The 72,089-nt window shown below is 46.6% G+C and overlaps 2 protein-coding genes and 1 long non-coding RNA gene across 8 annotated transcripts in view; 2 read left to right on the forward strand and 1 right to left on the reverse strand.

Annotated features, from left to right (window-relative positions):
• Nucleotides 1-7,743: 7,743 nt before the first annotated feature.
• Nucleotides 7,744-16,544, reverse strand: LOC140421939 (uncharacterized). 5 transcript variants are annotated; one of them, XM_072506924.1, is made up of 2 exons: nucleotides 16,206-16,544; nucleotides 7,744-12,240 (listed from the first exon to the last, which is right to left on the reverse strand). In XM_072506924.1, the coding sequence occupies exon 2, from the start codon at nucleotides 12,075-12,077 to the stop codon at nucleotides 11,151-11,153; it is 927 nt and encodes a 308-aa protein (XP_072363025.1). In that variant the 5' UTR covers nucleotides 12,078-12,240; nucleotides 16,206-16,544; the 3' UTR covers nucleotides 7,744-11,150. The 5 variants fall into 5 exon arrangements, with proteins under 5 accessions (XP_072363025.1, XP_072363027.1, XP_072363026.1 ...); XM_072506926.1 differs by having other exon boundaries at nucleotides 16,025-16,544; XM_072506925.1 differs by having other exon boundaries at nucleotides 15,990-16,544.
• A 57-nt stretch (nucleotides 16,545-16,601) lies between these two features.
• LOC140421977 (uncharacterized) lies at nucleotides 16,602-23,565 on the forward strand. Its single transcript, XR_011947191.1, has 2 exons — nucleotides 16,602-16,802; nucleotides 21,138-23,565. It is a non-coding gene; the product is annotated as an uncharacterized lncRNA (long non-coding RNA).
• A 38,539-nt stretch (nucleotides 23,566-62,104) lies between these two features.
• The window catches only part of LOC140421927 (uncharacterized), a 120,475-nt gene continuing 110,490 nt past the window's right edge, over nucleotides 62,105-72,089 (forward strand). Inside the window, exons 1-2 of one of the 2 annotated variants that reach the window (XR_011947173.1) lie at nucleotides 62,105-62,267; nucleotides 64,631-67,522. Coding sequence is in view for 1 of the 2 variants with exons in the window: in XM_072506903.1 (XP_072363004.1) it covers nucleotides 64,997-66,088 (1,092 nt within the window). In the remaining variant the exon portion in view is untranslated. Of the gene's footprint in view, nucleotides 62,268-64,630; nucleotides 70,020-72,089 lie in introns of those variants that run through there. The other variant, XM_072506903.1, reaches the window with a different exon arrangement.

Here is a 72,089-nt window from a genome sequence, read left to right on the forward strand (position 1 = left end):
GATGTGATGAGGATTTACTGTTTCGCAGAAACAATTGCAGAAAATCTGTTCCGTACAAATGAGAATTGTCTCCCCTTAATTTTTATTCAGTATTGACAATGATGATGTTCATAAACTCTTTTTATGGGAAATTTGAAATCTACAGGTGTGAAATCGTCCAACCTGGAGAGACACAAGGACATCCACACCATAGACAAACCATGGAAATGTGGGGCCTGTGGGAAGGCATTCATATCTCCATCCCAACTGGAAACTCATCTGCGTAGTCACTCAGGGGAGAGACCTTCCACCTGCTCCATGTGTGGGAAACAATTTAATCGATTGTTTAACCTTCGCACACACCAGCGAATTCACACTGGAGAGCGGCCATTCATCTGCTCTGTGTGTATGAAGGGATTCAGCAGTTCATCACAAACGTGGTCACACTGGGGAAAGACCGCCCATCTGCTTCAAGTGTGGGAAGAGTTTTACTAATTCACCTGACCTTCTAACACACCAGCGAGTTCACACCGGGGAGAGGCCTTTCAACTGCTCCATGTGTGGGAAGAGATTCACGCAGTCACAAAACCTAATGAGACACAGGCGAGTTCACAAATAACTTTTGGAAGTAGATTCAGCTGAACGGATGATCTCAGTGTCAGTGACAAAGAAATCAATGAGCTTCTTGCACTTGTTTGAAGTCAGGAGAGAGATTTAAGAAGATGATCATGAAGAACAGAATCTGGGTTGTCCTTGCTTCCAGGAACAATCCAGAAATAGTGACCAGTTTAGGCAGAGGCGAGCAGGGCCAGGTAGAGCTGGATGTGTTGCTGCTGCCTCTGGTAATCAACAGTTCAACCAGTTGATAAGACTGCGCCAAGTGAAAAGGGAATTGGTGGACTTCCGGTCGTGGTCGCACATTCGGCAGCTCCCGCCGAGATCGGACATTTGGCGGCACTTGGGCGGCGATCCCCGGTGGGACAGTAAACGCTGGTGAGGTTCCCCCCAGCGCTGTATGGAGTGGACCAGTAGTGGGGCAGTAAAGAAGGCTGGATCGGTGAAACGAGGGGCACGGGTGCGAAACGACAAAATGGCGGCCGGCGCGGACCAGGAGGCGTGGGGCCCAGTGGTCGCGGGAGCAGCAGGAATTCCTGAGAAGCTGCTTCACAGAGCTCAAGACGGAGATGCTGGCCCTTATGAAGGCTTCCATGGAAAGGATGGTGGAGACTCAAAAGATGCAAGAGAAGGCGATCAAAGAGGTGGAAAAAAAGATCTCTGAAAATGAGGATGAGATCTTGGGCCTGGCGGTCAGGGTGGAGGCGCACGAGGCCCTGCACAAATGATGGCAGGAGAAACTGGAAGACCTTGAAAATAGGTAGAGGAGGCAGAACCTGCGAATCCTGGGCCTCCCCGAAGGTGCGGAGGGATCGGATGCGAGCGCATTTGTGACCATGATGCTGGGGTCGCTGAAGGGCGTGGGGGCCTTCCCGCAGCCCCTGGAACTGGATGGGGTGCGCAGAGTCCTAGGGCGAACGAACCGCTGAGGGCTATGGTGATAAGATTCCACCGCTTCACAGACAAGGAACGCGTCCTGCGGTGGGCAAAGAAGGAGCGAAGCAATAAATGGGAGAACTATGAGATTCAAATTGACCAGGACAGGGGAGCATATCTGGTTAAGTGGCGTGCGGTATTCAACCGGGCCAAGACAGCCCTCCACAACAAAGGGGTGAAGTTCGGGCTGCTACATCCGGCGAGGCTGTGGGTCACGTACCAAGGCCGGCACCACTACTTCGATATGCCAGACGAGGCATGGACATTCATTAAGAATGAGAAGTTGGACTTGAACTAATGGGCAGCTGCACATTGTTGGAACGCCCGGGTGAAGAGGTGTAACCGGGTGCTGCCCTAATGTAAGATTGGAAGCAGAGTGTAAGTTGCATGGGGGCTGGGGAGGCGGCTGGAGGAGCTATGTTATGTTGGTTTGCCCCGTTCTCTCTTTGTTTTTGCCCTCGGGGTCCTTTGCCAGTCCTCTGCTTTCGCGGAGCCATGCCGCAGGAGGGGGAGATGGGCCCGTCAGTTAGGGCAGCTCGCCAGGTGGGGGGGGGGGGTCGTTCGTTGTTCGGGGTAAAGCCCGGAGTTTGTTCGTTGTTTTTTCTTGTTGCACGGGAAGAATGGGGTGGCTCTCTCCCTCTTACCCTGTGGGGAGGGGTGGTTGGGGGCCTGAAGAAGGAGACAACAGGAGGATTGGCGGGAGAGGCGGGAGCGGCCGGGTCAGCATAAGTCAGCTGACTTACGGAAGCGCAATGGGGAGAGAGTTAGTGTTAAGCGGGGGCTTGACATGGGGGATTGAGATTGGGGGGTGGGGGGGCGGTGGCGGGATGCTGCTTTGCTGGCTGAAGGGGAGCCAACTTTCGGGAACAGACGGAGAGTCGGGACGGAGAGCCTCCGGTGGGAGGGCTTGAGTGAGCGCGGGGTGCGGGCACGTGGCTGGGCGAAAAAGGAGATGGCTAGTCGGCGGGGAGGGGGGGCCTAAACGGGGATGTAACGGGCCAGTTTTCACACTTAAAGGGATTAAAGGCAGACGTAGCCATGCTACAGGAGACGCATTTAAAACTCGCTGACCAAACTAGACTGAAGAAGGGATGGGTGGGCCAGGTGTTCCACTCAGGGCTGGATGCGAACACCAGGGGGGGTCGCAATCCTGTTAAGCAAACGGGTGGCATTTGAGGCGGGAAGTATTGTGGCGGACAATAGGGGCAGGTACATTATGGTGAGTGGTAAGCTACAGGGGGCCCGAGTGGTGCTAGTGAACGTTTATGCCCTAAATTGGGATGACGCGGAATTCATGAAGCGCAAGCTGAGTAAAATACCGGACTTAGAGTCAAACAATTTGATAATTGAGTGTGACTTCAACACAGTCCTGGACCCGGCACTGGACAGGTCCAAGTCCAGGTCGGGGAGGAGGCCAGCAGCGGCCAAGGCCCTGAGGGGTTTCATGGACCAGATGGGGGAGTGGACCTGTGGAGATTCGCTCGGCCAAGGGCGAAGGAGTTCTCTTTCTTCTCCTACGTGCATAAAGTGTACTCTCGGATTGATTTTTTCGTGTTGAGCAGGGCGCTAATCCCAGGGGTGGAGGGGTTAGAGTACTCGGCCATTGCGGTCTCAGACCATGCTCCACACTGGGCGGACTTGAGACTGGGGGTGGAGAGAGGGCAGCGCCCTCTCTGGAGATTGGACGTGGGACTGTTGGCGGATGAGGAGGTCTGTGGTCAGATTAGGAGGAGCATCCAAAACTATGTGACAGCAAACGATACGGGAGAGGTAACAGTGACTACAGTCTGGGAGGCCTTGAAGGCAGTTATCAGAGGGGAGTTAATCTCTATCAGGTCCCACAGAGAGAAGAAGGATAGGGCGGTGAGGGAGGTTAGTGGGGGAGATACTCAGGGTAGACAGGAGGTATGCGGAGACCCCCGAGGAAGGGCTGCTAAAGGAGCGCCGGAGTTTGCAGGCGGAGTTTGACCTGCTGACCACAGGGAAAGCAGAGGCACAGCTGAGGAAGGTGAAAGGGGCAGTATATGAGTATGGGGAGAAAGCGAGTAGGCTGCTGGCACACCAACTTCGAAGGAGGGAGGCGGCCAGGGAAATTGGGGGAGTTAGGGATAAGGGGGGTAACATAGTCCTGAGCCCGGAAGAGATCAATGAAGTCTTCAAGGAGTTTGACAGCAAGCTGTATGAGTCAGAGCCCCTGGAAGGGAGGGAAGGGAGGAAGCAATTTATGGACCGATTGAGGTTCCCAAGGGTGGACGAGGAGCTGGTGGAGGAATTGGGGGCTCCGATTGAGTTGGAGGAGATAGTTAAGAGCTTGGAGAATATGCAGTCGGGCAAGGCCCCGGGACCGGACAGTTACCCTGTAGAATTCTACAAGAAATTCTCGGAGCTGCTGAGCACACTCCTGCTAAGAACCTTTAACGAGGCCAAGGAGAGGGGAACCCTCCCCCCGTCGATGTCGGGGGTTTGATCTCGCTCATCCTTAAGCGGGACAAGGATCCGTTGCAGTGTGGGTCCTACAGGCCGATATCGCTCCTAGATGTAGATGCCAAAATGCTGGCTAAGATCTTAGCCACCAGAACAGAGGTCTGTGTCCTGGGGGTGATTGACAAGGATCAGACAGGGTTCGTCAAGGGCAGGCAATTGAACATGAACGTGCGGAGGCTCCTAAACATTATTATGATGCCCTCAGAAGGAGGAGACGCAGAAGTAGTGGCTGCAATGGATGCAGAGAAAGCCTTTGATCGGGTGGAGTGGGAGTACCTGTGGGAAGCGTTAAGTAGATTTGGATTTGGTGAGGAATACATAGGGTGGGTCAAACTACCGTATCAGGCCCCCGTAGCAAGTGTGTCCACGAACCGACTGAGGTCAGAGTATTTTTCAGCTGCACCGATGGACGAGGCAGGGGTGCCCCCTGTCCCTGCTACTATTTGTCCTGGCAATTGAGCCATTGGCCATGGCATTGAGGACTTCAAGAAACTGGAGGGGGCTGGTTCGGGGGAGGGGGGGGGGGGGCTGGGGGAGCAAGCCAACCTGTTCCTGTATATTTTGGACCCGCTAGAGAGGATGGGGGAGGTCATGCAGATCCTCAGGAGAAAAGTGAGCTATTTGTGATCCATGTGAGGGGCCAGGAGGAGAGACTGGGGGAGCTCCCACTCAAGAGGGTGCAGAGGAGCTTTCGGTACCTGGGTTTTCAGGTGGCTAGGAATTGGGATGCCCTACACAAGCTCAATCTATCTCAGCTGGTAGAGCAGATGGAGGGAGACTTCAAAAGGTGGGACATGCTCCCACTTTCCCTGGCGGGTAGGGTGCAGTCTGTGAAAATGACGGCCCTTCCCAGGTTTCTGTTTGTCTTCCAGTGCCTTCCCATCTTCATCCCCAAATCTTTCTTCAAGCGGGTGAACGAGAATATCACGGGATTTGTGTGGGCAAACAAGACCCCGCGAGTTAAAAGACTGTTCTTTGAGCGCAGCCGGGGGCGGGGCGGGGGGGGGGGGGGGGGGGGGGGAGGCCGGGGGGGGGGGGGGGGGGGGGCAGGCGCTGCCGAGCTTCTGCAGTTATTATTGGGCGGCTAATATAGTGGTGATTAGGAAATGGGTAATGGGGGAGGGGGCGGCATGGAAGCGGCTAGAAGCGGCGTCATGCGAGGACGCCAGCTTAGGGGCACTGATAACGGCACCGCTGCCGTTCTTGCCGGCACGGTACACCACAAGCCCGGTGGTGATGGCGGTACTGAGGATCTGGGGTCAGTGGAGAAGGCACAGGAAGGAGGAAGGGGCCTCAGTCTGGACCCCGATACGGCATAATCATAGATTTGTTCTGAGCAAAGTTGGCATAGGATGGGTATCAAAACGATGGGGAACCTGTTTATAGATGGGACTTTTCCTAGCCTGAAGGCGCTAGAGGAGAAATTTAGTCTACCCACGTGAATGCCTTTAAATACCTCCAAGCCTGCGCTTTTCTGAAGAAACAGGTGGTGGCATTCCCTCTACTACTCCACCACAGGATACAGGACAGGGTGGTCTCTGGCATCTGGGTAGGAGAGGGGAAGGTTTCGGACATATACCAAGAACTGCAGGAGGCAGAGGAAGTCTCGGCGGAGGAGCTGAAGGGCAAGTGGGAGGAGGAGCTGGGAGAGGAGCTGGATGAGGGCCTGTGGGCTGATGCCCTAGGCAGGGTTAATTCCTCCTTATCATGTGCCAGGCTCAGCTTAATTCAGTTTAACGTCGTCCAACGGGCACACATGACGACAGCGAGATGAGCAAGTTCTTTGGGGTGGAGGACAGGTGTGCGAGATGCTCAGGGAGCCCAGCAAAGCATGTCCATATGTTCTGGGCGTACCCGGCGCTTAAAGAATTCTGGCAGGGCTTTGCAAAGGCTATGTCCAAGGTCTTGAAAATGAAAATCGCTTATTGTCACAAGTAGGCTTCAATGAAGTTACTGTGAAAAGCCCCTAGTCGCCACATTCCGACGCCTGTTCGGGGAGGCTGGCACGGGAACTGAACCGTGCTGCTGGCCTGCCTTGGTCTGCTTTCAAAGCCAGCGATTTAGCCCTGTGCTAAACAGCCCCGAAACAGCCCCTCTTGGACACTCGGGTAAAGCCAAGTCCGGAGTTTGCGATATTTGGGGTGTCAGAAGATCCGGGAGTGCAGGAAGCAAAGGAGGCTGACGTCCTGGCCTTTGCCTCACTGGTAGCCCGGATACAGATCTTGTTAATGTGGAGGGACACGAGGCCACCGAGTCTGGAGACCTGGGTTAGTGACATGGCTGGGTTTCTCAGTCTTGAGAGGAGAAAGTCTGCCTTAAGAGGGTCCTTGCTGGGTTTCTCCAGGCGGTGGCAGCCGTTCCTTGACTTTCTGGCTGAACGTTGAAAGGTCAGCAGCAGCAGCAATCTGGGGGGAGGGGGGGGAGGACTGTGTATGGAATGCATACTCTTCTTTTGTAAATGGACTATAACCACCTTGTTTGTTAAATTTTCTCCTTTTTGTTATTGGTTATGTAACATTTTGTTTAAGAAAAACTTGAATAAAAAGAATTTTTTAAAAAAGAATCTTTAAGTTCAATCCGAAAACATATTCACTGACCTTGCCTCCAGCACCCTCTGGGAAAAGAGAGATTCACAGACCCACAGTCCTCAGGAGAAAAACAACATTCTCATCCACATCTTAAATGGAAGACCCCTAATTTTTAAGCAGTATCCCCTAATTCTAGTCTCTGCCACAAGGGGGAAACATTCTCTCAGCAATCTCTCTGTCAATTCCACTCATGATCTTATTGAAACACATGAAATCCTCTCATTCTTCTAAACTGCAATGGATACAGTCCCAACCTGTCAAACCTTTCCTCAGAGGATAACCCCCTCATTCCAGGAATCCGGGGGCCAACCTCCTCTGAACTGCTTCCAACTCACTCAATAAAGCCTGATGAAACTGTTCAAGGACTCGATCGAGCCGCTTGCTGTACCTGCAAACTAACTTATTGTGACTCCTGTACACGGACACCCAGATCCCTCTGTACCTCATCGTTCTGCAATGTCTCACCATTTAAATAATATTGTTTAATTTAATCCTTCCTGCCAAAGTGGACAATTCACATTTTCTCACGTTATTCTCCATCTGTCGAGTTTTGTCCATTCACTCAACGTCCTTTGCAGACTTGTTATGTCCACTTCACAAATTACTTTCTGAACTATCTTTGCGTCATCAGAAAATTTAGCCGCCATACATTCAATCCCATCACCCAACTCATTAATATAGATTGTAAATAGTTGAGGGCCCAGCACTTCTGACACTCCACTTGTCGCATCTTACCAACCCAGAAATGACCCATTTATACCTACTCTCTGCTTCCTGTGAGCTAACCAATCCTCTATCCATGCTGATATGTTACCCCCCTACACCATGAGCTTGTATTATGTGTAATAACCTTTGATGCGGCCCCTTGGAAAATACCTTCTGGAAATCTAGATAAACCACATCTCAAGGTTTCCCTTTATTAACATTCCTTGTTACCTCCTCAAAGAGCCTGGATAAATTAGTTCATCCCTGAATCTCATTTTTAAACATTGTGTGTCAAAAGAAAAGGTCTCCTCCACCCCTCTGGCTCCTTTGCTAATTACCTTAGAGGGACTCACTCTCTGTTAAAGAGCCTGCCAACCCCTCTCACACACTTTCCCCAAAGTGAATGAATTTAATCAGAAAAAGACCAAAAAAAACATTTATTTTTAATGAAACAAGTTTATTAATTAAACAGAATATGGGTTTAAAAAAAGTCAGAAAATGACTTGAGGATCCAAGACAACCAGAGTAAAAGAATAAACAGAATAAAAACATGTTCACAATGTTCTAGACCCAAATGTTTCTCTTCAACTCCCCTGTACTCTGTTCCCGTGACTCCTCACATTGGACACAGGGGCACTGCACCTGGGGGGTCACATCCCCATCAGCTCCAGTTACCCCAGCACTGAACCCGGGTTGGTTGGAGGGTCCATTCTCCAGTCTGTCCTCCAGCACCTTCCTGTCTCTTTATTAGTGTCACACCCGTGACAATTTCCCAACTGGGATGCAGGTCCCAGCTAAATTCAGTCCTCAGCTCCGTTGCCTGACAGTCACTGATGTGAGCAATAGAGAGACAGAAAAATGCCCGAGGCTCAAATGGGATGTCAAAACTTGTGGATTAGGTTCTCAGTAAAGATCAGTAACTAATATTAAAAAATCTAATTCCCAGTCAACAATTTAAAGGATTACGTGACAAGGCTCCTTGATGATTTTGCTGCAACAAACAAAATAGAAGCAACATTAACTAAACATTATTTTTGAAGGAAACCTATACATTAAAGTATAAAATATAACTTTTCCCTTTTACGCAATCTAAAATTCTACTCCACAATTATTCTCGACTCTACCCCGGAAGTCGAAACTTAATTGTCTCAGAACCAGTCCAAAGTGATTATTCATTCCCGAGGTTTCCGTTCTTTTCTTTTCCCAATCTGCATGCTTTAACCCCAGAACTGTCTTTCACAGCGAATGATTGGTGAGCTACCAGAAAATCGAGAGTAGGTATAAATAGGTCATTTTCTGGTTGGCAAGATGTAACGAGTGGGGTGTCACAGGGATCAGTGCTGGGACCTCAACGTTTTAAAATTTATATAAATGATTTTGATGAAGGGACTGAAGGCCTGATCGTTACGTTTGCTAATACTGCGGCAAAAAGGAAAAAGAGGTGATGCTGCGCCGAAAACAAGGGGTGGCGTCAGTACATTAGTAAGGGAGGATCTAGAACAGGAATACAATATGTGGAAACTGTTTCGGTGGAGGTAAGAAACAGCAGAGGGCAGCAAACATGAGTTGCAAACAGTAGTGGTTTTGTGTGGACTGTAAAAGCTTCTATAGGTACGTAAAAAGGAAATATTTGGCTGAGACAAACGTGGGTCCGTTACAGGGAGAGACAGGAGAATTTATAGAAGTGGGAATAGAGAAATGGCAGAGAATCTAAATGATTACTCTGTGTCTGTCTTCACTGAGGAAGACACAAGAAATCTCCCAGAGTTAGTGATCCAAGGGACATGGGAGAATGATAAATTGAAGGCAATGAGTATTAGGAAGAAGGCTGTATTGGAGAAATTAATGGGGCTGAAAGTTGACAAGCCCCAGGACCTGATATTCTACATCCCAGAGTGTTGAAAGAGGTTGTTATAGAGATAGTGGATACATTGGTGATCATCTTCCACAATTCTATAGATTCTGGAATGGCTCCTGCCGATTGGAAGGTGGTAAATGTCAGCCCTATATTCAGGAAGGGAGGGAGAGAGAAAATGGTGAACTACAGACCTGTTAGCCTGACATCAGTATTGGGAAAATACAACATGGATTTAGGAATAGGAAATCAGGTTTGACGAACCTTTTGAAGTTTTTGAGGATGTTATTAACAGAATTGATGAAGGGGAGTCTGTGGATGTGGCACACTTGGATTTTCAGAAGGTTTATGATAAACATCCCACAGGAGGTTAGTCAGCAAAATGAAAACACATGGGATGGGAGGTAATATACTGGCATGGATTGAGGATTGGCTAACAGCAGAATACAGAGAGCACAAATAAATGGGTCATTCTCACAGGTTGTGACTCGTGGGGTATCACAAGGATCAGTACTTGGGCCCCAGCTGTTCACCGTTTATACAATGATTTGGGTGTGGAGAGTCAATGTAATATTTCCAAATTCTCAGCTATTTCCTTATTCCTCATTATAAACTCTCCTGTCTCTGCCTGGAATGGACCCACATTGGTCTTTGCGAATCGTTTCCCCCCTTTTCACATTCCTATAGGAGCTTTACCAGTCGTTTTTTTATGTTTCTCGCCATAGTAGGGGGAATAGAGAAATGGCAGAGAATCTAAATTGACATTTTTTAAAAACAAAAATTACATTTAGAGTACCCAATTATTTTTCCCAATTAAGGGGCAATTTAGCGTGACCAATCCACCTACCCTGCACATCTTTGGGTTGCGGGGGTTTAGAACATAGAACATACAATGCAGAAGGAGGCCATTTGGCCCATTGAGTCTGCACCGACCCACTTAGGCCCTCACTTACACCCTATCGCCGTAACACAATAACCCCTCCTCACATTTGTGGTCACTAAGGGCAATTTATCATGGTCAATTCACCTAACCCACGCAGACACGGGGAGAACGTGCAAACTCCACATGGACAGTGACCTGGGGTCAGGATCGAACCCGGGTCCCCAGCTTCATAGGCAGCAGGGCTAACCACTGCATCACCAGTATATTACCTCCTATCCCATGTGCTTTCCTTTTGCTAACTAACCTCCTGTGGGGTGTTTATCAAAACCTTCTGAAAATCCAAGTGTACTTCGTCCACAGACTCCCCTTCATCAATTCTGTTAGTAACATCCTCAAAAACTACAAAAGGTTGCTCAAACATGATTTCCTATTCCTAACTCCATGTTGACTATTCGGAGTTTGCTCTCATATTCTAATTTCTCTTCATCAGTTTCTTGGACCTCCTTTTCTGAATTCTAAACAAGTCCCCAATCCTCAGGCTTACTATGCTCGTACCCACTTTATGAATCTCTTCCTTTGAACTAATGGGAATCTTAAACTTTGCTTGCCACGGTTCCTTCACGTTTCCTGTTGGATTTTTGTTTCTTAAAGGAATTTATATTTGATGTAAATATGTAATAATATTTTAAATGCTAGCAATTGTCTTAAGTTCACAATGTGCCCACAGACAACTTGTCCCTCATACGTTGACAGTTTCCTTCTGTGAGAAACACCCAGATAAATTAAACAAAAGAACCATGTAAACACCATAGCCCATCTTCATGGCAATGTGGCATTGGCTTTGGGGGTTCCAAACAGAAATGGGAACAAAATATCTTCCAACGTCCAAATACCCTAACACTCTGGTCCTCGTGAAACTTGGAACCAGGTATTCACAACAAAGCTCAAAGGACATCAACCAACTGGAGGCAAAGTTGTGAGACCGGCCAGTCCAGCAGAAAGAAACCCTCCAACCCTCCCCATTGACCAACTGACAGAATGACCACAATGCAGTCCTGGCTGTAATTAAGAGCAGAAATATTAACAGCAGAATCCAACCCCTTGTTCACTTGTGAATTTGTTGATGTCTCAGCAGGTGCGATGAAACACAAAATCCTTTCCCACATTGAGAGCAGATGAAAGGCCTCTCCCCAGTGTGAACTCGTTGGTGACTCCGTAGGTGGGCTGGATGACTGAATCCCTTACCACACTGAGAGCAGGCGAATGGCTTCTCCCCAGTATGAACTCGCTGGTGTTTCTGCAGGGTGGATAACAGAGTAAATCCTTTCCCACAGTCTGGGCAAGTGAGTGGCCTCTCCACAGTGTGAAAACGCTGGTGCGCCAGCAGGCCAGATAACTGAGTGTATCCCTTCCCACAATCAGAGCATGTGAATGGCCTCTCCCCACTGTGAACTCGCTGGTGTGTCTGCAGGATGGATAGCCGAGAGAATCCCTTCCCACAGTCAGAGCAGGTGAATGGCCTCTCCCCAGTGTGAACTTGCTGGTGTCTCTGCAGAGTGGATAACTGAGAGAATCCGTTCCCACATTGAGAGCAGGTGAACGGCCTCTCCCCAGTGTGAACTCGCTGGTGAGACATCAGTTCTCGAGAGCTTTTGAAGCCACTCCCACAGTCAGAGCATTTAAAGGGTCTCTCATTGGTGTGAGTGACACTGTGTCTCCGCAGGTTAGATAAGTGAGCGAATCCCTTTCCACAAACAGAGCAGCTGAACGGTCGCTCCCCAGTGTGAATTCGTTGGTGGGACATCAGTTCTTGAGAGCTTTTGAAGCCAGTCCCACAGTCGGAGCATTTAAAGGGTCTCTCCTTGGTGTGAGTGAAATTGTGTCGCTGCAGGTGAAACAACTGAGTGAAACCCTTCCCACACACGGAGCAGGTGAACGGCCTCTCCCCAGTGTGACTGTGTTGATGGGTTTCAAGCACAGATGGGAACCTAAATCCCTTCCCACAGTCCCTACATTTCCACCGTTTCTGCATGTTGCTGGTGTCCTTGTGACTCTCCAGGTCGGACAATCAGTTAAAGTCTCACACAGGATACGGGTACTTTCTCTCCCCGCTGTGAATGGTGCGATGTTCTTTCAGGCTATGTAACTGGTTAAAGCTCTTTCCACAGTCAGTGCTCTGGAACACTTCTAATATCCTGTAAAAGGAGTTTACAAAAATCATCACTGTCAGTACAGGATAGAAATTAAGAATAGACAATTCTAGTCTCTATGGAACATTCTTTCCTCTCTCATTTCCCAAATCTGTAAATCTCCATCCCACACACTCACCCTCCATTCTCACTCTGCTGTATCTAATATTCACCCTCCCAATTCTCCTGCAGGTGCTGATTCAGGCTGATTGCCAGATCCCTGCTCACTGCTTCCTGTCCTGGACACAGAGACCTGAAAATCTTCATGCAGGCTGACAGGCAGATATATGTCAATATTACTGGACTAAAAATGTTTTGATGTTTAGGATTGTTCCAGTTGGTTAAGATACAGGGGGTTGTGACTGATCATGTTCTTGAACTTGCTGCCTCTGAGGGGAGTCAAGCAGAGATGATTAGTAAATTTGTAAATGAAATTGGATGGGTGCTGCAGGGTTACAGAATGGGATCCACTCGAGACTGACAGAATTGCTCAAGAAGTTGGCCTCGACGCAAAATGTCCAATGGACTCCTTCGCTTCTCTTATAAATCTTTTTTTTGTCTTTTTTAAAATTTAGACTACCCAATCCATTTTTTCCAATTAAGGGGTAATTTAGCGTGTTCAATCCACCTACCTTGCACATCTTTGGGTTGTGGGGGTGAAACCCACGCAAACACGGGGAGAGTGTGCAAACTACACAGGGACAGTGACCCTGAGCCAGTATCGAACCTGGACCTCAGTGCTGTGAGACTACAGTGCTACCACTGCACCACCGTGCTGCCCTCATCGGTTATAAATCTGACTGGAAATATATAATGTAGCTACAGTACTAGACAAGAATAATTAATGTATTTTATTTCAGAACCATCAGTAATATATCTAATCTGTAGCATATAACACACGGTGAGCCACAGTGGTTTGCACTACTGCCTCACAGCATGAGGGAGCCAGGTTCAATTCCAGCCTTGGGTGATTGTCTGTGTGGAGTTTGCACTTTATCCCCGTGGGTTTCCTCCAGGAGCTCGTGTTTCCTCCCACATTCCAAAGATGTGCAGATTAGGTGGATTAGCCATGCTAAATTGCCCGTTATTGTCCAAAAACATTAGCTGGGGTTATGGGGATAGGGTGAGGGCTTGAGCCTCGGTGAGGTGCTCTTTTGGAGGGTTGGTGCAGACTCGATGGGCCCAATTGCCTCTTTCTGCACTGTAGGGATTCGATGAAAACAGAGAGTTTTACAGCAGAGCAAGAATCCCTTTGGCCCATCATTTCTGCACCAGCCATGGCCTATCTAGTGCTCATCTCAATGCTTCTTCAATGTTGAGAGGTTTCCTGCCTCTGCCACACTTTCAGGCAGCGAGTTCCAGATTCCCACCACCCTCTGGTAAAATGCTTTTCCTCAAAACATCTTTAAATCCCCTGCCCCTTACCTTACCCTTCTGCCCACTGTTTACTGACCTGTCAACTAAGGGGAAAGCTTTCTTCCTATCTACTCTAGCTATGTCCTTCATAGGTCTGTGCTACCATGCTGCCCAAACCACATATCCCCTCAGCACCCACTGCTCCCAGAAAACTCCTAACCAGGGTCCCTTCATCGCTGAAAAGCCCCGGCAACATGCTTATGAATCTCCTCTGCATCCTCTCCAGTGCAATCATGTCCTTCCTCTAGTGTGGCAACCAGAACTGCACTCAGTACTCCAGCTATGGCTTAATAAGTGTTTTATACAGCTCCATCGTAACCTCCGTACTCTTAAATTTTATACTTCAGCTAATAGAAGTATCTCATATCCCGTCTTCACCACCTTATCTACCTTCCCTTCTGACTTCAGGGATCTATGGTAGGCACATCAAGGTCGCTCTTACACTCTGTACTTCCTAGGGTCCTACCATTCATTGTATATTCCCTTGCCTTTTCATCCTCCCAAAATGCACTGCCTCACACTTTTCAGGGTTAAATTCCATTTGCCACTGTTCTGTCTATTTAACCAGCCCGACTATATCACCCTTTAATCTTTCCTCCTCACTACTTATCATACAACCAATTTTTGTATCATCTGCAAACTTACTTGATCATACCTCCTCCATTCACATCCAGATCATTTAAAAAAAAAAAAAAAAATTTTATTAAAGGTTTTCATAAAATATCAATAACAAAATGAGAAAGAAAAAAGAACCCAACAGGGTTAAGTACAAAACACAATCTAAACCGCCCCCCCCCCCCGTACCTAAATAATAAATTAACATTAACACCCCGACTTAAGACACCAGGTGTATACACCCCCTCAGACCCTTCCACTGTAAATAACATAAACAAAAATAAAGTATACCCCCTCCCCCCCCCCGAGCTGCTGCTGCCATTGACCAATGTCTAGCGTTCTGCCAGAAAGTCTAAGAACGGTTGCCACCGCCTAAAGAACCCTTGTACCGACCCTCTCAAGGCGAATTTCACCCTCTCCAATTTAATGAACCCTGCCATATCGCTGATCCAGGATTCCACACTTGGGGGCCTCGTATCTTTCCACTGAAGGAAAATCCTCCGCCGGGCTACCAGGGACGCAAAGGCCAGAATTCCAGCCTCTTTCGCCTCCTGCACTCCCGGCTCCTCTGCCACCCCAAATATTGTGAGCCCCCAGCCCGGTTTGACCCTGGATCCTACCACCCTCGACACCGTCCTCGCTACGCCCTTCCAAAATTCCTCCAGCACTGGGCATGCCCAGAACATATGGGTGTGATTTGCTGGGCTCCCTGAGCACCTAACACACCTGTCCTCACCCCCAAAGAACCTGCTCATCCTTGTCCCGGTCATGTGTGCCCTGTGCAGCACCTTAAACTGTATGAGGCTGAGCCTCGCGCATGAAGAGGAAGAGTTCACCCTCCCTAGGGCATCTGCCCACGTCCCCTCTTCGATCTCCTCTCCCAACTCCTCCTCCCACTTACCTTTCAACTCCACCACCGAGGCCTCCTCCTCCTCCTGCATCACCAGGTAAGTTTCCAAGATCTTCCCCAATCCCACCCACCCCCCTCGAGAGCACCCTGTCCTGTACTGTGTGTGGCAGTAGCCGTGGGAATTCCACCACCTGCCGTCTGGCAAACGCCCTTACCTGTAAGTACCTGAAGGTGTTCCCCGGGGGAGCCTGTACTGCTCCTCCAGCTCACCCAAGCTCACGAACTTCCCGTCCACAAACAGGTCCCCTAACTTACGTATGCCTGCCCTGTGCCACCCCAAAAACCCTCCACCTGTTCTTCCTGGGGCGAACCGGTGGTTCCCCCATAATGGGGTCCACGCCGAGGCCCTAACTTCCCCCCACATCCAGATCATTAATGTACACTACAACAGCAAAGGCCCCAGCACTGATCCATATTGAAGACCACTGGAAGCGGGCTTCCTGTCACAAAAACAATCTTCAACCATCACCCTCTGCTTCCTGCCACTAAGTCAATTCTGGATCCAATTTGCCAATTGCTCTGGATCCCATGGGCTCTTACCTTCTTGACCAGTCTCCCATGTGAGACCTTGTCAAATGCTTCACTGAAGTCCCTGTAATCTACATGATCTGTACTACCGTACTGTACTACAGCTCCTGAAAAAAAGTCAAGTCAAATTTGTGAGACATGATCTCCCCTGACAAAACCATGCTGTCTATCCTTGATTAATCCTTTCCTCCCCAAGTGGAGATCAATTCTGGTCTTCAGAATTTTTTCAAGTTTCCCTACCAGTGAGGTTAGGCTCACTGGCCTGTAATTTCGTTTTTTTCCTTACTTTACTTCCTGAACAATGGAGCCACATTATCTGACCTCCAGTCCTCTGACACCGCTCCTGTGACCAGAGAAGATTTGAAAATTGTCGGAGCCTCTGCAATCTCCTCTCTTGCCTCCCACAGCAGCCTGGGATACATCTCCTCTGGGCCTGGGGATTTAAACAATTGAAGGTCAGAATGAGAAAAGAAATAGAGAGGGAGAAAAGAAAGTGTTTTACTCATAGATGATGAAACAAGAGGAAGTTTCAGTCTGGGTGGAGCTCAATCTTCACTTAGCGACAGAGGTGCAGCAGCTTTGCTGGGCAGACAGTGGACAAGCTCCGTGCAACCGGGATCAGTGATTATTGTTCCCAATGAGCGACCATGTGCTGGGAAGTCTTTGTGACGTCACAATGACGCCGTGCCTGAATCATCCAATAACAATTAGTCTGCTGCGCCCTGATGTCTCCGGGTTCCAGGCCGGGCGCGCGGACACGGGAACCCCGCCCCCACCGATTGTGTCCCCTCTTCCTGCACATTCTCGAGACAAGGTTTCGAGGCAATCGGCTGATACTTCGGCCAGAGTGAGATCTCTCACCCCCCCCCCGGGACTGCGCATGTCGGGGGGGGGGGGGCGGGGAAGAAGAGAGAGAGAGGGGAAGTTGCGCATGGGCAGTGGAAAACCCGTCCCTTGAACTTCCTGCTGAGATGTTGACCAATGGGAATATGCTAACAACCGGAAGGACTTTGGTGCTCCAGCCAATCGAAGCACGAGCTTTGTGTTAATGAAGATTGAGCTTCACACAGGCTGAAACGGCCTCCTGTCTCCAACATCTGTGAGTAAAACACTTTCTTTTCTCCCCCTTTCCATTTCTTTTCTCATTCTGACCTTCAATTGGTGACTTGCAGCAACTGAAGGGAAAGGAAATGAATCCAGGGAAGGTGCAGATTCTGCAAAGGTTGGCCCAGGTCTCTCTCTCTCGCTTAAAGACATTGACATCCTTTCCTCCCTCAGCTTGACACATTTATTTGTCTGGCTAAAGGATGGTCTCTTTCCTAATGTTCACAATTAAAGGGCAGGTTTCCCCAGGAGATGGCTGACATTTAAGGAGACGGTAAATTAATATAGGACATAAATATGTCTACTGTTCTTATATGGTACAGATTGGATATATTATTTATGGTTCTGTAATATAGGAACATAGGAATTCAGAGCAGAAGTAGGCAATTCGGCCCCTCAAGCCTGCTCCGCCATTCAACCAGATCATGGCTGATTTCTTCCTGCTCACAAATCCACCTCCCTACCTGTTCCCATATCCCTTAAACCTGTTTTTAAAATCAGAAATATGTCTATCTCCTTTAAACCATTTAATGACTCAAACTCTACCTCACTATGCAGCAGCGAGTTCCACAAATTCACCACCCTCTGTGTGAAACAGGTCACAAAGAAGAAAGAAAAGTACAGGACAGGAACAGGCCATTCGGCCCTCCAAGCCAAGCCTGTACCGACCATGCTGCCCGTCTAACCTAAAACCTTTTACACTTCCGTATCCCTCTATTCCTATCCTATTCACGTATTTGTGAAGATGCCCCTTAAACGTTACTATCATACCTGCTTCCACCAGCACCTCCTCTGGCAGAGAGTTCCAGGCACCCACTACCCTCTATGTAAAAAAAAAAGCTTCCCTCGCACATCTCCTCGAAACTTTGCCCCTCATGCCTTCAACCTAAGTCCCCAAGTAATTGACTCTTCCACCCTGGGAAAAAGCTTCTGTCCATGCCCCTCATAAGTTTGTAAACTTCTATTAGGTTGCCCCTCAACCTTCATCATTCCAGTGAGAACAAACTGCGTTTATCCAACCTCTCCTCATAGCTAATGCCCTCCGTACCAGGTTACATCCTGGTACATCTCTTTTGTACCCTCTCCAAAGCCTCCACATCCTCTGGTCATGTGGCAACCAGAATTGAACACTATATTCCAGGTGCGGCAACTAAGGTTCAGAAAGCTGCAACATGACTTGCCAATTTTTATACTCCATGCCCCGGCCGATGACTACCTTATCCACCTGCGTTGCCACTTTCAGTGATCTGTGGACCTGTATACCCAAATCCTGCTGCCTGTCAATACTTTTTAGGGTTCTCCCATTTACTGTACAGTTCCCACCTGTATTAGACCTTCCAAAATGCATTACCTGACATTTGTCTGGATTAAACTCAATCTGCCATCTCTCCACCCAAGTCTCCAACCGATCTATATCCTGCTGTAATCTCTGACAGTCCTCATCACTATCTGTAATTCCACCAAACTTTGTGTCTTCTGCAAACTTACTAATCAGACCAGTTACATTTTTCTCCAAATCATTTACAAACATCAAAGGCTCTGCAGAACACCACTAGTCACAGCCCTCCATTCAGAAAAGCACCCTTCCACTACTACCCTTCTATGACCGAGCCATTTCTGTACCCATCTTGCCAGCTTATCTCTGAGGAGACTTCACCTTCTGTACCACTCTGACATGAGGGATCTTTTCAAAGATCTTACTGAAGTCCATGTGGAAAACATCCACTGCCCTACCTTCAGCAATCATCTTTGTCACTTCCTCGAAAAACTCAATCAAGTTAGTGAGACACGACCTGCCATTCACAAAACCATGCTGCTCTCGCTAATACCTCCACTTACTTCCAAATGAGAGTAAATTCTGTATTGGAAAATCCTCTCCAATAATTTCCCTACCACTGGCGTAATTTCCTGGATTAATCTTGCTACCCTTCTTAAACAAAGGAACAACATTAGCTATTCTCCACCCCTCTGGGACCTCACCTGTAGGTAGTGAGGATACAAAAATTACAACGATTGCACCTCAGTTCTAAATCTACCGCCTCTCAAACTATATCTGTGACCTCTCATTCTAGATTTCCCCACAAGGGGGAACATTTGGTCTATGTTTACTTTATCAATCCCTTTTAGTATTTTATACACCTCGATCAGATCCCCTCTCATCCTTCTAAACTCTAATGAGTATAAGCCCAAAATGTTTATTCTCTCCTCATACGTCAACCCTTTCATCCCCGGAATCAATCATGTGAACCGCCTCTGAATTGCCTCCAATGCCACCACATCCTTCCTCAAATAAGGAAACAAATACAGGACACAATACTCCAGATGTGGTCCCACAAACACCCTGTACAATTGAAACAACACTTCTCTACTTTTCTACTCCAGTCCTTTTGCAATAAACGCTAACATTCCATTTGCCTTTTTAATTCCAGGCTGTACCTGCATACTGACTTTCTGCGATTCATAAACAAAGACACGCAGATTCCTCTGCCCAAATGCATTTTGAATCTGCTTTCCATTCAGATAAAATTTGCCTTTCTATTTTTTTGGCCAAAATGGATAACCTCACACTTATCCACATTAAACTCCATCGCCAATGTTTGGCCCAATCTCTGAGTCTATCTCCATCTGTCTGTAAAATCTTTATCTCCTCTTCACTGCACCCCGATTCTACACCGGCGGCAGCACTTAGTCTCCCGAATGGAGAATGCAGCCCAGTATCTGTTTATTTACTCCATCAAAACACCTCAAGGTGAATTCTCCACCGGTGGGATTTTCTATTGTGTCGGCAGCACATTCCCACCTGCAGTATTCCCGGCAGCATGGGATGGATATAATGGGAAATCCCATTGGCCAGCACCGGGAATGGAGAGCCCTACTGTTGAGAAACATGCGACTGGGGAAGTGGAGAATTCACTCCCTCAGATGGCCGGAATTCTCCGGGATGGCTTCAATGGGAAATCCCATCGACAAACAGCGGGAAGAAAGAATCCCGCCGCCCTTGAATGGCGCGCTGCTGAGAAACACGTGACTGGGGCACCGGAGCATCCAGCCCATTGAACACTTCGATTAACTCCCCCCAATCATTCCTGCTCCAAGAAGAATAAACCAACCTTCTTGCGTTTGTCCACGAAACAGAAGTTCCTCCTTCCTTTTCTATATTTTGTATCATGTTCTGCCATCACATTGAGGAAATGAAACCTCACTTGTGATAAAATCCAGAGGGCCGGATCTTGAGGAGGTTCATACTGAGCAAGAAGAGACCTGGCTCAGGTCACTGCATTCAACAAATGGCTGAGGAGGAACAAGTTCTCAATAGTTAATGAGCAGCTAAAGGTGGATAGACGGGTGGGGCAATTACTTCTGTTTACAGTAGGGCTATAAACCTATAAAGATAGCGCATTGTGAGAGACAAGCAGTGATCTACACTGTTGGGCCTTAACCCAGCTGCAGTTGGGGCAGGCAGCTAAAAACAGCTGATCCCTTCTCTGCTGCCCACACAGATAATTTACAATAATCACTGACTTCTCACCCCATGCTCATCCCTGCATCTGAGAGAGGTGATTGGATTTTAGACCCTTGAGCCTTGACAGCAAACCAAATCTCTCACTGATTTGCAATGTTTATTGCCTGCAATTAACAATCCAGATAAAATACATTTATTATTAATTCCAGTTGTGTAATATTGTGCTGTAGCTACGTTATATATTTCCAGTCATCTCTTCCCTCAGAGGGTTGTTAGTCTCTGGATTTCTCTTCCACAGGGACCAGTGGAGTTTGGGGGTCACTGAATATATTCACCGCTGAGATGGACAGATTTCTGATTGACGAGGGAGTCGAGGGTTATGGGGAACTGGCAGGAAAATGGAGAGAAAGCTGAGGTGAGGAGGGATTTCATCACCCAAGAATGTGGGGAATTCTCTCCCTCAGAGGATTGTGGAGTCATCAAGTATTTTCAGGTCAATGGGTTTCTAGATGATGAAGATATCAAGGAATATGGAGGATAGTGTGGGAAAATGGTGCTGAGGCCAATTATCTCTAATGGATGAGCAGGCTCAATGGGCCGAATGGCCGACTGCAGAATCTATTGTGTCCTGCACAGGAAGCAGTGAGCATGGATCTGTCAATCAGCCTGAATCAGCACCTTCAGGAGAATTGGGAGGGTCAATATTCGGTACAGCAGAGTGAGAATGGAGGGAGAGAGAGTGTGTGGGATGGAGATTTACAGCTTTTGGGGAATGAGAGGAAAGAATGTTCCAGAGAAACTAGAATTGTCTGTTCTGAGTTTCTATTCTGTACTGACAGTGATGACATTTGTAAATTCCTTTAACAGGATATTAGAAGAGGAGGAATTATAGACAGAAATCTCAAACCAAACTTTACATCAAAATCTGATAGTCACTCAATTCCATGGGTCTGGAATATTACCAGCCTTTGATACTTGGAGGAGAAGTGTTTCTCTGGTCTGTCTGCTTCAGAGGTTTTAAACATCGGTGTGACTGGAAAAGCACCGAGACACACACACCCGAGTGAGAGTGTTCCAGAGCACTGACTGTGAAAAGAGCTTTAGCCAGTTACACAGCCTGAATAAATACCATCACACCATTCACATCAGGGACAGACCGTACACGTGTTCTGTGTGTGGGCGAGGCTTCAATTGATTATCCAACCTGGAGAGACATAGGAGACCCAAAACATGGAGAAACTGTGGAAATGTGAGGACTGTGGGAAAGGATTCAGATACCCATCAGAGCTGGAGATTCATCGACGCAGTCACACTGGGGAGAGGCCGTTCACCTGCTCTCAATGCGGGAAGGGATTCACTGAGTTATCCAACCTACGGAAACACCAGCGAGTTCATACTGGGGAGAAGCCATTTACCTGCTCTCGGTGTGAGAAGGGATTCACTCAGTTATCCAACCTGCAGACACACCAGCAAGTTCACACTGGGGAGAAGCCATTTACCTGCTCTCAGTGTGGGAATGGATTCAGTAATTTATCCCACTTGCAGATACACTGGCGAGTTCACACTGGGGAGAGGCCATTCACCTGCTCTCAGTGTGGGAAGGAATTCAGTGAATCATCCACCCTGAGGGTACACCAACGTGTCCACACAGGAGAGAAGCCATTTACCTGCTCTTTGTGTGGGAAGGCATTCAGTAAATCATCCAACCTGCGGATACACCAGAGAGTTCACACCGGGGACAGACCATTCACCTGCTCTCACTGTGCGAAGGCATTCGGTGATCCATCCGCCCTGCGGAGACACCACCAAGTTCACAAGTGATTAAAGGGGTTTGATTCTGCTGTTATTGTTCCTGTTCTCAATTACATCAAGGGCTGGTGGCACAGTGGTTCGATCCCGGCCCCTGGTTACTGTCCGTGTGGTGTTTGCTCATTTTCCCCATGTCTGCGTGGCTCTCACCTCCACAAACCAAAGATGTGCAGTGTAGGTGAATTGGCTATGCTAAATTGCCCCTCAATTTGGAAAAAAAAAGAATTGGGTACTTTAAATTAAAAACAATTACATCCAGGGCTGCATTTTGTTCTTTCTGACATTTGGTCAATGGGGATTTAGAGTGTTTCATTTTGCTCGACTGTCTGGTGTCACGACTTTACCTCCAGTTGGCTGATGCTCTTTGAGCCTTGATGCAAATACCTGGTTTAAAATGTCACAAGGATCACAGGGTGAAAGGGTGTTTGGAAGTTTTTTTTAACATACGTTTAGAGTACCCACAGACAGTGACCCGGGGCAGGGATAGGGTGTTTGGAAGTGAGAAGATATTTAGTTTGCATTTCTGGGGGCGGCATGGTGACACAGTGGTTAGCACTTCTGCCTCACGGCCCGAGGACCCGGGTTCGATCCCGGCCCCAGGTCACTGACTGTATGGAGTTTGCACATTCTCCCCGTGTCTTCGTGGGTTTCACCCCTACAACCCAAAGATGTATAGGTTAGGTGGATTGGCCACACTAAATAGCCCCTTAATGAGAAAAAAATAGTTGGGTATTCTAAATTTATTTTAAAAGAAAAAAAATTAGATTACTGTATTAATTAGGCACCAGTCAGTACAGTAATAAGTAGTTTGTTTGACAGAAGGTTGTTCTGACAGTTTAGCATTCACTCAGTGCTGGGACGAGAAATGTTGTATGTCCTCAGTCGAATTACAACTAATGAATCAATCATGAATCAGTAGTTATAGTAAAAAATTGACTTTTATTAGTTGTAAAAATGTAAAAGCTAAATTGCTGTGTAATGAGGATAAATGTTCTGGCAAGATAGACCTTCAAACTCTGATTCGCCTCAACATTTGAAACTGTATGATTAATGGGATTGTGTAGAATCAGATAAAGGGATAGTCTGAAACAGTTCTATTGTATTCCTGTCTGAGATAATGAGAGAAGGTGGTGTCAGTAATTAGGAACCAATTAAATTTATCCAGTGACCAAATTGACCAATGGTCATGTTACAACAGGCCCAACTCTGACGTGAGGTAATGGTCACTTTGGGGATTCTGAAGGTCTTCCTTGCTGGCCAAGTACTGAAGATTCCTGAGGCCGAGTTCCAAGGAAATTACTGTCAAAGAAGGAGCCAGACTCCCGAGGCTGAATTCCACAAGAATTCCTGTCAAAGAAGGAGCCAGAGAGGGTTACGCTTCTACAGACTGATCACCCACATGATGTTGTAAAAGTCAATGTCTTAAAGTTGTTCAGTAAACCTTTTTCATTTAATAAACTTATTTTTAAATGTTCTATCCAGAGAATTCTGCCTTTGCCTTAATTAATTAAAGTCTTGTCTGAACCAAAGTGAATTTATTAAATGGTATGTTGGAGATGACTGAAATCAATTAAGTTCCAGATAACCAGATCAGATAACATAAATCTTCAATTTAAAAACTTGCATTTCTACGGCGTCTTTCATAACCACAGGACGTCCCAAAGTGCTTTACAGCCAATTAAGTAATTTTGAAGTGTAACCACTGTTTTAATGTCAGAAACACGGCAGCCAATTTACACACAGCAAAATCCCACACACAGCAATGTGATAATGAGCAGATGATCTGTTTTTAGTGATGTTTATTGAGGGATAAATATTGACCAGGACACCGGGGATAACTCCCCTGCTCTTCTTCAAAATAGTGGCTGTGGATATTTTTACATCCATCTGAGAGGGGTAGACAGGGCCTCAGTTTGCCATCTTATTTGAAAGAAGGCTGTTCTGACAGTGCAGTACTCCCTCAGTGCTGGAACAAGGAATGTTGGATGTGATTTTTGTCCTCGGGTCCCTGGACTGGGATTTGATCCCACAACCTTCTGACTCAAGAGGTGAGAGAGCTGCCCACTGAGCCATGGCTGACACTATAGACAATGCAAAGTTAGAAAGGGAAAGTTATCCTTTAAAACTCCCAGGGTCACAGAGGTCAGCCGACATGGCTCGCAAAGATTGGCCGATGTGGGTCGCAAAGTTCGGCCGTTGTGGGTCGTGAAGGTCGACCGGTTGGTAAAAATGGGTACTCGGTAAAAATGTTTGAAAAACACTGCCTTAGAGTGGCTCACTTTCTGTTAAAGAGTCTGTCAACCCCTCTTAGCCGCTATCCTTAATGTGCATCAGTCTAATCAAGAAAAGTCAACAACAATCAAATATTTTTCCTGATAAAAGTTTATTAATGAAACTGAACATGGTTATAAAAGGCAGAAAATGAGTTGAGGCTCAAAGACAGCCAGAGTAAAAGGATATTTACAATGTTCTGGATCCAAATGGTTTCTCTTTGGCTCCTCTGTTAGCTGTTCCTGTGACTCCCCACTTTGGGTGTAGGGCACATTCAGCCTGTTTGGGGATCGATGAGCATGGAAGCTCTACGTGTTTAAGCTTGGTGATGTCAGTACATTGTAGTCACTAAAAAGAGTGGTGATTCCATGGAGAATAGTTGGAGTCAGCCACTTTATCATAATTGGCTGTTAGACTTCACCTCATTAACACATTTGTGTAATTAATAATCTGTACTGTACATAAGCTCGGTGATGAAATATCTTCAATAGCATCTACCTTTAAGTGTCAGATACTCTAACGTAGCTTTAGACTTGTATAACAGCTTTCAGGGCCACTGGATTTCTCGATGCACTTTCCAGCCAATGATGTACTTTCTGAAATAAAGACTATAAGACCATAAGACATAGGAGTGGAAGTAAGGCTATTCGGCCCATCGAGTCCACTCCACCATTCAATCATGGCTGATTTCAACTCCATTTACCCGCTCTCTCTCCATAGCCCTTAATTCCTCGAGAAATCAAGAATTTATCAACTTCTGTCTTAAAGACACTCAACGTCCCAGCCTCCACCGCCCTCTGTGGCAATGAATTCCACAGACCCACCACTCTCTGGCTGAAGAAATGTCTCCTCATCTCTGTTCTAAAGTGACTCCCTTTTATTCTAAGGCTGTGTCCCCGGGTCCTAGTCTCCCCTGCTAATGGAAACAACTTCCCTACATCCACCCTATCTAAGCCATTCATTATCTTGTAAGTTTCTATTAGATCTCCCCTCAACCTCCTAAACTTCAATGAATATAATCCCAGTATCCTCACACGTTCATCGTATGTTAGGCCTACCATTCCTGGGATCATCTGTGTGAATCTCCGCTGGACCCGCTCCAGTGCCAGTATGTCCTTCCTGAGGTGTAGGGCCCAAAATTGCTCACCGTATTCTAAATGGGGCCTAACTAATGCTTTATAAAGCTTCAGAAGTACATCCCTGCTTTTATATTCCAAGCCTCTTGAGATGAATGACAACATTGCATTTGCTTTCTTAATTACGGACTCAACCTGCAAGTTTACTTTTAGAGAATCCTGGACGAGGTCTCCCAAGTCCCTTTGCACTTCAGCATTATGAATTTTGTCACCGTTTAGAAAATAGTCCATGCCTCTATTCTTTTTTCCAAAGTGCAAGACCTCGCACTTGCCCACGTTGAATTTCATCAGCCATTTCTTGGACCACTCTCCTAAACTGTCTAAATCTTTCCGCAGCCTCCCCACCTCCTCCATACTACCTGCCCCTCCACCTATCTTTGTGTCATCGGCAAACTTAGCCAGAATGCCCCCAGTCCCGTCATCTAGATCGTTAATATATAAAGAGAACAGCTGTGGCCCCAACACTGAACCCTGCGGGACACCACTCGTCACCGGTTGCCATTCCGAAAAAGAACCTTTTATCCCAACTCTTTGCCTTCTGCCTGACAGACAATCGTCAATCCATGTTAGTACCTTGCCTCGAATACCATGGGCCCTTATTTTACTCAGCAGTCTCCCGTGAGGCACCTTATCAAAGGCCTTTTGGAAGTCAAGATAGATAACATCCATTGGCTCTCCTTGGTCTAACCTATTTGTTATCTCTTCAAAGAACTCTAACAGGTTTGTCAGTCAAGATAGATAACATCCATTGGCTCTCCTTGGTCTAACCTATTTGTTATCTCTTCAAAGAACTCTAACAGGTTTGTCAGGCATGACCTCCCCTTACTAAATCCATGCTGACTTGCCCTAATCCGACCCTGCACTTCCAAGAATTTAGAAATCTCATCCTTAACAATGGATTCTAGAATCTTGCCAACAACCGAGGTTAGGCTAATTGGCCTATAATTTTCCATCTTTTTCCTTGTTCCCTTCTTGAACAGGGGGGTTACAACAGCGATTTTCCAATCCTCTGGGACTTTCCCTGACTCCAGTGTCTTTTGAAAGATCATAACTAACGCCTCCACTATTTCTTCAGCTATCTCCTTTAGAACTCTAGGATGTAGCCCATCTGGGCCCGGGGATTTATCAATTTTTAGACCTCTTAGTTTCTCGAGCACTTTCTCCTTTGTGATGGCTACCATATTCAACTCTGCCCCCTGACTCTCCATAATTGTTGGGATATTACTCATGTCTTCTACTGTGAAGACTGACGCAAAGTACTTATTCAGTTCCTCAGCTATTTCCTTGTCTCCCATCACAAAATTACCAGCGTCATTTTGGAGCGGCCCAATGTCAACTTTTGCCTCCCGTTTGTTTTTAATGTATTTAAAGAAACTTTTACTATCATTCCTAATGTTACTGGCTAGCCTACCTTCATATTTGATCCTCTCTTTCCTTATTTCTCTCTTTGTTATCCTCTGTTTGTTTTTGTAGCCTTCCCAATCCTCTGACTTCCCACTACTCTTTGCCACATTATAGGCTTTCTCTTTTGCTTTGATGCATTCCCTAACTTCCTTTTTCAGCCATGGCTGCCTAATCCCCCCTCTGATAACCTTTCTTTTCTTTGGGATGAACCTCTGTACTGTGTCCTCAATTACTCCCAGAAACTCCTGCCATTGCTGTTCTACTGTCTTTCCCACGAGGCTCTGCTCCCAGTTGATTTTCGTCAGTTCCTCCCTCATGCCCCTGTAGTTTAACTGTAACACCTTTACATCTGATTCTACCTTCTTTCTTTCAAATTGGAGATTGAATTCGACCATATTATGATCACTGCCTCCTAAGTGCTCCCTTACTTTAAGATCTTTAATCAAGTCTGGCTCATTACATAACACTAAGTCCAGAATGGCCTGTTCCCTCGTGCGCTCCATCACAAGCTGTTCCAAAAAGCCCTCCTGTAAACATTCAATGAATTCCCTTTCCTTGGGTCCACTGGCAGCAGTATTTACCCAGTCCACCTGCATATTGAAGTCCCCCATGATCACTGTGACGTTGCCTTTCTGACATGCACTTTCTATTTCGTGGTGCATTAAAGTCACTGTTGTGTAGGAAACGTGGCAGCAAATTTAGGCAAAACAAGATAGGAACATAGGAACAGGAGTATGCCCTTCAGCTCTTTGAACCTGCTGCCCAATTCTATAAGATCATTGCTAATCTGGCTGTGATCTCAACTCCACTTTCCTGTCTCACCCCCATAACCCTTGTCTCCTCTGTCCAACTTTGCCCTGAATATATTCAATGACCCAGCCCCCACTGTTCTCTGGGGAAGAGAATTCCACAGACTAAACACCCTATATGAGAAAAACATTCTCCTCAATCTCCGTCTGAATGGTGGTCCTCATATTGATAAACTGTGTCCCCTGGTTCTAGTCTCTCTCATATTTGGAAATATCTGCCTAATTTCCACCCTATTAAATCACCTCAGTCAGGATTGTAAATGTTTCTATAATATTACCACTCCTTCCTCTGAACTTCAGTGACTAAGGACCTAACATGGTCCATCTTTCTGCATAAGAGAAGCCCTTCATCCTGAGAATGAGTCGAGTGAACCTTCTCTGAACTGCTGTTAACAAAATTATATTTTTGTGTTTCAAAAAAAGTGAAGAACTAGTGCACAATATTCCAGATGTGGTCTCACCAAGAACCTGCACAGCTGTAACTTTCATTCCCCTTGTGGGAACACTAATATTCCAGTTGTTTTCCTAATCACTTAATGTACCTTCATGTTAACATTTTGTGATTCCTGTACCAGGACACCCAGATCCCTCTGTAACACTGAGTATTGAAATCGCTCTCCATTTAAATAGAATTGTGTTTCTCTATTCTTCTTGCCAAAGTGAACACAGTCAAGCTTCCCCACATTATATTCCATCCTGCAAATTGTTGCCCACTCACTTAACCTGTTTGTATCTGTTTGTAGACTCCCTACAACCTATTCACAGTTAACAAAATCCCACAAACAGCAATAGGATAATAACGATCTGTTTTAGTGATGTTGATTGAGGGATATATATTGACCAGGACACCGAGATTAATTCCCCTGCTCTTCTTCAAAAAGAATGATGTGGGATATTTTATATTCACCAAAGGAGGAAAATGGAACCACAGTTTCACCCATTATTTGAAAGATGGCACCTCCAAAAGAGCAGCACTCCCTCAGCACTGCACTTGAGGGCAGCCGTGGAGTTTGTTCTCCAGTCCTGATTGAGAAATTAACCCAGCACCTTTGGAACTCAGAGGCAGGAGTGTTATCCACTGAGCCTGACTGACAGTGAAGGTGAAGAAGACTGGGAGGAAACATGTGGAGCATCAAAACCATCACAGACCAGGTGGACCTTATGGCATGTTTATTTGATGTCCATTCTATGTCATTTCAATCAGTGGAACATTTCAGACTTGGAATTGTTGATTTCACACCAATGGATTTGTTTGGGTGCAATGCTGAAAGTGAACTGTTTTATTGTAAAATAATTGCAGCTGAGAGTTCCTCAATGAATGTGGAGAGATCACAGGCAGCAGTTCTTAAAAAGGCACTGATCACCCAGCAAGCAGCAGACCCAACTGAACTACACGAAGGACATGACACAGGATGTGCAATTCAAATTTGGTTCATTTGACCTAAATCCAGAATTTTAAATTCCATCTCAGTTCCAGGGGTCTCTAACATCAGCAAAAATAGGCCCCAATCTTCAGCACCAATAAGGTTTGGTACAGCAACAACAGCAGAATCAATCTTCGTCTCAAACAATAAATCTGTGTCCCTAATCTCTACCTCCTCCCTACCTGTTGTAACACTACTTCATCCCACTATCCTCCTCCTACTTTTCCCCCAATTCTCCTTCCCTGAAGGTGCTGGCTCTCGGGTTCAGTTCACATTCACCTATTCCCTCCCCAATATGTCACCCAGGTGTCTCAATCTTTACACCCTGAAGTTAACAAACTGTTCTGCAAAGGGAGACGTCACAGTCAAATCTAGTGATTTTGTGTCAGGGTTGGGTCACTGCTCCCTCCCGCAGCCCCACTTTTCATCCCAGTCCCAGGAGTTTGGAGACTGGGCTCCAGATGAGTAATGGCGGTCACGGCTCCCACAATTCCTCGCACTCGAGAAACGGTTCTATCCGCCGTGCGGGCGGCCCGGGACTGCGCATGTGCGGAGAAGAGTCAACAACCTGACCTTCCTGCTGAGGTGTTGACCAATGGGAACAATTGGAGGACCGGAAGGACTCTGGTCCTCCAGCCAATCAGTGCGCGGGATTTGTATGAATGAAAATTGCGTTTCACAGACGGAAACTGTCTCCTGTCTCCAAACATCTGTGAGTAAAACACTTCCTTTTCTCCCCCGTTCCATTTATTTTCTCATTCTGACCTTCAATTGGTGACTTGCAGCAACTGACGGGAAAGGAAGTGAATCCAGCGAGGGTGCCGACTCTGGAAAGCTTGGCCCAGGTCTCTCTCTCTCCCTTAAAGACATTACGAAGTCTTACAACACCAGGTTAAAGTCCAACAGGTTTGTTTCGATGTCACTAGCTTTCGGAGCGCTGCTCCTTCCTCAGGTGAATGAAGAGGTCTGTTCCAGAAACACATATATAGACAAATTCAAAGATGCCAAACAATGCTTGGAATGCCAGCATTAGCAGGTGATTAAATCTTTACAGATCCAGAGATGGGGTAACCCCAGGTTAAAGAGGTGTGAATTGTACCAAGCCAGGACAGTTGGTAGGATTTTGCAGGCCAGATGGTGGGGGATGAATGTAATGCGACATGAATCCCAGGTCCCGGTTGAGGCCGCACTCATGTGTGCGGAACTTGGCTATAAGTTTCTGCTCGGCGATTCTGCGTTGTCGCGGGTCCTGAAGGCCGCCTTGGAGAATGCTTACCCGGAGATCAGAGGCTGAATGCCCTTGACTGCTGAAGTGTTCCCCGACTGGAAGGGAACATTCCTGCCTGGTGATTGTTGCGCGATGTCCGTTCATTCGTTGTCGCAGCGTCTGCATGGTCTCGCCAATGTACCACGCTTCGGGACATCCTTTCCTGCAGCGTATGAGGTAGACAACGTTGGCCGAGTCGCACGAGTATGTACCGCGTACCTGGTGGGTGGTGTTCTCACGTGTAATAGTGGTATCCATGTCGATGATCTGGCACGTCTTGCAGAGATTGCCATGACAGGGTTGTGTGGTGTCGTGGTCACTGTTCTGAAGACTGGGTAGTTTGCTGCAAACAATGGTTCGTTTGAGGTTGCGCGGTTGTTTGAAGGCAAGTAGTGGGGGTGTGGGGATGACCTTGGCAAGATGTTCATCGTCATCAATGACGTGTTGAAGGCTGTGAAGAAGATGACGTAGTTTCTCCGCTCCGGGGAAGTACTGGACGACGAAGGGTATTCTGTCGGTTGTGTCCCATGTTTGTCTTCTGAGGAGGTCGGTCCGGTTTTTCGCTGTGGCGCGTTGGAACTGTCGATCGATGAGTCGAGTGCCATATCCCGTTCGTACGAGGGCATCTTTCAACGTCTGTAGATGTCTGTTACGCTCCTCCTCGTCTGAGCAGATCCTGTGTATACGGAGCGCTTGTCCATAGGGGATGGCTTCTTTAATGTGTTTAGGGTGGAAACTGGAGAAGTGGAGCATCATGAGGTTATCCGTAGGTTTGCGGTAAAGCGAAGTGCTGAGGTGACCGTCCTTGATGGAGACGAGTGTGTCCAAGAATGCAACTGATTTTGGAGAGTAGTCCATGGTAAGTCTGATGGTTGGATGGAACTTATTAATGTCATCGTGTAGTCGTTTCAGTGATTCTTCGCCGTGGGTCCAAAGGAAAAAAATGTCATCGATGTATCTGGTGTATAACATCGGTTGAAGGTCCTGTGCGGTGAGTAGGTCCTGTTCAAACTTGTGCATGAAGATGTTGGCGTATTGGGGTGCGAATTTGGTCCCCATGGCTGTTCCGTGCGTCTGGATGAAGAACTTGTTGTCGAAGGTGAAGACGTTGTGATCCAGAATGAAGCGGATGAGTTGCAGAATTGCGTCTGGAGATTGGCAGTTGTCGGTGTTGAGTATTGAGGCTGTTGCAGCAATGCCGTCGTCATGGGGGATGCTGGTGTAGAGTGCCGAGACGTCCATTGTGACGAGGAATGTTCCTGGTTCAACTGGTCCATGGGTGCTGAGTTTCTGTAGGAAGTCCGTCGTGTCGCGACAGAAGCTGGGTGTACCTTGTACGATGGGTTTCAAGATGCCCTCGATGTCGCCAGAGAGGTTCTCACACAGGGTCCCATTGCCTGAAACGATAGGGCGGCCTGGTGTGTTGGCCTTATGTATTTTCGGGAGGCAGTAGAGATCTCCAATGCGGACAAACATGGGACACAACCGACAGAATACCCTTCGTCGTCCAGTACTTCCCCGGAGCGGAGAAACTACGTCATCTTCTTCACAGCCTTCAACACGTCATTGATGACGATGAACATCTTGCCAAGGTCATCCCCACACCCCCACTACTTGCCTTCAAACAACCGCGCAACCTCAAACGAACCATTGTTTGCAGCAAACTACCCAGTCTTCAGAACAGTGACCACGACACCACACAACCCTGTCATGGCAATCTCTGCAAGACGTGCCAGATCATCGACATGGATACCACTATTACACGTGAGAACACCACCCACCAGGTACGCGGTACATACTCGTGCGACTCGGCCAACGTTGTCTACCTCATACGCTGCAGGAAAGGATGTCCCGAAGCGTGGTACATTGGCGAGACCATGCAGACGCTGCGACAATGAATGAACGGACATCGCGCAACAATCACCAGGCAGGAATGTTCCCTTCCAGTCGGGGAACACTTCAGCAGTCAAGGGCATTCAGCCTCTGATCTCCGGGTAAGCATTCTCCAAGGCGGCCTTCAGGACCCGCGACAACGCAGAATCGCCGAGCAGAAACTTATAGCCAAGTTCCGCACACATGAGTGCGGCCTCAACCGGGACCTGGGATTCATGTCGCATTACATTCATCCCCCACCATCTGGCCTGCAAAATCCTACCAACTGTCCTGGCTTGGTACAATTCACACCTCTTTAACCTGGGGTTACCCCATCTCTGGATCTGTAAAGATTTAATCACCTGCTAATGCTGGCATTCCAAGCATTGTTTGGCATCTTTGAATTTGTCTATATATGTGTTTCTGGAACAGACCTCTTCATTCACCTGAGGAAGGAGCAGCGCTCCGAAAGCTAGTGACATCGAAACAAACCTGTTGGACTTTAACCTGGTGTTGTAAGACTTCGTACTGTGCTCACCCCAGTCCAACGCCGGCATCTCCACATCATGGCTTAAAGACATTGTCATCCTTTGCTCCCTCAGCTTCACACATTTATTTGTCTGGCTAAAAGGATGGTCTCTTTCCTAATGTTCACAATTAAAGGGTTGGTTTCTCCAGGAGATGGCAGACATTTAAAGGGACAGTAAATTAATATCGGACAGAGATATGAAATGAAATTAAATGAATATGACAAGATATGTCTAGTGTTATATAATACAGATTAGATATATTGATGGTTCTGTAATAAAGTGCATTTAATATTATTTCTAGTTGTGTAATATTGTACTGTAGAGGGCAGCATGGTGGTGCAGTGGTTAGCACTGCTGCATTACGACATTGGCGACCCGGGTTCGGTCCCAGCCCTGGGTCACTGTCCGTGTGGAGTTTGCACATTCTCCCTTGTCTGCGTGGGTCTCACCCCCATAAACCCAGAAAGATGTACAGGATAGGTGAATTGGCCACCCTAAATTGCCCCTTGATTGGAAAAGAAATTAATCGGGTACTCTGAATTTAATTTTTTAAAAATACATATATTGTACTGTCGCTACATTATATATTTCCAATCATCTCTTTCCTCGGAGGGTTGTTACTCTCTGGATTTCTCTTCTACTGGGATCAGTGGAATTGAATATTTTCAAGGTTGAGTTCTACCAATTTCCGTTTGACAAGTGAGTCGAGGGTTATGGGGAATAGGCAGGAAAATTAAGAATTCTCTACCCCAGAAGAGTGTGGCGCCTCAGTCATTAAGGATTTGCAAGATAGAGATTGATAGGTTTCTAGATGTTAAAGATATCAAGGGATATGGGGCATAGTGTGGGAAAATGGTGTTTATGTACATCGGCCAACAATCTCATTGAATGGCTGAGCTGGTCCAAAGGGATGAATGGCCGATTGCAGCTCCTATTTCTTATGAGCCTCTCAGTCCGAGAGATGACGTGGTCGGCGTGGATGGGTTGATCAGCCTGGATCAGCATCTTCAGGAGAATTGGGAGTGTGAATATTAGATACAGCAGAGTGAGAATGGAGGGAGAGTATGTGGGATGGAGATTTACAGCTTTTGGGGAATGAGAGAGGAAAGAATGTTTCATAGAAACTAAAATTGTCTGTTCTGAATTTCTGCCCTGCACTAAATGTGATGTCTGTTGTGAATTCCACTTACAGGATATTAGAAAAGGAGGAATTACAGACAGACATCTCAAACCAAAAGTCCAGATCTCACAGAGTCACTCAATTATTAGGTTTGTGACTATCAACAGCCTTATAATCTGGAAGGAGAACTGTTTGTCTACTTCAAAATATTTTAAACATCCGTGTGACTGGAAAGCACTGAGACCCACAAGCACCTGAGTGAGTGTGTTCCAGTGCACTGACTGTGGAAAGAGCTTTAACCGGTTTCACAGCCTGAATAGTCATCGTACCATTCACAGCGGGGAGAAATCATCCACATGTGAATGGTAAAGGCTTCAACTGCTTGTCCAACCTGGAGAGACACTAGGGCAACTGCACCATGGAGAAACCGTGGAAATGTAGGGATTGTGAGAAGAGATACAAAGCACCATCAGAGCTGGAAGCTCATCGACGCAGTCACACCGGGGAGAGGCCATTCACCTGCTTTCAATGTGGGACGGGATTCATTCTGCAATCCCATCTGCACAGACATCAGCGAATTCATACTGGGGAAAAGCCATTCACCTGCTCTCAGTGTGCGAAGTGCTTCAGTGATTCAACCACTCTGCAGAGACACCAGCGAGTTCACACTGGGGAAAAGCCGTTCACCTGCTCTCAGTGTGTGAAGGGATTTACTCAATTATCCAGCCTGCGGACACACCAGCGAGTTCACACTGGGGAGAAGCCATTCACCTGCTCTCAGTGTGTGAAGGGATTTACTCAATTATCCAGCCTGCAGATACACCAGCGAATTCACACTGGGGAGAGACCATTCATCTGCTCTCAGTGTGAGAAGGGATTTCGTGATTCATCGCACCTGCAGAGGCACCAGCGAGTTCACAAGTGATTACAGGGGTTGGATTCTGATGATTTTGTTTCTGCCCTCATTTGCATCCAGGACTGCATTTCGTTCACCTGACAGTTGGTAAATGGGATTGGTCGGAACTTTGCTTTTTGCTGGACTAACCGGTCTGACTAATTTGCCTCCAATGGGCTGATGCTTTTTGGGCGTTGTTGCGATTTTGGCTTCAAATTGCACATGGATCACAGAGTGAACGGGGTTTGGAAGTTCGAAGATAATTATTTCTCATTTCTGTTTGGAAACTCCCAAAGCATGCCATGTTGCCATGAAGATGGCCATGGTGTTTACATGGTTCTTTTGTCTAATTTATCTGGGTGTTTCTCACAGAAGGAAACTATCGGTATGAGAGGCATGTTGTCTGAGGTGCACTGAGAAACTACATTAAATGGTACATTCGGAGATAGGCAGTAGCTAATATTTAAGGAATTATTACATATTGACCAAGGGGTCAGTTAGCACAGCGAGCTGGACGGCCGGTTCGTGATGCGGCACAATGCCAACAGCGTGGCTTCAATCCCCCGAGCGGCTTTGGTTATCTATGAAGGTCCAGCCTTGTCAACATTGCCCCTCAACTCAGGTGTGGTGACCCTCAGTTTAAGTCACCACCAGTCAGCTCTCTCTCTCTCAAAGGGGAGAGCAGTCGATGATCATTTGGGAATTTTAGCGACTTTAAGTTCAAATATTTACATCAAATATATTCCTTTCAGAAACAAAAATCAAACAGGACAAGTGATGCAAACGTGGCAACAAGAAAGTTAAAGATTCCATTTGATCAAAGGAAGGGACCCATAAAGTGGACAAAATAGTAGTAAGCCTGACGTTTCAGTGGCAGCACGGAGGCGCAGTGGTTAGCACTGCTGCCTCACGGCGCCGAGGTCCCAGGTTCGATCCCGGCTCTGGGTCACTGTCCGTGTGGAGTTTGCACATTCTCCCCGTGTTTGCGTGGGTTCCATCCCCACAACCCAAAGATGTGCAGGGCAGGTGGATTGGCCAAGCTACATTGCCCCTTAATTGGAAAAATGAATTGGGTACTCTAACTTTTAAAAAAAAAGCCTGAGGTTTCGGAACTTGTTTAGAATTCAGCAAAGGAGGATCAAGGAACTGAAAATAGAATATGAGAGCAAACTGGGGAGAAACATAAAAAACGCCTGAAAAAGCTCCTATAGGAATGTGAAAAGGAAAAGATCAGCAAAGACCAATGTGGGTCCAGTCCAGGCAGAGACAGGAGAGTTTATAATGGGGAATAAGGAAATGGCAGAGAAACTAAACAATGTGTTTGTCTTCATGGACGAAGATACAAAAATTGTCCAAAAAACACTAGAGAACCAAGGGACCAGTGAGCACGAGGGACTGAAAGAGATTAGTATTAGTGAAAAAATAGTATTGGAGAAATTAATGTGATTGAAAGTTAATAAATCCCCAAAAGCTGATACTCTACATCCCAGAGTGTTGAAAGAGGCAGCTGGATAGTGGATACATTGGTGATCATCATTCACAATTCTATAGATTCTGGAAGCGTTCCTGCAGATTGGAAGGTGGTAAATGGTAAATGGTGGTAACTATTTAAGGAGAGAGAGAGAAAACGGGGAACCACAGACCCATTAGCCTGACATCAGCAGGAGGGATAATGCTACAATCTATCATAAAGGATGTGATAAGGTACGAATTAGGAGCAGCAGTAGGCCACCCGGCCCCTCGAATGGCCTACTGCTGCCCCATTTCATCTGATCATAGTATTTTTGTGAATCTTTGTTGCACCTTCTCCAAGGCCTCGATTTCCTTTTCCTAAATGGCGATCACAAATGTTTACAGTACTGCCTGTGTAATCTAACCCTGGTTCTAAACAAGTTTAACGTATTGAACAATTCAAACCCTCAAAAATTGAACCTTATTTTGGGGCCCCACACTTTAGGAAAGATGTGAAGTTCTCGGAGAGGGTACAGAGGAGATTTATGAGAATGGCACCTGGGATGAGGGGCGTCAGTTAATTGGAATGACTGGAGCAGGTGAAATTTCTCTCTATAGATCTATCCCTTTTCATTTATATCCCTCAGGTGCCCCCCCCCCCAACTTCCTTTGGGAAACATTCCAATATCTCTGCTTCGAATCCACCCGTCGGAAGTATTTCCACTGGTATTTACCACTTTTCTTTCAGTGCAAATGCGGCTCAGAAAGCACAGAAGGAGCCCAATCCACCCCTTGTGCCCATGCTGACTCTGAACATTATACATAACAAGGTCAAGGAAGCCATTTTAAACTCTAATATATGACAGGAACTTGAGTTCAAAAGTTAACACTGTATCAACCTAAATGCTTGAATAAGCTGCATAGCAACAGAAATTGTTTAAACTAAGAATTTCTTTTATCATTTTGATCAGCTACAAAACATTATGTTTTGTCCAATCTGGCATCAAGTATAAGGCTGATACTTCAATCCGATCACGATGAGGAAGAAAGAAAGCTATTGGCTTCCAAACTTGTCTTTTTAAATCAGTGGATCTTGTAGTAACCAAATGTATTAATTAAAGATCACTGTACTAATTAGCTACCTGTCAGTCACAGATGATTGAAAAAGTACTGAGCCTTAATTGAGCTGCAATTAATGAATCCGTAATTCTATTAAAAGACTGAGTTTTATTTGCTGTAAACATATACAACCTTAATTGCTGTGTATGTAAAGAATGTGCAATGAAGGGGTGGCATGATGGTGCAGTGGTTAGCACTACTGTCACATGGTGCCGAGGACTTGGGTTCGATCCCTGCTCCAGGTCACTGTCTGCATGGGTCTGACCCCCACAACCCAAAAGATGTGCAGGGTAGGTGGATTGGCCACGCTAAATTGTCCCTTCATTGGAAAAAATGAATTGGATACTCTAAAAATTTATTTAAAAAAAGAATCTGCAATGAAGATAAATGTACTGGCAAGAGAGACCTTCAAGCTCTGATTAGTCTCAACATTTCAAACGGTATGAATAATGAATTATATAGAAACAGAGAAAGGGATAGTATGAAACAGTTCTATTGTATTCCTGTCTGAGATAATGAGAGAAGATGGTGTCCGTAATTAGGATCCAATTAAATTAATCCAGTGACCAAATTGAACAATGGTCATGTTACAACAGGCCCAACTCTGACGTGAGGTAATGGTCACTTTGGGGATAAAAGTAGAGTTTTTGACGGTCTTCCTTGCTGGTCAAGTATTGAAGACTCCCGAGGCCGAGTTCCAAGGAAATTACTGTCAAAGAAGGAGCCAGAGAGGCTTACGCTTCTCCAGACTGATCTCCCACATGAAGTTGTAAATAGTCAATTTCTTAAAGTTGTTCAGTAAACGTTTTTCATTTAATAAACTTCTTTTAAAATTTTCTATCCAGAGAATTCTGCCTTTGTCTTAATTGTTTAAAGTTTTGTCTGACCCAAAGTGAATTTATTAAATGGTAAGTTGGGGGTGACTGAAATTAGTTAAGATGCATAAAATAAGATCAGATGACAGAAGACTTCAATTTTAAAATTTTCATTTCTATAGCGCCTTCCACAACCACAGGACATCCCAAAGTGCTTTGCAACCAATGGAGTGCTTTTTGAAAAACTCTTTATTTTTATTTTTTCATGGCACACAGAAACAAAAGGTTAAAATGGTTCGAATTGTCCACATCAATCATTGGCATTGTTGACAGAAATATAAAAGACACAATATAACAAAGTCACTTTTAGTTTTGAGAATCAAGTTACACGCACAGACAGGTGTCGATACAGCAGATAAACAAGAGTTTGATGATGATACTGGTCCGTCTAAAAGTTGCTTCCTTACATCGAGCATCAGGGAAAAATGACCACGGAAATAGATGGGAAAACACTTTTTTTAAAAAAAAGGCAAATAAAATGTATATAATGAATGGGGCTGGGTTGGGGGCGGGAGTGCTCTCTGTGGTTTAATTCATATGAATAATCCCGTTACTGGCAATCACCTTTGAAATAATGTTTGGCTCTGGGAGCGGAATGCATGCGGGATTCTGTCCATCTCAAATCGCTCTCTGACTTCGGATCACCAAGTTTCACAGGTTGGGGGAATGGGTTTCAGCTATTTGAGGACAACACCCTTCATGACAGCCAAACTTGTAAAAGATTGTGTTGTTTTCTTCTTTCCATCCCTTCTGGAACTGTCCCCCATTGAGCAGCTGGAGGGGTGTCTGTGGGATGTCCATGTGCAACACCTCAGCCAATGTTTTGAATATCTTATCCCAATCTCTCTCAAATTTGGCCACGATCAACATGTGTGGAAGTAATGATTTCCTGCAGTCTTTCCAGTAACTACATATAGAGGAGGAACCAATTCTTACAGTAATATGTGGTATTCTAAAGTAGCTCGTAATGAGCTTCCATTTATATTCCCTCAGGATATTTGGTCGGTGACGAGATTGGTCTCAGGACAAGTTTGATCCCAGTCTTCCACTGGTATCTCCTGTTGCAGTTCAACCGCTGCAAGCGCTGGAAGCCATCCTGTTAAACTTGCCCAAAATGGGAGTCTGTTTCTTTTCCATGAAATTGCCCCCTTCATGTTTGCAAAGAAAATGTTGTATCTGTACGTATGCTAAAATGTTAATATTTGGAAGGCCAAATTCCCCTCTGATCTGCTCAAAAGATTTTGGAGTATCTGCTGAAATATCTGGTGAAGGTGAGGCAATATTCAGACCATTTCTTAAAAAGTCCTTATCGTGCGTGGAGAGTATTAAATATTTTATAGACCCAAGGGTGGTCAGAGCCGAGATTGAACCAGTTAAATGGAATGATTTCTGAATTTCTTTTCAAATATTGTTAGTCAATCTGGCATTCACTCATTCTGCAATCCCTTAAGCTGTTACCCAGAAATGGCAGTGCTGTTAATGGAAGTTGGGACGCAGGTTTCTCCAGGTTCAGCCACCGTGTGTCTGCGCTGTCTGTTAACCAAGCTGTCACATTATAGTTGAGCTGCCCAAATACAGGAGATCAGACAATGTAGCAAATTGAATGTAGATTCAGGAATCTGAACAGGTAACATCTGGAACAATCCGGGGAGGACATTCATCCGAATACCTTCAATTCGTCCTAACAGAGAGAGTAGTTGGCTCAGCCACTCATCCAGACCACTCTTCATATGGCTAATGATACAAGTGTAATTTGCTCCATATATTCTTTCGATTGTTGGTGGGACAAGAATACTGAGATATTTAGTGTCCGACTGCCATTTAAAGGCACTTTGTGTCTCAATATGGTTGGGATTTGTCCACCATTGCTTCAATTTTTTTAACATTAACTTTATAACCTGAGTCACAGCCTACCTTTTAAATACTCTCTTTCATAGAAAATATGGATGTTGCAGGATCTGATAAGTAAAGCAGGATGTCATCAGCATAGAATGACAACTGGTGCTTTTCTTCTCCAGCTAGAACCTCTGTATGTCCGTCTTGTCTCTCACCATTTGTGCCCAATGTTCTATACATAAGTGAACAGAAGAGGGGGACAGAGACCAACCCGGTCTTGTCCCCCTCTCTAGCCCAAAGACTTCAGTAATATGACTGTTCACACGAACAGAGGCCCCTGGATTTGAATAGAGGACCTGGACCCATGTCACAAAGTTGAGTCCAATCTCCAGGCTGGTGTAAAGTCTGAAATCGGTACACCCATGATATTCGATCAAATGTCTTTTCAGCGTCTAAAGATAAGATCATGGCCTCAACTCCATTCCCTTGGACATGAGTCATGATGTTAAGGAGCCTGTGGAGATTGTCTCCAGAGTAACACCCAGTTTGATCTGGGCATTAACACCTCAGTTATTATCCTGTTTACTCTATGGGCCAGTATTGTTGTTAGAACCTTCAGGATACAATTAAGTTATGATATGGGGCGATGTGACCCACACTCTGTTGGGTCTCTCCCCTCCTTATGAATGACCGTTATAATTGCATCTCTCCATGAAGGAGTCAATGATCCAGTTTCTAATGAGTGACGATAGGCCTGCTGAAGTAAAGGTGGATGTATGTCTTCAACCGTTTTATAAAATTTGTTTATGTAGCCATCCAGGCCAGGGCTTGCTTTTTAAAATATAAATTTAGAGGACATAATTATTTTTTTTCCCAATTAAGGGGCAATTTAGTCTAATGCACGAGAGGAAAAGAATACCTGGTTTGCCAAGGATCTGCCCAGCTTACTGTGGTCTATGTCTGACAAATGTGTTTCTTGTAAAAATGCAGTTTTGCAGCTTAGATGTTTCAACTGACAGAGCATCTTTTTTCTCTCAATGGGTTTATGTCACCCTTTCACATTTAAAAATTTTTTTTAAGAGTATGCAATTAATTTAACATGTTCATCTGGAGCTGAGAAATTTCACCACAAATGATCTCGGGGTGAATTAGCATCTGACGGCTTTTGTTGCAGTGATCTGTGAGCCCACTCTAGTTGCAGTGGGAAATCGATCGGGAGTTTAAGCAGGTTCTTGAGAAAGCTTTCGACCCAGCGGATAATGTCCCGCCTACTGAGTTTTCTGGCACCTCATAAATTCACAGGTTGTTCCATCTCATGAAATGTTCGAGGTTCTGACATCTGTCCTCTAACCGTCTGTCTCTCTGATGTAAATAAGAAAGGAGCCTGTATCTGTGAATGTTACGATTGTTAACCGTACTAATTCTGTTCTCAGGCTGCACTACCCTCTTTCCCAAACCGCTGATAGCTTGTTCCAGTTCTGAGATTGAATTTTTCATTGTCCCAAGGGCGTCACTAATGTCTTTTCTGAATTCTCTCAGCTCAGTCAGGATAGTCTCAGCTCAGACTTCTCCAGACCTGAATGAGGTGTTGGGACGGGCCCGTTGCTGCCATGTGGAGAGGGGCTGAGGCTTCTTACTTCATTATTTCTGTCTTCCTTAAGCAGTTTCCATTCATCTCTCGTCCATCTTGTACTTTGTCTCATTCTGTGTCTATATCTACACTCGATAAGTATTTATGGGTGATTTAATTAGTGGATGGAGGTGGATTCTTGTTGGGGGTGAATGGAACAGCATTCAGCAGGCAGCCATTGGGTTCTCCAGCTCCCTCTGGTCTGTAATCACTTGTGAACTCGCTGGTGTGTCAACAGATGGGGTGACTGAGTGAATCCCTTCCCACAGTCAGAGCAGATAAACAGCTTCTCACCGGTGTGAACTCGCTGGTGTCTCTGCAGGCTGCATAACTGACTGAATCCCTTCCCACACTCAGAGCAGATGAATGGCCTCTCCGCAGTGTGTACTCGCTGGTGCTTCCGCAGGTGAGATGAATTAATGAATGCTTTCCCACACTCAGTGCAGCTGAACAGCCTCTCCCCAGTGTGAACCCGTCGGTGTATCAGTAAATTGGATGAATGACTGAATCCCTTCCCACACTCAGGACAGGTGAACAGCCTCTCCCCAGTGTGAACTCGTCGGTGTGTCAGCCGGATGAATTGATGGATCCCTTACCACACTCAAGACAGGTGAATGGCCTCTCCCCAGTGTGAACCCGTCGGTGTATCAGTAAATTGGGTGAATGACTGAATCCCTTCCCATACTCGGGACAGGCGAACGGCCTACTCCTAGTGTGAAGTTGCAAGTGCTTCAGGAAGCTGGATGAATTAATGAAACCCTTCTCGCACTCGGAGCAGGTGAACTGTCTCTCCCCAGTGTGAATGCTTTGATGAATTTCCAGCAGGGGGATCTGAATCCCTTTCCACAGTCACCACGATTTCTCCATGGTGTGGGTCTGACTGTGTCTCTCCAGGTTGGACAACCAAGCCTCATGCACACACAGAACACGTGTACGGTCTCTCCCTGCTGTGATTGGGATGCTGTTTTTTCTGGCTGTGTAACTGGTAAAATCTCGTTCTACGGACAGTGCACTGGGACACAGTCACTTTGGGTGTGTGCATCTTGGTGTTTTTCCAGTTATACTGATGTTTAAAATATTTTGAAACGCTTAGAATGCACAAACATTTCTCTTTCTCGATTCAAAGGACGATGATATCCAGGTCCTGATGCAACGATGACTTTGGCAGATCTTGACTCAACATCCAATCTAATGTCCTGTAAAATAGAATAGAATAGAACATTACAGCGCAGTACAGGCCCTTCGGCCCTCGATGTTGCGCCAATCTGTGAAACCAATCTAAAGTCCATCTACGTTATTCTATTATCATCCATATGTTTATCCAATGACCATTTAAATGCCTTTAATGTTGGCGAGTCCACTACTGTTGCAGGCAGGGCATTCCACGCCCTTACTACTCTCTGAGTAAAGAACCTACCTATGACATCTGTCCTATATCTACCTCCCCTCAATTTAAATCTATGTCCCCTCATGCTAGCCATCACCATCTGAGGAAAAAGGCTCTCACTGTCTACCCCATCTAATCCTCTGATCATCTTGTATGCCTCTTAACCTCTTAAGTCACCTCTTAACCTTCTCTCTAACGAAAACAGCCTCAAGTCCCTCAGCCTTTCCTCATAAGATCTTCCCTCCATACCAGGCAACATCCTGGTAAATCTCCTCTGCACCCTTTCCAATGCTTCCACAACCTTCCTATAATGCGGCGACCAGAGCTGCACGCAATACTCCAAATGCGGCCACACCAGCGTTTTGTACAGATGCAACATGACCTCACGGCTCTGAAACTCAATCCCTCTACCAATAACAGCTAACACACCGTACACCTTCTTAACAACCCTATCAACCTGGGTGGCAACTTTCAGGGATCTATATACATGGACACCGAGATCTCTCTGCTCATCTACACCACCAAGAATCTGACCATTAGCCCAGTACTCTGTATTCCTGTTATTCCTTCCAAAATTAATCACCTCATACTTTTCTGCATTAAACTCATTTGCCACCTCTCAGCCCAGTGCTGCAGCTTATCTATGTCCCTCTGTAAACTGCGACATCCTTCCGCATTGTCCACAACTCCACCGACTTTAGTGTCATCCACAAATTTACTCACCCATCCTTCTACGCCCTCCTCCAGGTCATTTATAAAAATAACAAACAGCAGTGGCCCCAAAACAGATCCTTGTAGTACACCACTAGTAACTGAACTCCAGGCTGAACATTTCACATTAACCACCACCCTCTGTCTTCTTACAGCTGGCCAATTCATGGCCTCTGCACTGACCATAGCTATGCAAAAAACTTTTTAACGAACAATTCTAAGGGCGCTATGTCAGACAGGGACATGCATTACAAAACAATAAACTGGGAACCTCTAACTTATTCTTAATACACTACACTCACTTAAACATTCCATTATCCTACCTTCCTCAATCATACAACAAAATCATAGCATTTCATGCACAGTGTTTCCTGGCTTGGCAGTCAAGCTCAGGATCATACAATTTGCTCATGAAAAGTTCTTTACATTTCTTTATTTACAATAAACGCAAGTGAATGCACTTTATTATAGATCGCGGGGGTCGGGGGTCTGGTCGTAACCAAAACTAGGGGATCTGATCCTATATACCGGGGTTCGAGCGTGGTGGGCTCTCCTTCTCCATTTTCATAGACGCGTAGTCTGCACTATGCAACAGAGTATCGCTAATGCTAGTAAAGTTTCTATCACATAGGACAGAGAGTACCAGGTTATAAACCTGGCACACCAAGATGCTGTAGTGTCGCAGGTGACTGGGCTCTGGGTACTGCGGGAAAGTGAAACATTAACGGCTGGGGGGCTTGAAGTCATGGAGTTCGTGTTCACGCGCAACCAAATGGTCAAAATCATGAGGATGATCCACGTGAAGGAAGTCCTCATGGCTCTTTTTCCTTTTCTTTCTTTGTCTTCTCCGGTCCTGGAGCTTCTGGAGTTCTGTGGAAACAAGCATGGTGTCTGTAACCATCTTTGTTTAATATCTTGTACGCTAGTGTGTCTGTCCTTTGGTGCCAATTATTCCCTTTATAATTGGTCACTATGTGTGACTCCCTCATTCAAAAACAAATTTTAGGAGAAGACACACTTCCCAATGATGAACCAGTGCGAGCCGTCTCGCAAACTGTGCAATTTACCATCCAAATGTTTCAGGATGTAAATAGCAGATGGTCGGCAACCTAAGGGTTACCTAAACAAAACAAAACCTTTTGAACGAAAATGCCAAAATGAGGTGCGTGTGGGCCACGACGGGTAAGAGTTTGATGGAGTCCCCGGGTAGGACGGCTACCAATGCCATGTCTCTCCGACCCGAGCGTAGTTGACCAGAGGGGGGTTCCCAAGCAGGACGGGTCCCAGGCCGTTTCTCCACTGCCTGAGCAACCGACAAGAACGGGCAAAAAATGTAGTCATCGTGGTGGGGCTGCCGTAGTGGTTCTATCCTTCGAACCAGAAGGGCAGTTATGAACGGGCATCTGGTTCCTTAACAAGTGTCTGCAGACAAGCTAGTTCCTCTGAACTAGTGTCTGGCCACAGTGAGTCTCTGTAGGCAAGTCCTCCGAGGTTTCGGCCGAATAGGCGTGGGGCAGTGAGAAAGAAAATTCTCCTGTCGGCCATACAACATTTAACAAACTTACAAACAACATGAAACATTCTGCAGGTTCCATCAGAAAGGACACCACTTCTCCCAAGCGGTTGCTTTAAAACATCATCTGGACACTTCAGATCTCGGTTGCGAACAGGGTCGCAAAGGGGTTGGCGGTTTGGGAGTCAGACCTAAGGTCGTCCTCTTCTCCCATGTGCCAAACTCTGGAGTGGATCAGGGCTGAAAGGGCTGCATGGTGTGAGGTGGGGTCGCTCTCGTCGTTGCGGACGAGTCGGAACGAGTTATCTCGGTGCCAATAGTTGGTGTCTAGTTGTGTGGGGACGAAATCGGGGTCGTCGGTGTAGTTCGGTGGTCTGTGGTGGGGTTTATTTAGGAAAGTGATCATGAAGGGATCACTCGGATCGTAGTCGGAGTCGGTGGGTGTGGATCCGGTTGTATGGGGATAGTAGGGAGGCGTGCTGTGGCTATCGTCCGAGTCACAGTCGCTGTCTCTGCTGCTGCAGTCTGTGGGCGTTCCGGGCCGGAGTGTATATTTCGGGGATGGAGTCGAGGTCGAGTCCGTGGCTGGGCTGGACGTGGTGGGGGTTGGTAGGGTTACGTTGGCTGTGGGCGGGGCGTGGTGTGCTGCGTTGAGCATGACGTGGTGTGCGTGGTTCGACTGTGTTCCATCAGCCTTCAGCTGGTTTATATGGAACCACGCAGTCTTACCGTTGGGGTATTTTATTTTATAAACAGAAGGGCTTACTTTATCCGCAATGGAATACGGACCCGAGTATTTTGGTGACAGGAATGTGCTGGGGTTATATACAGAGAGCATAACTTGCTATCCTATACTGTACTCGGTCGCATGCACTGTCTTCTCGAAACAAGCCTTGCTCTGTTTCTTTCTGGTGCCCAATTTTACTGCGGCTGCTAGCTGAGCCTTTTTAACATTTGCAACTAATTGCTCCACGGCTTTCTCGTGTGTGAGGGCCGTCACTTCGGGGCTGGTCAGGTCCAAACCTAACAAATATTCTGTGCCTTGCATGGGGCATCCGGTCATGAGGGTGTGTGGTGTGCAACCTGTGGAGGTAGAAATAGTGTTACGCAAAAACATCAGCGCAAAAGGGAGGACTGAGTCCCAAGTGGTATTGTTCTGCTGGACCATTTTTCTGAGGGTGGATTTTAGGGTCCGATTCATGCGCTCCACGATACCACTCGACTGTGGGTGGTGTGCTATGTGGAATTTTTGGGTGATGCCAAATATCGTGAGGACGTTCTGCATGACACATCCCGTAAAATGGGAACCTTGGTCTGATTCAATGCTGCGGGGGAGTCCCCATCTTGTAATCATGTGGTGGGTCAAAATCTTGGCTGTGGTTTTTGCAGTGTTTGTGCGGGCTGGGAATGCTTCCACCCATTTTGTAAATGTGTCAATTACCACAAGTTTATAGCCATTCCTGCAAGGGGGCAATGGTCCTATAAAATCAATCTGGAGGTTAGTCCAGGGGCCATTAACGGGTCGGGTGTGGCTGAGTTGAGCCTTTTTGGCATATCTGTCCGGATTATTCTGGGCACAGATAAGACAATTCTCTATATAATGGTTTACATCATCCTTTAAATTCAGCCATCAACAAAGCTGCTTGAGATGGGCTGTAGTGGGATCGATTCCCTGATGTGATGTCCATGACCGTCATGGAACAAACAAATCAGTTGATTCCTGTCCTGTTCAGGAACCACATAAAGGGTGTCTTTTAACACCACACCGTCATGTGTGGTCAGTGCATTTTTGAACCTCTCGTAGGGTGCTGGATACTTTCCTTTTACAATCTCCCTGAGATTGCTGTCCTGCTTCTGGGCCTCTACTAGATCCTCGATCTTTGTCTGTGAGACCTGAACTGCATTCACTGGCATGCTTTCGGGGGGGTTTCCAAAAATATCCATGCCTGGAACCTGCCTTAGCCAGTGCATCAGCTTTTACATTTCCAGGGGGGAGGAACGATGGTGACTGCGGACTTTGATTATCCCAAAAGTCCTGTTCTGGGCTCTTTCTGAAATATGACGGAGCAATATGACGGAGGGGAGGGGTTTTCCGTCTGCGGAAACAAATCCTCTTGCTTTCCACAGGGGCAGGAATTCCGTGAGGCTGTTGCAGACATAGAGGCTATCTGAGTATATGTCTGCTGGGCTGGGGAAGGAATCTGGGTGTTCCACTATATACGCGAAGGCCGCGAGCTCTGCTGCCTGCGCGCCTAAGTGGCCTGGGAGTTTTAACGATATTTCCTCAAGGGCGCGTCCCTGCGCGTCCTTGACATAGATACCGCAACCTGTTATGCGCTTCCCATCCAAGACTGTGGAAGATCCGTCCACATAGATCTTTATGGGCTCACACGTGTCCATGTGCTGGGGGCTCTGGGTTGAATTACCTATCTTTCTGGGGGGTGTTTTGGTGTGAAGAGATAATCTCACATTCATGGGGATTTCTGGGGTACTGTAAGTTGTCGGCTAAGTAGGTGTGCGTCTTTGTCCTTTTACCTGTGATGTCCCGTCCCTGCAAGGGAAGGGTCCATCTCGCTGCTCTAATCTGGCTTACCGTGCCGTCCTTGAGTCGTCCATCCAGTAAAAGTTGGGTGGGGGTGTGTTCGGTGAGAATTGTGATGGGGTTCAGTCCGGTAATATAGGAAAAATACTGAACTGCCCAAAATACTGCGAGCAGGTGCCTCTCACAGGCTGAAAATCCCTGCTCCACAGCATCTAAAATTCTGGATGCGTAAGCTACGGGCCTTAACTGGTCGTGCCGTTCCTGGAGGAGCACGGCTGAAAGGGTGCAGTCTGTGGTTGCTAGCTCTATTGTGTAAGGGGAAAACGGGTCTGGAACTTGTAGTGCGGGGGCGGCTATGAGTGCCTGTTTTAAAGAATCCACAGCATCCGTATGCTGCGGAAGCCATTCCCAGGGGGCTCCTTTCTTTAGGAGGTCTGAGCGGGGCGCTGCCTTACTGGCGAAACCATCAATGTGGTTTCGGCAATAGCCAACCAGTCCTAAAAATGACCAGAGGGCTGAAACGTTCTGGGGAAGGGGCAATTTAGCGATCGAGTCAATTCTTTTATGCTCGATCTTGCGTTTACCATGTGTGATAATTGTTCCCAAATAATTGTTGGAAGATTTTTTCTTCCAAAATCTGGGCCTTTTTGGGGTTGACTTTACAACCGATTGAGTGTAAGAGTTCCAGGAGTTCGGACAGAAGCTCGATGTGCTCTTCCTTGGTGTCTGTCCACAATAGAAGGTCATCTACATACTGTACCAGACATTCGGGGCGAGAGAATTTGGCTAAACCATTTGCCAGCTGTCGGTGGAAAATGGAGGGGGAGTTGTGGAAGCCTTGTGGCAGGCATGTCCACGTGTACTGCTGTGCTTTAAAAGTGAAGGTAAATTTGTACTGGCACACCTTTGCCAATGGAATGGACCAGAATCCATTACTGATGTCCAAAACCGTGAAGAACCGGGAATTGAGTCCCTGCTTGAGCATGGTCTCGGGACTTGTTGCTGCTGTGGGGGCTGCTGCGGGGGTGACTTTGTTGAGTTCCCGGTACTCGATGGTCAGTCGGCATGATCCATCAGGCTTTCTCACTGGCCAAATCGGGGCATTATTAGTGGAGGCTACTGATCTAAGTACGCCCTGCTCTAATAAGCTGTCTATTATCTTGGAGATTTCTCCCTCTGCCTCTTGGGGAAAACCGTACTGTTTTGGGGGTCTAGGGTCAGGTCCTGTTACTTGTACGGAGCCAGTCATCCGCCCACAGTCGTGCTTGTGGGTTGCGAATGCTGCCCTGTTATTTTGCAGAACTGCCCTAACCTGCTTGTCCGTGCTAAGCGTGGTCGGGTTAAACCAAAATTCGCCTACGGCGCTAATTTCGTTCATGTACTCTCCTATGTTGTGCGTTGCGGGGGCTCTTTCGGATTTTGCCATCTTCCAGACACACTGGTTGACTGGATCGAATGAAAGATTATGGGAATTCATGAAATCAATTCCCAGGATGTGTTCTGCTGTGTGGGGCAGGTCAACTAAAACCACGGGGCGCTTGGTGGTGATGTTACCGATTTGAATGGGTACAGGGGCTGTGATGTGTCCCTGCTGTGAGTGGCCTGTAAAGCCACTGAGGGTGATAGTGACTGTAGTGGGCCACGTGTCTTTATGGAACATGGTGGAGGAATTTATTGCGGTGCGGGACCCTCCTGTGTCCCATAGAAATTCGATGGGCTGCCCCCGAATTTTTGCTGCAACTCCCGGTCATCAGGACCTATCCCCAAGGGTGTCGCAGACCCAACTGGGGGAGCCCGTACACAGTCAGTCCGTTCCGGTCAAGTCCGTCTGATCTGAACGCTATGAATGGGCTCTGTCTTTTTCTTAATCAGAGTGCCCACCTGCTGGGCTCTCTGTGGCTTTTTAGGGGCATTGCACTCTTTTGCGAAGTGTCCCAACTGTCCACAGTTGTAACACTCCTGTGACTTGGGTGGGGGGCTGTTCTTTCTCTCATTCACCCATGCGGGGTTCTGGTGTGTGTTTACTGCCTGCATATCTGCGCCGGCCTGCTTTTCCTCGCTATTCTTAACTGCGGGTTTACTTTGAACAGATTGCTCCCAAGCGCGGGACAATCTTTTCACTACCCACTTCTCGTTATGGGCCTCCTCTGAGGGATCATAACTCATACAAGCTTTCTGTCCTGTTTCTGTGGCATGGGAGATAAGGGTGCGGGTCCATTTGGCCATGTTGTCTGGGGACAAATGGGCACGGTCTAAGTCTCCAAAGACTGCTGCAAAGTGAATCCACAGGCGTCCAGCGAACGCTGTGGGGTGCTCGGATTTCTTTTGCCTATATTTGTTGAGGCCATCTATGGGGTCACCCCGGTTATACCCGATCGCATCCAGGATTGCGGTATGCATTTCTGCAAGGGTGCCTCCTCCTACATCCTGTGGTTCGGGAAAGGCTGCTGCTACTGACGGGTCTAAACTTAAAACGGTGAGCTTTACATGCTCTCGCTCATCCAGGCCACACATGGTCGCCTGATGCTTAACTGTGGCAAAGAAATGGTGGGGGTCTGAGGTGGGGAGGAACGGTGTGATCTTATCACACGCGTCCCGTAATTGGGTCACTGTTAAGGGGGTGGAATATTGAAATTCTGCATCGGCCGATGTGGCTGTGCGGTGTGTGGTGACTGGGTTCATCGGAGCGTGAAGTATCTGCTGTGTGGGGGGTTGGGGCGCTTTTCTCTTTTGTGGCTTTCCCTGCGCACATGTTCCCTGAACATATCTCTGTGCTGTTTCATTCAACTCTTCCCAATCAGGGCCGTCTTCCTGATCTAATTTTTCCCCAAAGGTTTCCTGAACACCTTTTTGAACAGAACGCAGCGATTGCAGCTCTGCAATCTGCTTCCGGCACTTCGCATGGTCTAATGTGCTTTGTCTTTGTTCTGTGGTGGCAGCATGGAGTGCTCTTAATGCTGCCGTGAGGTCACAACACTGTTTCTGTAATGTCTCTACCTGTTTTTCCGTTTCTTCTCGTACCAGGACTGCACGTTGCGTGTCCTGATAGGCCTTTTCATATTGAGACTGGAAGCTGCTTAAGTGCGCCAGACAAGACTGGTGAGCCCTTTTGGCATCATCCACCTCGACATCTTTTGCTGCCAATTTCCTTCTCAAGTCTAAATTCTCCTTTTCTACCTCGCTTACATCGACCTTACTCATTCGATGTATGCCCTCAACTTCTTTGCGGAGCGTCTTGACGACCTCCTCTGTGCCTCACAATTATGCCAAGCAGGACACGATTGCCATCGGCTTGCGAGCTTTCCCTAAGCTCTTTTTGTGGATCTCGCTCAGGTTCTCCCACCAAGTATGTCCTATACACCCGGGGCCTGATTCCTCGTTGTCACAGAATTCATTCCAAAGGGGCCATCCTTTCCCTTTGAGATATTTCCTGATCTCTTCCTCCCAAATGGGACATTGTCCCACTCTACTGCTGCTGGTCGCTGCAACTGCAAATTCCTTGGGGTTCATTAGGCGCTGCATTGCCTGCATTGCCATCTTTCCTATCCGAATGCTTCTTCTAAATTTGGAACAGGGGAGCTAAGGCGGTGCTGTAAATATGAGTACGGCTTTCGCTACTTTCCGATGTACAAACTTCCGACAGTTTTGACGCAACAAAAATCTATCAGTTTTACCTTATAGCCCTGTTAGTTACGCAAGCAGACACACACTTCCGAATTATGAGTATTGATCAGAACTACTTGAACACTTGTGGTTTTCTGTTTCCAATTAGATCTCTAATTCAAAATCTTGGGTTCTCCCGGAGTGGTTTTCCACTTCTAGATCGGGTCCCGTCAGGATGTCGCCAAATAATGTTGCTAACTTTTGCCTTAGTTTAATTGCTCTGTTCTATCACCTTTGCTCTTGAGTCGCCAGGTATCTTTCTGATACCGCCACGTGGTTCAAGTACGAGTAATGATCAATAATCCAATACACCGCTTAGTAAGATTTAAATCAAAGCACATTTATTATACACAGTAATCACTACTCATGCATAAATTTTACGTCTAAGCTACTTCCTACAACTAACAGGCCAATACTTAACTTGGAACTGGCCCACCAGGTCAGGGAAACGAATGGCTTTTCGTTCGGGTTCTGAGCCTGCGGGATACGAAGCTGGTACAGATTGAAAGCTAGGAGCGCCTATCTCGTTGTGAGCTTTGAAGTAAGACTTACTGGATGTATCAGCGGTGGCTGGACCGGTCACTGTCAAGGGTTGGTTCGCGTTGCTGAGTGACCCAGTCCAGAAGAAGAAGAAGAAGCAGAAGGGCCGATTTGAACTTGGGCTTGATTCTTATAGTCCCCAGGAGCTTCCCGCCTTTCGGGGCGGACCCTGTACCTGGTTCCAAGTGATTGGACTTTGTCCCAATCACTTGGTTCGATTTTCTCCAATGCTGGAGCGATTCCTTGATCGATGGGCTGTCTTGAGGTGGTCATTCGCCTCCCTTTGTGTAGGCTTCTGCTGGCGCCGACGAGTCTGGGTTGGCTTTGTGTGTCTAAATGTTGCATATTGTTCCCGGGGATTGCTCATTAATATGCAGGTGGCTGGTGTTTTGTTGTGCTGATGGTTACTGGTATCGATCTTGTCTGGCCTTCCCAGAGGTGAATACACAGTTAACCTGCAGCTGCTCGTTTTTGTCCTGTTGGCTGATTTTCCCATCAGCCTTTGCCGTTCGCCATTTTAATCGGGAGTTAGCCATTCTAAATCGGGAGTTAGCCATTTTAACTGGCTGCACCTTCCCACAGGCCCCGCATTTCCTTGTTTGTCTATGGTGTGGATGGCCTTGTGTCTCTCCAGGTTGGACGATTTCACACCTGTAGATCTCAAATTTCCCATAAAAAGAGTTTCTAAACACCATCATTGTCAATACCGAATAAAAATGAAGGAGAGACAATTCTCATTTGTATGGAACAGATTTTCTGCACTCGTTTTTGCGAAACAGTAAATCCTCATCACATACATTCTCTCTCCGCCCTATGCTGGAATCCAAACCCCAGGGTGACAAACCAGCCCACATTTTATGGGCCATATTTGAATCCACTGAGATTTGCTGCTTGGGTGTCTGACTCATCAACTGGACCTATGTAGAACTCTGTTCCAACCGTTCTGTCAGCCAACCACCCCCTCCCTGGCCTCACATTTCTGTCAGCAGCCCACCCAACACCGCCCACCTCTTCACGCAGACCCGTGCAGGCTTACCTTTAATTTTCACCATGAGAGTTTGTCAGTCTGCCAAACCTTTCAAACCATCTTCAAAATTCCTTTCCTTACAGTTTACCCGCTCCCTCCACTCTGGCTGGGTTCAGTTCTCAAGTCCCTCTGTGTAAAGTGAGAATAAATCGGCAATTTTCTCTCCTGGTCACTGGAATCCTGATGCTCCGCCCACTCTGTTGTTTCAACAAGACGGCCGCAGCTGAAGCAAACAAGCCCCGGGAGCTGCAAAATCAGGATCTGTGTGTTCTTCTTGGTGGTTTGGGGCCTCCAGCAGGTATTTGTGAATCCTCCCCGCCCACCTCCCAGAGTTTCCTTCCTTTCCAGAGATCAGAGTCCTCATTGATTTGAGTGCAAAGTGTCAGCTCTTATTTATTGTCTCCCCCCTCCCCAATCCTCTGATGTGAACCATCCTCCAGTCGCTGAAGCAGGATGGTGACCTTTAACCTGGGCCTGTTCCTAGGAGGGAGAAGCCCCGCAGCTGCAAATCAGGGAGCTGACAATGATTGTGAAGGGTTTGCGGATCTTCCCTCCCACCACCTGACACTAACTGCGCGCTACTGTCTCACCTCATCAACCACACTGCGCATGCTCCAGATCACAATGCCCAGGGGAATGATTGAAGGTGGCTCCGGACCACTAGTAATAGGGGGCGGGACTGGAGGACTGTATGGGAGCAGCTGGTCCTCCAACCAATCGGAGCGAATGAGGGGCAGTGAATGAAGCATGCGTAATGCGGGAAATGGCGAGGGGTAGATGCTTTTTTTCTCGGATCTGTAATTTGTAAGCGGAAAATCGGAGATCGGAGCATATGATGGAGCTGGCGTGTGGACGGTACAATTTCTATACAGATTGTGTGATCGACAAACTCCCTCAAAAACTCATCAATCCCATTTGTACTGAGCGGGGCCAAAGATCCCTGAGGTTGTCCCGGTTAATGATCACCATCTTTATTGGGGGCAATGTGCAGCACTGAGCATGTGCGGCCACCATCACGTTGGGGGCAATATTTTCAGAGCTGGGTGGAGCTTGTCCCCCATTGTTTCGAATAGAGACAACCTGTCCATCAAACTGGGTTACCCTTTGAGGAAGCAGGGAAGGAAAGAAAAGGATGTAAATCCTGCTCTCTGGATCCTACTACCTCAAGGGACGTCCTGCCTTATGTGCCCAAAAATCTGTGGCAAAAGTACCCTAAAACATATGGAATTATGCTCACTACTCCCAAAATGTTCCCCTACTGAAACCTCAACCACCTGTCCAGGCTCATTCCCCAATACCAGATCCAGTACTGCCCCTTCCCTCGTTGGACTATCTACATATTGCACCAAGAAGGGACTGCTGACAATGACAAGGGGTAAAGTTAAGTTCAGTAGGGCACACGAGTGGTCATCCTAAGTTAGAATTATATTCACAACCAAAGATGTGCTGGTTGGGTGGATTGGCCACACTAAATTGCCCCTTAATTGGAAAAGAATCCCTGTTTCTGGGAGGGCAGTTTACGAGCTTTGAGGGGCTGACTGACATGTTTGGGTTGGCGTGGGGAGAATGTTTTAGGTATATGCGGGTGCTGGACTTTGCAAGGAAGGTCTTCCCGACCTTCCGAATAGTGCCTGTCTCCTCGCTGTTGGAGGCGGTGCTGTCAACAGACAGGGGGAGGGGAGGGGAGGGGGGGGGGTCGTCTCGGTGATTTACAGGAGGGTTTTGGAGGAGGATGGGGTGTCCATGGAGGGGTTCAGGCGAAGTGGGAGGAAAAGCTGGGTGTGGCACTGGAGGAGGGTGTGTGCTGCGGAGGCTAAACGCCTCAACTTTGTGTGCGAGGCTGGGGCTGATACCGCTGAAGGTGGTGTACAAGGTGCACCTTACAAAGTCTTGTGGTCTTGGCACCTTCAGGTGATGCCACCTAAGACAGAGTAAATAAAATTAGGAATATTCAGGAAGTATCAATTCGAGGAGCATAGATCTCTCAGGGGTAACAAAGGAATAGATCAGAGTTTTAGCAACAGATGCTCTGAGCCTTGGCTGGAGTCAGGCAATGTTACTGAGGTGGAATCCAGTCTTCAAGATGATGAAAATATGTGGTTGGGAGCAAGTCACAGGGTCAAATATCACACCAACCATTTGGACAATCTCTTTCAACCTCAATCTCAAAACAATGACCAGGGTGAGGGATGGAGTCAGTGGCTAATAAATGGAGTTTGTTACAGGGGCTGAACGCAATGTCTTCCCAATGTTGAAGTGGAGAAGGATTCTGCTCACCCATTACTTACTGTCAGAACTCTGTGTGCCTTGGAAGGGAACCTGGATGTGATGGTGTTCCCAGACCCGATATCCTGGTCCTTCAAGGAGGCAACGGTTGAGGGTTTGGGAGATTCTGTCAATGTTCTGGTTAGATTTTGGAAAGAGAAATTCCCTCTCCTTCTCCACCTCTGCTCTCAATCTTTTCTCACTCTCCTCCCCCCACAGAGGCTTGAAACTTTTCTGGCCCAGAGCTGTGGAAGATTCCCTTCCCTGAACGACATCAGTGAATCAGTTGTTCTTTTGTGAAAATCTGGCAGTTTTCAAGGTCACCTTTTCCTAGTGCCGGCCTCACAAATGACCAGATTTCAGCTCAATTTCACAACCCACCTTTGTGTTCTTCTGGATTTTCTCTCACTCCTTTTTTTCTGTCTAAACTGATTTCACAGGATATTGGAAGGGGAAGGTTTGCATTTGGGAAACATCACATCAGGATCTGGCGGAGTCGCTTAAGTTATTGTTACTGAATATCAACAGGTTTTGAACATAATATAAGGATATCAGAACTGGAAGCAGGAGTAGGCCATCTGGACCTTTGAGCCTGCTCCGCCATTCAATGAGATCATGGCTGATGTATTGTCGACTTAGCTCCACTTTCCCGCCAGAACACCATAACCCTTTATCCCTTTATTCTTCCAAAAACTATCTATCTTTATCTTGAAAACATTTAATGAAGGAACCTCAACTGCTTCACTGGGCAGGGAATTCCATCGATTCACATGGAAGGAAAAAACACCGTTCACAATGGAGAGAAACCATACATGTGTTGTGTGTGTGGACGAGGTTTCAGCCAATCTTCTGGCCTGTCAAGACACAAGCGCATTCACACTGGCGCAAAACCGTGGAAATGTGGGGATTGTGAGGCGGCATTTGGTTTCCCGTCTGAGCTGGAAACTCATCGATGCACTCACACTGGGGAGAGACCATTCATCTGCTCCGTGTGTGGGAAGGGATCTACTTGGTCATCAAATTTGCTGACACAATCGCAGGTTCACACTGGGAGAAGCTGTTCACCTGCTGTGTGTGTGGAAAAGGATTCATTGATTCATCCAAGCGACTGAAACAGCAGCGAGTTCACACCGGGGAGAGACCATCTGCCTGCACTGAGTGTGGGAAGGGATTCACTCATATATCCACCCTGCTGAGACACCAGCGAGTTCACACTGACAAAATACCTTTTAAATGTCTGCACTGTGTGAAGTGCTTTAAAAGCTCTGGAAAACGGATGTACCATCAACATGTTCACACTGATGGGAGACATTTTAAATGCCCAGACTATGTGAAATGTAATGAAGGCTCCTGGGAGCTGATGTCCCATCAACATATTCACACTGATGAGAGACCGTTCAGGTGCTCTCGCTGTGGGACTGGGTTCAGGCGATCATCTCAACTCACTGTCCACCAGCGAATTCACACTGGGGAGAGGCCATTCATCTCATTGTGGGAAGGGATTCATGCAGGCATCCGCCTTGCTGAAATACTAGTGGGATCATATTGGGGTGGTACAGTAGCACAGTGGTTAGCACTGGGTGCCAGGTTCGATTCCCGGCTTGGGTCACTGTCTGTGCGGAGTCTGCACGTTCTCCCCGTGTCTGCGTGGGTTTCCTCCGAGTGCTCCGGTTTCCTCCCACAAGTCCCGAAAGAGGTGAACATAGAACAATATGCAAGAGCAGCACGATGGCGCAGTGGTAGCACTGCAGTCTCACGGCACGAGGTCCCAGGTTCAATCCCAGCTCTGGGTCACTGTCCGTGTGGAGTTTCCACATTCTCCCCGTGTTTGCGTGGGTGTCACCCCCACAACCCAAAAGATGTGCCGGGTAGGTGGATTGAACATGCTAAATTGCCCCTCAATTGGAAAAGATGAATTGGGTACTCTAAATTTCAAAAAAACCCAGAACAATACAGCACAGGAACAGACCCTTCGGCCCTCCAAGCCTACGCCGTCCATGGTACCTGCCTAAACTAAAACCGTCTGCACTTCTGAAGTCCATATCCTTCCATTCCCACCCTATTCATATATTTATCTAGATGTCCCTTAAATGCCGCTACCGTACCTGCTCCCACCACCTCCCCAGGCAGCACGTTCCATATATTTCCCACCCTGTGTAAAAAACCTGTTTTGCACATCTGTTCTGAACTTTTCCCCGTGCACTTTAAACCTATGTCCCCTAGTACTTGACTCTCCTACCCTAGGAAAGAGCATCTGACTATCCACTCTGTCCATACCACTCATCATCTTGTAAACGTCTATCAGCTCGCCTCTCAACCTCCATCGTTCCAGTGAGAACTGACCGAGTTTATCTAACGTGCTGTTGGGTACATTGGACATTCTGAATTCTCCCTCCATGTACCCGAACAGACGGCAGAATGTGGTGACTCGGGGCTTTTCACTTCATTGCAATGTTAATGTGAGCTTACTTATGACAATAGAGATGATTATTATTAAAGACAGACCTTTCAAATGTCTAAATTGTGGGAAATTCTATAAAACGTCTGGGGAACTGATGTCCCATCAGCTTGTTCATACTGATGAGAGACCGTTCAGGTGCTCTCACTGTGGGACTAGATTCAGCAACTCACTTCCACCGGCGAATTCACACTGGGGTGATCCAAATTTTCCTCATAGTTAAAATTCACCATCCCTGGTAACATCATCATAAATCTTCTCTGCAACGGGCAGCATGAGGTCCCAGGTTCGATCCCGACTCTGGGTTACTGCCCGTGTGGAGTTTGTACATTCTCCCTGTGTTTGCGTGGGTTTCGCCCCCACAACACCAAAGTTGTGCTGGCTAGGTCGATTGGCCACAATAAATTGCCCCTTAATTGGAAAAAATTAATTGGGCACTCTAAATTTAAATAAATCTCCTCTGCAGTCTCTCTTGGATGATCACATCCTTCCTGTAATATGGCTGTGGTCTAACTGGTGTTTGATGCAGTTCCAGCACAATCTCTCTGTTCTCATAATCTCAGCCCTCGGCTACCAAAGGAAACTATCCCACCTACCTTCCTAAGCACTGAAGAGAGAGAGTGAGAGGCAGCTGAGAGAGAGGAACACCAGAGACTGAGAGAGGCAGGAGAGAGAGGAGAGAGAGACAGTCTAGTCAGTAACAAAAATAAGTAATGGAATTCAGTTCAGACACAGATCTGCATGAACTGACACCACTTTATTGACAGATTGACAAGGTAGTTACTGTACTTGAATCAATGTTATTCACTTTTGGAATTGAATGAATAAAGGGTCAGAGTAACTATATTACAATCACCCAGGATCAACTAGGTCTGTTTAATACAGAACAGGATTAAACCCAGTGTCCAATATTAGAGGTCTCTGTGGCTGTTGGACACCTAGTTTCGCTGTACAACTGACAAGTCCACAGCTTCACTGAACTCATCTACCCGAGGTCTGTTTCATAAACCCTCATCACAACATCTTACCTGGTTAGCTATTGGATATATCATCATGGTCGGACAGCAAACACAAAGTTCAACCAGAAACTATGGTTCTTCTTTCTACTGATTCCAGCTCCAAGTGGTCACAGCATCTCCAGCCCTCAGCTCTGTTACTGGGCTGTCATTGTCATGAGCAACAGAGAGATAGCAAGTTGCCTGAGGCTTAAATGGGAACAAAGAACAAAGAACAAAGAAATGTACAGCACAGGAACAGGCCCTTCGGCCCTCCAAGCCCGTGCCGACCATACTGCCCGACTAAACTACAATCTTCTACACTTCCTGGGTCCGTATCCTTCTATTCCCATCCTATTCATATAATTGGCAAGATGCCCCTTAAATGTCCCTATCGTCCCTGCTTCCACTACCTCCTCCGGTAGTGAGTTCCAGGCACCCACTACCCTCTGCGTAAAAAACTTGCCTCGTATATCTACTCTAAACTTTGCCCCTCTCACCTTAAACCTATGCCCCCTAGTAATTGACCCCTCTACCCTGGGGAAAAGCCTCTGACTATCCACTCTGTCTATGCCCCTCATAATTTTGTATACCTCTATCAGGTCGCCCCTCAACCTCCTTCGTTCCAGTGAGTTTTTTTTTTCTGCGACTCGTGTTGAATAAGGGGCCTGATCGGGAAGCGCTTGGCCGAGGCCGCACACGGCCCCGTTTTTTTACAATGGAGAGCTCTGCTCGCCGGATCTCCCCGTTGTACCGAGAGATCGGATCGCATCCCAATCTCCGAGGCACATGAAAGAATCCTCAACCGCCCCACCCCCCCAAGCCCGACCGCAATATGGCAGGGTCCCCGGCACCCCCCTTCCCCTCCCCTGCAATACCCACGCTGGGCAACCCCGGCCCAATCGTGCACGCACAAAAAATGCCAGCTTGGCATCTTTGCAGTGCCAGCTGGCAATGCCACCTGGGCACTGCCAGGATTCTAGGTTGGCACTTACAGGGTACCAAGGTGGTACCAGCAGTGTCAGGGAACCACCCTGCCCAAAGGGCATGCAGCTGGGCACCTCCGATCCCCCTTGGAGGCCCGTTCCATCTGGTCCCCGCCGTCTGGTCTCTGAGGGAAGTTGAAACTTGTGACTCAAAACCAACTGTGTAAGATCTCTGAAAAGATCAGGAATTTTAAAAGATAAATTCTAAACCCAGTGAACAAATTAATGAGTCATAAGACAAAAACTTCAGGTTTTATGACTTTTACTGCAACAAACAAACGAGAAGCAACAATGCCTTAACACTATTTTTATAGGGAACGTATCCCTTAAACTATAAATAGAATGTAGCCCTTTTACTTTTCACGCAATCAAACATGGTTACATCGCTGAAGTTGTCACTCAATTCCCCTGGAACCAGCCCAATGTGATTCTTCGTTCCTGTGTTTACTTCCATTCTATTCCTTTGCCTGACTGGCAAACCTTCATCCCAGAAGTGTCTTTTGCGGTGATGGTTCTCCTGATGATATTCAGGTCCCGATAAACCAAGTGACTCTTCCAAATAGGGGCTAGGAGCTGGTTTAGCACACTGGGCTAAATAGCTGGCTTTTAAAGCAGACCCAGGCTTGCCAGCAGCATGGTTCATTGCCGTACCAGCCTTCCCGAACAGGCGCCGGAATGTGGCGCCTTGGGGCTTTTCACAGTAACTTCATTTGAAGCCTACTTGTGACAATAAGTGATTTTCATTTCATTTAATTTCAAATCCTGAAGTGGCGTTAGGTTTTTTTCTGCAAATCTTCGTCTAATATCCTGTAAAAGGAATTTACAAACGAAAATTGAGAACAGGCAATTCTAGTTTCCATCCAACACTCTCCCTCCATTCTCACTCTGCTGTATGTAATATTCATCCTCCTAATTATCTAAAGGTGCTGAATCCGGATGACTGACAGATCCCTGCTCACTGCTTCCCATCTTGGAGAGGATTGAAATTCTCCATGCAGACTGCCAGACATAAATATGTCTATATTACTGAACTCTAAATGTGTGGAACATACAGACTAGATTCACTTCCTTTCTCTTCAGTTGCTGCAAGTTACCAATGACCCCTCAGAATGAGAAAAGAAATGGAAAGATAAATTAGACTTGGAGCGGCTGCTGCCTCTTGTGGGGCATTCCAGAACGAGATAAGCGGTAGCAAATTCAAAACAGTTTTAATTTCAATTTTTTTTTAAGAGTACCCAATTATTTTTTTCCAATTAAGGGGCAATTTAGTGTGACCAATCCACCTACTCTGCACATCTTTGGGTTGTGGGGGTGAAACCTACGCAGACACGGGGAGAACTATATCACAATCCCAGGTCCTCAGCACCGTAGACAGCAGTGCTAACCACTGGGCCACAGTGCTGCCCTATTCAAAACAGAGTTGAGGAAAAACTGCTTCTCCCAAGGGCTGTGAATCTGTGGAGTTCACTACCTGTTATAACCTGCCTACTTACGATTGGCTGGGGACTAATGACTATCCCACAATCCTGTGGGAGTATGAACTTCCCCAATGAGGGGGGGGGCGGAGAAACTCCTAGTATAAATAAGCTGGCCAGTTCAGGAACCAGCAGGAAGGAGAAGGTAGCAAGGGAAGTTACTGCTACTGTTATAGTAAATAAATGTTATTACTTTGTATCCTTAAAACTCGTGCTGGATTCTTCGTGGCCCTTACAAAACTACCCCAGAGTGTGGTGGTGCTGGGACAGTGAGTAAATTTAGGGAGAAGTTAGACAGATTTTTAATCGGGTTGAAGGGTTCTGAAGAACTCTCAGGACGGTGGAGACAAGGCCAGGATGAGATCAGCGATGATTGAATGGTGGAGCAGATCAATGGGCCAAATGGCCTAATTCTGCTCCTATATTTTATGAACTTCTGAAAGGGGAGACATTGATTTGCTCCCAGATGTTGTCCAGAGGAGGAAGTTTTAGTCTGAAACCCATTGTTCAACCTCCACATCATGACATCCCAAAAGAGCTCATTCTCTAAATCAGCCAATAGGAATCAATCCGCTCCGCGGTGACGTCACTGCATTAGAGCGCACACGCCTGCGCTCACACGCGTGCCCCGCCCCTACCCTCTGTTTCCTCCCCCCCCCCAACACTTCCTCGAGACGGTTTCAAGGCAACCGCCTGACAGTTCCAGCCTTCGGTGGTGTCCCCATCCCATGACCCGGGACTGCGCATGTCTCGGGGTGTGGGGAAACTGCGCATGCACGGGGAAGCTCATTCCGCGGACCTTTCCGCTCAGGTGTTGACCAATGGGAAGACTTGGAGGACCGGAAGTACTCTGTTTCACCGCCAATCAGAGCTCCACCAGTGTCTGAATGCGGAAGCTGGACATGGAGGTTTCTGCCGATCAAAGTTGTTGTTCCTCCAACCCGGAATGAGCTTGAGCTGCACACAGAGTCCTGTCTCCAACAACTGTGAGTAAAACACTTTCTTTTCGCCCCCTGTTCATTTATTTTCTCATTCTCACTATTGGTCACTTGCAGCAACTGAAGGGAAAGGAAATGAATCCAGGGAGGGTGCAGACTCTGGAAAGCTGGGTCCAGGTCTCTTTCTCTGTTAAACACATTGACATCCTTTGCTTCCTCAGCTTGATACATTTATTTGTCTGGCTAAAAGGATGGTCTGTTCCTAATGTTCACAATTAAAGGGCTCGTTTCTCCAGGAGATGGCTGACATTTAAGGGGACAGTAAACAGGCCAAATCCAACCCAGCCAATTACTTCCCTGTCGGAATACTCTCCATCATCAGCACAGTGATGGAAGGATTCATCAAAAGTCCTATTAAGTGGCACTTATTCTGCAATAACTTGCTCCTGGATGCTCAGTTTGCGTTCCGCCACGGTCACTCAGCTCCTGACCTCATTACAGCCTTGGTTCAAACTTGGACAAAAGAGCTGAATGCCAGAAGTGAGGTGAGAGTGACTCCCCTTGACATCAAGGCAGCATTTGACTGAGTATGGCATCAAGGTGCCCCAGCTAAACTGGAGTCAATGGGAATCAGGGGATTATTCGTCACTGGTTGGAGTCATACCTGGCACAAAGGAAGATGGTTGTGGTAATAGAGGCCAACCATCTCAGCTCCTGGACTTCACTGCAGGAGTTCCTCAGGGCAGTATCATAGGCCCAACCATCTTCAGCTGCTTCATCAATCATCTCCCTTCCATCATAAGGTGAGAAGTGGTGATGTTTGCGGATGACTGCACAATGTTCAGCACCATTCTCAACTCCTCAGATAATGAAGCAGTCCATGTCCAAATTCAGTAAGACTTGGGACAATATCCAGACTTGGGCTGATAAGTGACAAGTTACATTCGCGCGACACAAGTGCCAGGCAATGACCATCTCTGGCAAGAGAGGATCTAACCACCACCCCTTGACATTCAGTGGCATTCGCATCACTGAAACCCGCACAACCAACATCCTGGGGGTTACCATTGATCAGAAACTGAACTGGACTAGCCATATTAATACTGTGGCTACCAGGGCAGATCAAGGACTGGGAATCTTATGGCGAGTAACACGCCTCCTGATGCCCCAAAGCCTGCCCACCAGACATCTACAAGCACAAGTCTGGAGTGTAATGGAATACACTCCACTTTGCTGGATGAGTGCAGCTCCAACAACACGCAAGAAGCTCAAATCTATCCAGGACAAAGCAGCCTGATTGATTGCACCCCCTTCCACAAACATTCAAACCTTCCACCACCGACAAACAGCAGCAGCCGTGTATACCATCTACAAGATACACTGCAGTAACTGGAAAAAAATGAAATGGGTACTTTAAATTTATAAAAAACAAATTTAAAAAAAAAAAAAACAGCACGGGATGTATCTACACCTCAAGGAAAGCAGCGGTTCAAGAAGGCAGCTCACCACTACTTCGCAAGGGCAACTGGGGATGGGCAATAAATGCTGGCCGAACCAGTATTGTCCACATCCTGTAAATTAATTTTTAAAAATTTAATATCGACAGAGATATGTCTAGTGTTATGGTATGTATTATAGATATTGATGGTTCTGTAATAAAATACATGTATTATTATTTCTAGTTTTGTAAATAGTACTGTACCTACATTATATATTTCCAGTCATACAGTCATTGCAGCACTGACAGAATCCATTTGGTAACTCAAGTCAATGCTGACTCTCTGTCCAGCAATCCAGTCAGTCCCATTCCCCCTCGATATCCCTGTTCCCCTGCAAGTTTATTTTCTTCAAGTGACCATCCTATTTTATTTTAAATTATTGATCATCTCAATAACTTCCACAACCCTTGTGGGCAGTGAGTTCCCTGTCATGACCACTCCATGACTAAATAAAATTTTTCCTCAGACTTTCCCCATCTCGATTCAGTAAATGTACTTATATGGAGATTCTCTACTCTTGTACAGGTTTTAGTGAGTTTAGATTTGTTGATCAGCAGCTTCAGGAAAATTGGGAGGGAAAGTAACTGAATACAGTCTGTATATTACATACATTTTTCATCCAGTAATATCGACATATATCTGTCTGGCAGCCTGCGTGAAGATTTTCAGGTCTCTGTGTCCAGGACAGGAAGCTTGGATCTGTCAAACAGCCTGAATCAGCACCTTCAGGAGAATTGGGAGGGTGAATATTAGATACAGCAGAGTGAGAATGGAGGGAGAGTGTGTGGGATTGAGATTTAGAGCATTTCAGGGAAAGAGATAGGAAAGAATGTTCGATTATAAACTAGAATTGTCTGTTCTGAATTTCTATCCTGTACTGACAATGATTACTATTGTAAAATCTGTTTGCAGGAAGTTAGAACGAGAGGAGTTTGAGGCCGATATCTCAAACTAAATATCATGTCAAGAACTGACTGAGTCACTCAATTCTTGGGAACTGAAGATCATCGGCCTTTGAATCTAGAAGGAGAAATGTTTGTCTATTCTGTCTGCTTCAAGATATTTTAAACATCAGTGTGTCTGGAAAAGCACTGAGACACACACACACCCCGTGTGAGACGATTACAGAGCACTGACTGTGGAAAGAGCTTTAGCCAGTGACACAGCCTGAAAAAATACTACACCATTCACAGCAGGGAGAGACTGTATAGGTGTTCTGTGTGTGGATGAGGCTTCAACTGATCATCCAACGTGGTGAGACGCAAGATCACCCAGACCATGGAGAAACCATGGAAATGTGAGGATTGTGGGAAGGGATTCAAAGGCCCGTGCGAGCTTGAAAGGCATCAACGCAGTCACACTGGAGAGAAGCCTTTCACCTGCTCTCAGTGTGAAAAGAGATTTACTCACATTGGCAACCTGCGGAAACACGAACAAGTTCACACTGGGGAGAGGCCGTTCACCTGCTCTGACTGTGGGAAGGGATTCACTCGGTTATCCAGACTGCAGAGCCACCAGAGAGTTCACACTGGAGAGAGGCCTTTCACCTGTTCTCAATGTGAAAAGGGATTCACTGACATTGGCAACCTGCGGAAACACGAACGAGTTCACACTGGAGACAGACCGTTCACCTGCTCTCACTGTGAAACGGATTTCATTGATAGTGGCAGCCTGCGGAGACACGAACGAGTTCACACTGGAGAGAAGCCTTTCACCTGCTCTCAGTGTGAAAAGGGATTCACTGACATTGGCAGCCTGCGGAAACACGAACGAGTTCACACTGGAGAGAGACCGTTCATCTGCTCTCAGTGTGAAAAGGGATTCATTGACATTGGCAACCTTCGGAGACATGAACGAGTTCACACTGGTGAGAGGCCTTTCACCTGCTCTCAGTGTGAAAAGGGATTCACTGTCATTAGCAACCTGAGGAGACACGAACGGGTTCACACCGGGGAGAGGCCATTCATCTGCACTGTGTGTGATAAGGGATTCACTCAGTTATCCCACCTGCAGACCCACCAGAGAGTTCACACTGGGGAGAAGCCGTTCATCTGCACTGTGTGTGATAAGGGATTCACTGAATTATCCAGCCTGCTGAAACACAATGTCACTCACACCAAGACCAGGCCCTTTAAATGCTCTGACTGCAGGAGGGGTTTCAAAAGCTCACACCTACTGATGTCCCATCAGCGCGTTCACTCTGAGGAGACACCGTTCAGCTGCTCTCATTGCACAAAGAGGTTCAGAACCTCATCCAACCTGATGAAACACGAGCGAGGTCACACCGGGGAGAGCCTGTTCACCCCTCTGACTGGGAAAAGCTTCACTCGGTCATCACTTGCTGAGCCACAATGTCACTCACACCAGTGAGAGACCCGTTAAATGCTCTGACTGTGGGAGTGGGTTTAAAAGCTCTCTGGTACTGATGTCCCCCCAGCGCATTCACACTAAGGAGAAACTGTTCAGCTGCTCTCACTGCACAAAGAGGTTTCAAACATCATCCACATTGCGGAGACAGTAGTGAGTTCACACTGGAAAGAAGCCATTCACCTGCTCTCACTGTGGGGAGGGATTCACTCAGTCGTCCAACATGCTGAGACACCAAATGGTTCTCATGTGATGATGGGTTAGATTTTGCTGTTATTCCTGCTGTTCACATCCAGGACTGAAGTGCATGGAGGGATTTGTCTTCTCATCAACTCCTCCTGGTGCTAGGACATGGCGACCCTGGCGAACTCCTGCTTCCCGATCTGGAATACCCGACTGTGAAGTGCTGTCCATACTACCTTCCATGGGAATTCTCTTCTGCCATCATCACGGCGGTCTACATCCCACGCCAAACGGAGGTGAAAAAGGCGCTTGATGAATTGTAACCGCTATAAATAACAATGAAGCAGAATACCCGGAGGCCTTGTTCTTCGTGGCCGGGACTTCAACCAGGCCAACCTCAAGAGTGTACTGCCAAAATTCCACCAACACATCTCCTGTCCCGACAGGGGCCCCAACATCCTTGACCACTGCTACACAAACATCTAGGGCGCCTCTCGATCCATCCCCTGACCGCACTTCGGAAAATCGGAGCACAAGACGGTGCTCCTTCTCCCGGCATACAAGCAGAAACTGAAGCGGAGAATCCGATTAAGAAGATTGTGCAATGCTGGTCCGAGGCAACATACGAGCTCCTGCGCGACTGCTTGGTGTCAGTGGACTGGTCCATATTCAAGAACTCAGCAGCCAACCTAAACACGTATGCCAGCACCGTCACAGACTTCATCAGCAAGTGTGTAGAAGATTGTGTGTCAAAGAAGGTAGTACGTACGTTACCCAACCAGAAACCATGGTTTAATCGGGAGATTCACTCCCTACGGAAGGGCACGTCTGAGGAGTTCAAGACAGGCGACGCTGACCTAATCAAGAGATCTAGGTATGATCTCCGCAAAGCCATCACAGACTCCAAGAGACCACACCAGGACTCCAAGGGACAATACTAGACTAAGCTCGAATCACAGATTAACGACATGGATTCTCGTTGGTTGTTTCAAGGCTTAAATAACATAATGGGTGCAAAGTAAAGCCGAGTAGAGTCTTCAGCAGCAGCGCAGCCCGCCCCGACAAACTCAACGCATTCTATGCTTACTTCGAGCAGGAAACCAACAAACTGCCCCAGGAGCCTTGGACACACCCATACCCACCGTCACAGCCTCCAAAGCCAGATTGGCCTTCTTGAAAGTGAACCCTCGGAAAGCGACAGGTCCTGACGGGATCCCTGCCATGCACCCAGATCCTGCGCTGACCAACAGGCGGGTGTGTTCGCGGACATCCTCAACCTCTCCCGACTCAGTTCCGAGGTTCCCACCTGCTTCAAGAAGACCACCATCATACCGGTCGGTGCCAAAGAAGAACCAGGCAACGTGCCTCAATGAATACCGTCCGATGGCCTTGACATCGATCATTATGAAATGTTTAGACCATAGCTGGAGTAATGTGTCCAGTTTTACTCCCCTTACCTTAGGAAAGGTATTGCCACAGAGGAACAGCAACAACGTTTCACCAGACTTGTTCTGGGTTTGGAAGGACTGTTCTATGAAGAGAGATTGGGGATACTAGGTCTTTTTTCTCTCGAGTTTCAAGGAACGAGTGGGATTTAATTGAAACTTATAAAATACATAAAGGAATACACAGAGGAGGTGCAGGTGAGATGTTTCCCTGGATTAGGGAGTCTAGACCCTGGGACAAATTTTCAAAATAAGGGGGAAGCCACTTAGGACGAGTCTCGGAGGAGACATTTCTTGAGTCAGAGGGTTGTGAATCTTTGGAATTCTCTACCCCAGAGGGCTGTGGGAGCTCAGTCATTGAGTGTGTTTAAAGCAGAGACTCACAGATTTCTAAATCCCAATAACACAAAGGGATACGGGGGCAGTGTGGGGGAAAAGGCATTTAAGTGATCCTGAGGGGCCTTGACAGGGTGGATGTTGAAAGGATGTTTCCTCTTGTGGGAGAGTCTAGAAATTGGAGTCACTTTAAAAGTAATAACTTGCCCATTTAAGGCAGTGAACTTTTTTCTCTTAAGAGGGTTGGAAGTCTTTGGAACTCTCTTCCTCAAAGGGCAGTGGAAGCTGAATCTTTGAAATTTTGAAGACTGAGTTGAATAGATTCTTGATAAGCAAGGGGGTGAAAGATTATCGGGGGGTCGGTGGGAATGTGGAGTTGACGTTACAATCCGATCAGCCGTGAACGTATTGAATGGTGGAGCAGGCTCGAGGGGCCGAGTGGCCTACTCCTGCTCCTAATTTATATGTTATCACATCCTTTATAATAGATTGTAGCATTTTCCCTCCTACTGATGTCAGGCTAATGGGTCTGTGGTTCCCTGTTTTCTCTCCCTCCTTAAATAGTGGGGTTACATTTACCACCTTCCAATCTGCAGGAACCATTCCAGAATCTGTAGAATTTTGAAAGATGATCACCAATGTGTCCACTATCTCTACAGCCGCCTCTTTCAACACTTTTGGGGATTTATTAACTTTCAATCCCATTATTTTCTCCAGTATTACTTTCTCACTAATACTAATCTCTTTCAGTTCCTCGTGCTCACTGGTCCCTTGGGTCTCTCATGTTTTTGGGACGATTTCTGTATCTTCCTCTGTGAAGACAGACACGTATTGTTTAGTTTCTCTGCCACTTCCTTATTCCCCATTATAAACTCTCCTGTCTCTGTCTGGAATGGATCCACATTGGTCTTTGCAAATCTTTTCCTTTTCACATTCCTACAGGAGCTTTTCCAGTTCTCCCCAGTTTGCTCTCAGATTCTATTTTCTCTGCATCAGTTTCTTGGTCCTTTGCTGAATTCTAAAACAAGTTCCCAGTCCTCAGGGTTACATTTATTTTGGCAACTATAGAACATAGAACGATACAGCGCAGTACAGGCCCTTCGGCCCACGATGTTGCACCAAAACAAAAGCCATCTAACCTACACTACGCCATTATCATCCTATATGAGTGATAAGATCTCTTATTTTATCTTCAAAAATGATCCCAAGTTCTGGTTGATTAGAGGTGTCCAAAAATACAACTTTATTGCTAATTATCTACCTTGATTCTCTTAATAAAAATAAATCAAAATTCAGATCAAATAATACATCAAAACATAATGAAGGGAGTTAAACAAAAACATGAGAAAATATTAGGAAATCAATAGATGGTTCAGAATTTCTTAAAGCATGAATACAGAACAAACTTTAGTCATGAAACTTTATTCTTAAAGAAATTCTCATCAATGGTCTAACCCCTTATTGGTTTCAAATTCTCAGCTGAGGCTTCCTGATTAATTCAAAAAACTCTCTGTCACTTGGAGCATGATTTGTTACCCAGGCATTGGTCATGACTTAAGATTCATTAATGTCTATCAAATTAATTAAATATCTACATTCTCCCGCCACGTGTACCAATCCTCTGAAGATGAGGTGTTCTGCATTAACGTTGCTTGTTGCTAAGGCTTTGCTACATTTTGTAAATGTTTCTGTTGCTGAGGCTGCAATTCGTTTTCATTACCAAATGTATTTGTAGAAAAATGGTTTATTCACTACGAGGGCTTTTCTGCAACTTTTCTTGAAACCGTGTTAGATTCTGACACATAATTAACTTCCTGTGCAGCAATTCTCATATTTTTATCTGAAACAATGACTTTGCCTTGTGGATATTCCATTTTCTGTCTGTATATATACTGAATTTAAGAATTATACTGCATTAATTCTTAAAGGTACCAATAAATCAGTGAAGTAATAAATCTGTAATCTATCAATGAGCCTCTTCCTTTAACCAGTGGAATCTTTAATTTTTCTTGATAGTCACGGTTGCGTCACTTTTCCTGTTGGATTTTTGTTTCTGAAGGGAATCTATATTTTATGTAAATATGTGATAATTCCTTAAATGCTGCCTGTGTATCATTACACATTTTATTGAAATTTCCCAATCAACTTGCCCTTCATAGCTTGACAGTTTCCTTCTGAGACAGAACCATGTAACCACCATAGCCTATCTTCATTTAAACCTGCATTCTTTAGGGGTTTCAAACCGAAACAGGAACTATCTGTCATCTACCTTCCAAACACCCTTTCACTCTGTGATCCTTATGAAATTTGCCACAAGGCTCAAGAGCATCAGTCGTGAGAAGGCCAGTTCAGCAGAAAGAAACCCTCCGACCCTCCCCATTGACCAACTGTCAGAATGAACAAAATGCAGTCCTGGATGTAGTTGAGCAGAAATAATAGCAGCAGAATCTAACCCCTGTAATCAATTGTGAACTTGTTGGTGTCTCAGCAGGTACGAGGAAACACAGAATCCCTTCCCACACTGAGAGCAGGTGAACGGTCTCTCCCTCCTGTGAACTCGCTGGTGGGATGTCAGGCTGGATAATTGATTGAATCCCTTCCCACATTGAGAGCAGATGAATGGCCTCTCGCCAGTGTGATCCCACTAGTGCCTCTGCAGGCTGGATAATTGAGTGAATCCATTCCCACACTGAGAGTAGGTGAACGGCCTCTCCCCAGTGTGAACTCTCTGGTGTGTCTGCAGGGTGAATGACGGACTGAATCCTTTCCCACAAAGAGAGCAGCTGAATGGGCTCTCCGCACTGTGAATGCGTCGATGAACTTCCAGTGCAGATGGGGCTCTGTATCTCTTCCCACAGTTCCAGCATTTCCACTGTTTCTCCATAATTTGGGTCTCCTTGTGTCTCTCCAGGTTAGACAAGTGAAGCCTTACCCATACAGAGAGCACATCAGCAGTCTCTCCCTGTTGTAAGTGCTGCGATGTTTTGTCAGGCTGCGTGTCTGGTTAAAGCTCTTTCCACAGTCAGTGCTCTGGAACACTCTCTCTCGGGTGTGTGTTCCCCGAGGAATCAAGTGACTCTGGCAGATCAAGACATGACGTTTGAGGTTTCTGTCTATAATTCCTCCTCTTTTAATATTCTAGAAAAACAATTTACAAAAGACATCACTGTCAGCACAGGATAGAAACTCAGAACAGACTTTCTGAACACTCATTCCCCAAAAGCTGTACATCTCCGTCCCACACACTCTCCCTCCATTCTCACTCTGCTGTATCTAATATTCACCCTCCCAATTCTGAAGATGCTGATTGACAGATTCACGCTCACGGCTTCCTGTCCTTCACACAGAGATCATAACAAATGGGAGCTACAGCCGGCTATTTGGCCCATTGAACTTGCTCAACCCTGTAATGAGCTCAATGGCTGATCTAGCTCAGCACCATTTCCCCACACTATTCCCCATTTCCCTTGGTGACATCAACATCTTGAAACCTATCAATCTCAATCTGGAAAATACTTAATGACTGAGGGTCCACAGTCCTCTGGGGGAGGGAATTCCAAAGCTTCACCACATCCTCGAGTGAAGAATTCACTCCTCATCTTAACTTTCAGTCCATTTTCCAACCTGTTCCCCGTGACCCTCATGTTCAGCCTTCACGTGGGGAAACCAGCCCTTTAATTGTGAACTTTAGGAAAGAGACCATCCTTTTTGCCAGACAAATAAAGGTGTGAAGATGAGGGAGCAAAGGATGTCAATGTATTTCACAGACAGAGAGACCTGTGCCAAGCTTTCCAGAGTCTGCACTCTCCCTGAATTCACTTCCTTTCTCTTCATTTGCTGCAAGTGACCAATTGGAGATCAGAATTAGAAAATAAATGGAAAGGGGGAGAAAAGAAAGTTTTACTCCTAGATGTTGGATACAGGAGGAAGTTTTAATCTGTGTGAAGTTCAAGCTCATTCAGCATTCGAGGAACAACAGCTTTGCTCGGCAGAAACCTCCATGTCCAGCTTCCGAATTGAGACAATGGGAGAGCTCTGAT

This window comes from Scyliorhinus torazame, chromosome 5, assembly GCF_047496885.1.
Source record: "Scyliorhinus torazame isolate Kashiwa2021f chromosome 5, sScyTor2.1, whole genome shotgun sequence".
Lineage (NCBI taxonomy): Eukaryota > Metazoa > Chordata > Chondrichthyes > Carcharhiniformes > Scyliorhinidae > Scyliorhinus > Scyliorhinus torazame.

Excerpts from the sequence above, each read along its gene's own strand:
- LOC140421939 (XM_072506924.1), bottom strand. The coding sequence starts at position 12,077 with ATGCAGAAACGGTGGAAATGTAGGGACTGTGGGAAGGGATTTAGGTTC.